A 72,089-nucleotide genomic window follows, 5' to 3' on the forward strand; every position below is an offset into this window, starting at 1 on the left:
TATATTGTTTTCAAAATGGGAGAAAGTCACATTACGCTATTTTTTTCTCTCTGTACAGTTAAATAACCAGTGTGAGATTGAATCTTTTGTCTCATGATCAATTGAATTGGATTAATTCCCTGTTCTATATTTGGGGACCGCCGCCCAATATAGGCTACGAGTTTATAAAGTCTGAATTTCTTGATGTTAGAAGACCAGGCTTTGCGAATCTAGTGGACTGTGATGGGTTGGAAGAGCGTTGATGTGTTTCATGAAATAATTTCTTAAAACAAACAAAGAAGCAAGCAAACAAATCTAAGTAAGATTTCATTTCTTTTTTCTGGTCCACTGAAATAAATGTGATATGGAGTCATCAGTCACATAATTATTTATATTAAAATATCCTATAATAAAAATAAACTCTCATACATTTAGTGGAATTCCAGAGAGGAGTTCTCAAAATCCTTAGATGCAAATCTTTAACAGTAGGCACATTTGGTATGATCGCTATAAAATTTGCATAAAACAATTTACCTTGAAGTTTTTTTTTTTACAAAGAAAAATAAATGCCAGTGGAATAAGAACACCTCCTAGTATTTGAATTATCAGAGAGGGTCATGCAGTGTGTGGTTTAAAGGAGATTTTCTGTTTCTGATTGTTATTAAACATGTGCAACCTTCTTGTACAGGTAAAAGACTTCCTGAAAACCCTCACATTTCACCGCTAACACACACTCACTGGTATAGACCAACACGTTCTGATTGGGAAAACCCTCGAATACAGTAGGCATATGCTTATATTTTGCAAATTATGAGGTGATTGCCTATGGTGTGGAAACAGTCTTTTTAGCGCTAACTAGTTTGGTTTCTTGAATTAGTTGAATTGATCCCATTGCTCATTCATGATGAGGCTAAATAGCAAATGATTTTAATACCACTGGTAGACCCAGTCGACACAGAACCTACATCTTCCAATCCTCAGAAAAAGCAAATGAGCAAACACAAACACATTTTAAATACTGGCTGAGCAGAGGTACGCCATTACTGAAGGCGCTGGGTGTGACAGACAACTTGTTGCTGTGCGTTCTGTATGGTTACTACACACCGTGAGATACGAGGCCGGGAGCCATAGAAAAGGAAGCGGTTGTGGAAATATAAATTGAAAACACAGTGACATATTAGAGTTTCTTTTAAATTCCAATACAAGCAAAGTAATTTTTAGACCCTTGGACATTGATCACATATACATAGGAAAATGTGATTTCGACAACCCAATGATACAATAGCTTGGCTGGCTGGCTGCCTGAAAAAAACATACAGACGGTCGAAATTTAGAGTCCATAGAACTGAGTATGTGTTTAAATGACCACACACACACACACACACACACACACACACACACACACACACACACACACACACACACACACACACAGAGGTCCTTTCCCTTTTTAGAACTTCACAGAAGGTGCTTGCTGTCAAATGTTTTTTTCTTTTTTTTCCTTTTTTTTCTAACTAAAATGTTATCTCCTGCAGACCAGAAATATACAAAGTCTTATTTAACAGCAGCAAGTTCTTAATTTCCAGTAAATCTTCCACAGCTCTTTCTGGAAACTATTAGTTGAAATAGCTGTAGGCCTACTTTGGTCAAATATTTTGTTGTAGCAATATATATATATATGTATATATATGTGTATATATACATATATGTGTATATATATGTACATATACATATATACATACACATATGTATATATTAATAGGACCAAGTTTATAAAGTGACATACCAAGGGCAGATGCATTTACAGACAGTAAAGATAAGCTGAGTGTCACGGATGACCATGATCACGGTGCCTTTGAAGACATTCTATAAGAGGTAGGTGACAAGACTTCTCTGCCATCTTCAGATGTCCCCGCTTCTACATTCATCATTGTGTGCCTCCTTTGTGTAGGCCCAGGGATGTTCCATAACTCCCATGTTTTCTGTTATCCCAAGGTCACCTTCATTGCACCAAATAGAGTCATTCTTTTGGTCGCAGAGAGCAGATTCTGCCCATAATTCGACTCACGGTGACAGGGGACATGAGGGCATGACTTTCTGTGCTTTGGGTAGGCCTTGTCTTCCCCACAAGTGCGTCTGTGATGACCTCCCGGTTATTTTTGTGCGTTAGACTAAACCACAGGCTAACATTTCTTGAGCAAACATTGCTTAAACGCAGAAGGCCTCTGAGAGAGAATGCATCCCTTAGCTAATTTCCTGTTTCCATCCTGGCACTGCACGGTCCTGGTGTGCCAGCCTGTGTCACAGGTCCTAGAGCAGGCCAGCCAGGGGCCTGTCACCCACTGTAGCTGCGGGGAGTGTAGTCCCACTTTGTTGCTGCTGTGGCTAATGACGGAATTCACTTTTTGAGTGGTCTTCTTGGGAACAAAAAAGCTGTAACGGACGTCTAATGCTTTAGTTGGGTCTGTTGCAAGGATCTGCACAATCAGAATTTCCTTTGTGGCTGAATAGCCCATCCCATGTAAAAAATCATCTCTGTGACTCCACCCACTGTAGTTCATGACGGTACCATTGATGTCGATGATGGTCTCTGAAGTGGAGATCATGTACTTGCCGTTGATAAGGTACTCGCCAGTTTTCTTCTTTAGGGCTAAGTAAGCAGTGAATCTAGTCTGGTCTTTGGCTTTGAACTGTCGGACTTTTATGTGGGTTGCTCCTTCAGGGATCCTCACAACGTCAGTATAACCCTTGCTGTAGGCAGGGATGTCCACGTGAAAGAAAGGGAAAAAGAACAGGGTAGTGAGATAGAATTAGTGTAGGCCTATACGTGGATAAACAAGTAGAATTTTTCTAAAGTTTTCCATCATCTCAACACAAAGCTTTAATGTATTTAAGAGCTTAAGTTTAAATTGGCTTTAAACCTTTTCATAAGGCAAAATAAAATCGCTGTACGGAATTACATTTTATGCTGGCAACCCGAGCTTATTTTAAAAATAGGTTTAGTGATTTATATGACCATTTTATCTTTATTTGTGTCACACTTGCACACGTGTAACACATTTACAAAGACATTTTATGCTTTCAGTCACCAGGTAGGCTACACATGAGTATAAACAGCCAAGTCTGTCCTAGTTACTCTCATAGAGACACTCAATGTTTTTAGATTGTGATATTGGACTCACTAGCAAATATTTTAGTGAGCCCTAATCCTGTGTGCTGGGTCTGGCAAACCTTTGCCAATGTGGGCTACAGGGGGCATGCTTAGTTCTTTATATTGTTCCAATGTTCAGACTTACTGGCGAGGGCAGGCTTAGTTGCTTGTTGAACTGGTATTAGGACAAACTGAGGCTCTGCCTCTAGAAGCCTTACTAGATATTTCTGGGGCGAGAAGTTAAATGAATGGCAAAATTTTGTCACTAGATCATGCTTACTTACTATTGTTCAATGGAAAAAATGATTTTAAGACCTTATGACTCTTTGAATGTTTCCTTTTCACTGGACAATATGATAAATTGATTGAGGGGTTTTATTGGGTAAAACAATAAGACAGTCTCGAAAGATACAGGAGGAACAAATGTCTCTAATGTTCACACACATTGTTGAACTCTAGCACAAATGCTAATTAAGTCCTGGGACACTATACCGACAGGAAGGGTTCATCTTTTTGCCAAAAATATTTGCTTTTATGAGAGGCCATAATAAAGCTTAAAGATATATTCTTAGTTAATATGTCTTCAAATATTCTCAGTTATTTAAATAGATATAGCATTGAATGTGCATATTGACTGACTGTTGCCAGATTGCGTTGTGTAATTTCTAATTCTTCCTAGGTTCAAGATGATATGTTAAAAATCTAAGTTCATAACTCCTGAAAGGAAGCTTATTTTCAAAGGAAGTCCTGTGTCTGAAATCTAGTGTCTCTCTCACATGTGTCAGAATCTCCAAGTGGTGGGGAGGGCACAGTTCCTTGAGGTAGTGCTGATTCTGTCTATCTGGATCTATCATCTTTAAAGGCCTTGTTCCTCAATTTCATGGTAGTCTCTAAAACTGGTAGACAACACACAATCCTACACGGGCTTCAAAGTCGGAATGACTGTTGGAGATGATGTCACACTTTCCACCAAAGAATAGAAAACGAGAATAGGTTAAACAAGTATATTACAGAACTCGAGATTGTTGGTGCTGGGTTTAAAAGCCAGGCCTAGGATCTAAATTTAACTGTTATAAAATATGACTGATGCGGGAAGGGATTTCCTTCATGTCAGTTCTCTTCACCGTGAATTTCTTCCTCACTGAATGTGACTTCAAGAGCACAAGTAGTTACACATTCAGAAAACCTAAGCGTTGCATTTACCACTTTGCAAACTAGCTTTTAGCTTCTTGTAGAACAGCACACACTTATGATTGGTGAGGTACTACCATAAACATGAGATTCCTGTTTCTCAGCCACGTTCCATCTCCCTCTACCATCTTCCTTCTATACCACTTTTTTGTTCTTTTTCTAATGTCCTTCCTCTCTCCCTCATTATCTTCCTTTCCCCCTTTCCCTCCTTTTTGTCTGCCCTCTTTCTACCTCTCTCTTCCTCTCCTTTCTCATATCGCAGAATGTCCCTCATACCCTTAAACTCAGATATAGCCTCTGCTCTGTTTTGGCATTCACCCACTATGGTGAATTATATAAGTCTTAAACTTTCAAGTTTTAGCTTCCTCATTTGTACAACAAAAGTTTGAGGTGATAGTCTGTAAGCTGTTTTGCACATTTTAAATGTGAAAAGATATAAAACGTAACTGTCTCCTCAGAGTTGGTGTGGTGGCACATTATGTTCAAATGGTTCCAATGTCAATATTTAGGAAGGTTAATAGTATGTATTTATCATCAGCAGATTGTTGACAATTTGAAGAAAACAAAATAGGATGCATGTAGCATACAGGCACACTTCACCTATGTACTTAGCATGGGAGACGCCTGGCTGGTCCTTTAGTTAAGTCAAGCATCCTTTGGACAATAGTGTTATATATTTGATTCCAGAAGCTATAATTAGTGGTCTCATGTGTTTAAATCAAAAGTATGGAAACAGGAGACATTTCCGTATGTCTGTCCTTATGGAGTGGACAGAAACAAGATCATTCCCTATAAAATGGGACTGTTGTCACAGCCCCTTGATTAATTTACATTTTGCATGGAGAAATGTTTTCTGAAGAAAATCACACTGTCTAGTGTGAAATTGTTTGCTATGAACACAGTAAAGGGAGCCAGGAGTGGCATCTTACATGTGGCACCAGCACAGAGGCAAGGTGATGACCAGACGTTCAAGGGTTCAAGGTTTCTCTGGTCTGCACACCAAAACCGTTTCAAACAAAACAAAACAAAACAAAACAAAAAATCCAAACAACAACACCCCGCGCCAAAAAAAAACCCCAACAACAAAAAAAGCCAAAACAATGAAAGCCATGGAAAGGGAGGAAACTTGAAGTTGGGAAGGGATCATAATGGTGTGCAGTGGAACCTGGAAGACCGGGTGCCAGTATGACCAAAATACATCATATACATGTATGAAATATTCATAGAACAAATTAAAAACAGGGTAGAAGGAGCCAAATGAGGGTGGCTCAGTTAAGAGCACTGTGCATGTTCCAGAGGGCGCGGGTTCAGTGCCCAGCACCCACATGGTGTCTCACAACTTTGTATACCTTCAATTCTGGAGAACAGATGCCCTCTTCTGGCCTCCTCCAGCGGCAGGCAAGCAAATGGTGCACAGAGGCACGGGCAGACAAAGCACCCATACACATAAAATAAAACTTAAAAATATCATAAAACCAAGAGAAGGCCAATCACGCATCCTCATGGGAGGCTTTAGAACATGCAGCTCTGCTGGGTCCTACTTTGCAGAGCAGTGCCCACATTTTCCATTTGCTCTCTAATCCTAAATTCTCCCTCCGTGATTGTTGTCATAGTTTATCTGCTTCTAGAGACATTTAAAGTTTCTGTCATCCACAGAGCCCTATTCAGTTCTTCTCCTCCCCTGCTCCTATGGGGAATGCATTGTTCACTTAGCATTAAACTCCTGCAAAGACACAATGAATAATGGGTGCCCTGCATCAGCTTCGCAGGAGTCTAAACCCTTATTTAATTCACAGGAGTTTGAAGGTGCCGCCATGTTACCTTTTTTTATTGAAGGTTCCAATAATCTTTGTACAACTGGAGTTATCCCCTCCACACACTCCACACTTGTCATACTGTAGCTTTGAGCCGATGATGCCGTCACACCCCGTTCTCACGCACCTCCCTCGGACACACACGGAGTTGCTGTAGGGTCTACATTCTGTCCCATCTGTAACCTGCGTCGGACAACGTTATCAGCAATAGGGATATCTGGGCTCAAGGAACTGGTTCCTTGACTTAAGGAGAAAGTTGTAACTTCTGAAATGTTATTGTCATAAATTGTACACTGAGAAATAAGGCAATACCTGGCTCCTTGGTTAAGAACAGATACTGCTCTTGTAGAAGACCCAGCCTCAGTTGCTAGGACTCTCGTAAGGTGATTCATTTCAACCTGTAACCCCAACTCCAGGGGGAGGGGATCCAGTGCTTTAGCCTTTCCAGGCACCGGGCTCTTGTGTGCACATACCAGCATATATGCACACACACAGACATGATTATAAAAACTAAATAAATCTTAAAAACTAATCCATCAAAAAGCAATCAACCATTTAGTTTCTAGAAGATTCTAGAACACGCATGATGTATTTTTATTGGGAAGGTCTGGTTATATATTTTCTCTCTTAAACTTCTTGCAAAATAAATCTGGTGATTCAAGTTACTGATTTCCACTTTTGTATTCACGACTCAGTCTCACTGTGTCATCTTGCCCTTTTACCTTGGTGAAAAGGTTTTTTAGACTTTGTGGAAGACTATTGCTTCTGTAGAGCTCTGAACACTAGAAAGCTTAAGAATACAAAGGATTCTTTGTTGTGTAACTGTTAGTTTAGCAGCAAATTCAAAAACTTAGACTTATTTGAAACCTGTTGTAGTTGTTCTATGTTGAACTTCCAGGCATCAAAGTAAAGTCATATTCATGCCAAAAACAGATCCTGGCAAGGGGTGTTTCTGAAAAGGGATGAAATAGAATGAATACTTGGTTCGGAGTTAAGGAAACAGGACATGTTGTTCCAAAGCCGTTTAAAGCACAGCACAGAAGAAGCTGTGGTGTGCTTGTATGCATTCATATTCATACACGTGTCAAATGCATTTTCAATTTGCATGCATGTGGCTCTTTTGGATATGTGGGTATGTGTGTCTGGGTGTTTGCTTGTAAACTGAAGTAGAATGTCCCTCCAAGGGTTAATAATTCTCTTCCTAGTTATAGCTTTAGCTCTCTGTTTTTACTTCTATGTAATATTTTAAGGAAAATGTATTACTTCACAACTAAATATATTTGATATATCAAAATACACACGGATTGGATACTGGCTGAATTTTCAGTGATCTGTAGATTTTTCAGTGATGTAGAGACACAGCTACGGCTGAAGGCTGATTTCAGAGGTGTTTTTAAACACATCATATGTTTAAAAATTAGATAAATGGTGTTATTAATTGCTGCATAATACAAGAAATAATGAAAAATCCCTTTAGTATTTTAAAAAATGTTTACCTGTGAAAAACAAGGAAAAACCACATACACATCTTGAAATGTGACTAGAAGGAATTTGCTTCATGGTGAGGGTCTAAGACTTACTTTAAGATAACCAACTTAAAACCTATCTTTCAGATTGAACGCATAAATTCTTAAGTAAATAGTTGGAAAATAGAAATCTTTCTTCCGAACAGTCCTCTCACAAGATTTGTCTGGAAAAATGCATATTCTTTTCCAGGTTACTTTGAAGTTGATAGTATAATTTTATGTCCCAGACATTGAACTGCACCTTTCAAAAATTCATTTTTAAAACATATATTTGTTCTGGTAAAATGTCTTTAGACCATTGTTTAAAAAGTTTGAAAATACAGAAATGCTAGAGATCAAAACAAAACCTTCCCGAACCTAACCGTCCTGCAAACAATGACTGCATACATTCAGCATTTACAGAATTTATTTTGTGAAGTAGCCTCTGCCCAAAATGCCCACTGTCCCAGATTTAGAGAGGTAGTTACCTTTGGAGAAAAGACCACGTAATAGCCAGTGCCCTTAGCTCTGCACGTAAGCTTGCACACGTCTGCCGGCAGGACACCTGCGTATTTGGGAACCCATTCTACAAATGTTTTGACTCCTTTTGCATCGGACTGATAGCCATTTTTGGCTTCACACTGCTCGTGGCGGAAAGATTTGCCTAGGAAACAAAACGTTTGACATTTATACCTTGTTAAGTTTAAGGTAAAATGTTAATGATTTCTGTTTCTAAGAACTCCTGTTGCACTAGTGTTTAAAGTACCTTCATATAAACAGAATTGAAAACAGAAGTGTTGTCTCCCAGTCTCTCGGAGACACTGCTGTCTGGGACAATAAACTAAAACCCACCTCCATATTGGGTAGCAACTTACAAATGAGTGCCTCTATCCAGAATGAGATTAAAGCTACTCTCCAGCATTTCTTGTTTGTTTCTACGAAAATAGGGATAATGCATGACCCGTGTGGTTACTGATATCTGAGAGCAGCATACCTACCGTTAGGTGGGCAGGGTATGACACTGCAGGAACGGTATATGGCCCTCTTCCCTGTGCAGTAGCGGCCACTGTTTCGAGGTGCGGGGTTATTGCAATGGCGGTAGGCAAACTGTACTCCTCCCCCGCAAGAGCGAGAACACTGACCCCAGGGGCCCCAGGACCCCCAATTTCCATGGCTTGATGTCTGAAATAGAAAGCAGAAGATATTTTGACTCTCTTTGGAAAAACGTCCCACTTGTATATTCCAGTCACTCGCATCTATCATCCCAGTGGCTGCATATGAGTCAATTAAGGGTTTGCAGCCCATTTCCAAGGCTAAGCAACTCATCTTTATTCGGGACCTCATTTCTAGCAGCGCAGGAGCTGAAGTGTCACCCTAAGTAAGGAGCCCATGTCCAGGATTACATCCTGTTTTCTTGGGGTATTTTATTTCCTGCCTTCTGATACTGTAGCACTCCTGTTCTTAAACACAGGTAATTGCTAACTTTCTTTGTACTTTCATCCTGGACTAATAATGAAAAACGCATCATGCTGAAACCTTTGTCTGATGCTGGGCATTTACATCTATTTCTTTCTATTTAGTCCTTGAGTTCTGAGGTCCAGTTGTTGACATCACACATTCTGTGTATGAGAGACTCCGCTTCATCCATGGATGCATCTGAGCTGGGCTTGGCTAAATTCCCAATTAGATGTGACAGACAGTGCAAGGCACCCTCAGCCTTTGTGCTCAGACCTTGTGCTTTCTGTGTGGAAAGACAAGCCTAGGTACCAAACTCTTGGTTTCTTTCCTATGGAGACACTGCAGGAGGAATCTAAGAGACCATGTTAGGTGTGATAATATGAACTATTTTGACTAGGAAATATAAGTTTCTGGTCACCTGTGTCAGGATATTTGACAAGACATAGGCATTGTGCACATATTCTTGGGGAGAGCCTCTAGGGCGCCATAGCTCCTAATATTACATACGTTTTCTGTTGAGAAAAAGATATGAGATCTTACAAGAGATGAGTGAGAATCATAGCATCCACTCCACCACTGGTTCCTTACTGATCAGTAGACACAGTCTCATAACTTTAGGAAGAGGATGTCAAAAGCGAGCCTCCAAAAAGCACCACAGAGGCTCCACATTGAGCGCCAATTTCATATTATTTGTGAAATTTGTCAATCTGGATTTACTTGTGAAAAACCAAGAAATTGACCAAGAAATCCCTGCTTGTTGCGTGTTTTCCTTTGTTTGGTTGCAGGCAGGGCTGCTGTGGATTGGAGATGAAGTTTAATAGATTATTGAAGGACAACATCTTTTAACTGGGAAGTAAAGCCCTATGATCATAACGACCATGTATGCCTGGAAAAGCACTTCCTATGTTGGGTCTCTAGGCTTTAGTTGACAAGAAAACCACTTACCGAGTAATATTTTTTCTTAGTTTTGTCCACACATTTGCCTTGCAGGCAGATTCTTCCTTTCCCACAGGGAGTGCCCTCCACGGCAGGCAACTTCTTGGTCAGACACACCATTTGGCCTTGGCGCACCACAGCACACCACAGCCGTGCACAGACATCCATGCCAGGGCACACAGAATATTCAGGCCCAAATGTCAAGTTGCACTGCTGGGTGGCATCATAGGTCTGTCCTGGGAGTTCCTCGGGGCCCAGAATCTGCTTCCGTGGTACATCTAGTAAACAGTTACCTAAAAGAATAATCAAGTTTTCGAATCAACCTGGGTTTAGGTTTCAAATTGTAATAATCGGGGACCTAAAAATTAACGTCCCAGGAGGTCTGAAAACAGGACAAACCGAGAGATCTCACCGACTGGTCAGGTGGGCACTCCTGAGGCTGCAGAGCTGAAGAGACCACCAACACTGCCCACCCCTGCCCACATCCCTGGCCCAAGAGGAAACTGTATACGGCCTCTGGGTTCCCGTGGGGGAGGGTCCAGGAGTGGCAGGACCCCTGCGCCTGGGACACTGCCGGAACCTGAAAGGACAGACCAGATAAACAGTTCTCTGCACCGAAATCCCGTGGGAGGGAGAGCTAAACCTACAGAGAGGCAGACACGCCTGGGAAACCAGAAGAGACTGCACTCTGCACACATCTCTGACACCAGAGGAAAACACCAAATGCCATCTGGAACCCTGGTGCACTGAAGCTCCCGGAAACGGCAGCACAGATCTTCCCGGTTGCTGCCGCTGCAGAGAGCTCGTAGGCAGCACCCTTCGAGCAAACTTGAGCCTCGGGACCACAGGTAAGACTAACTTTTCTGCTGCAAGGGACCTGCCTGGTGAACTCAGGACACACAGAAGCAAAATTCCTCTAGGACCGGGCACTTCTGGTGGTTAGCAGGAGTCCCAAACCCGCGGATACAGGCCCGCAGCAGCTCTCTGCTCCCAGACCCCATGGGAGAGAGACCTCACCGCCTGGTCAGGTGGGCACTCCTGAGGCTGCAGAGCGGAAGAGACCACCAACACTACCCCCACCTGCCCACATCCCTGGCCCAAGAGGAAACTGTATACGGCCTCTGGGTTCCCGTGGGAAAGGGCCCAGGAGTGGCAGGACCCCTGCGCCTGGGACACTGCCGGAACCTGAAAGGACAGACCAGATAAACAGTTCTCTGCACCCAAATCCCATGGGAGGGAGAGCTAAAACTACAGAGAGGCAGACACGCCTGGGAAACCAGAAGAGACGGCACTCTGCACACATCTCTGACGCCAGAGGAAAACACCCCACGAGCAAACTTGAGCCTCGGGACCACAGGTAAGACCAACTTTTCTGCTGCAAGTGACCTGCCTGGTGAACTCAAGACACAGGCCCACGGAACAGCTGAAGACCTGTAGATAGGAAAAACTACATGCCCGAAAGCAGAACACTCTGTCCCCATAACTGGCTGAAAAAAAACAGAAAAACAGGTCTACAGCACTCCTGACACACAGGCTTATAGGACAGTCTAGCCACTGTCAGAAATAGCAGAACAAAGTAACACTAGAGATAATCTGATGGCGAGAGGCAAGCGCAGGAACCCAAGCAACAGAAACCAAGACTACATGGCATCATCGGAGCCCAATTCTCCCACCAAAGCAAACACGGAATATCCAAACACACCAGAAAAGCAAAATCTAGTTTCAAAATCATATTTGATCATGATGCTGGAGGACTTCAAGAAAGACATGAAGAATGCCCTTAAAGAACAAGTAGAAGCCTACAGAGAGGAATCACAAAAATCCCTGAAAGAATACGAGGAAAACACAATCAAACAGTTGAAGGAATTAAAAATGGAAATAGAAGCAATCAAGAAAGAACACATGGAAACCTGTGTTATAAACCCTGGATATAGAAAACCAAAAGAAGAGACAAGGAGCTGTAGATACGAGCTTCACCAACAGAATACAAGAGATGGAAGAGAGAATCTCGGGAGCAGAAGATTCCATAGAAATCATTGACTCAACTGTCAAAGATAATGTAAAGCAGAAAAAGCTACTGGTCCAAAACATACAGGAAATCCAGGACTCAATGAGAAGATCAAACCTAAGGATAATAGGTAGAGAAGAGAGTGAAGACTCCCAACTCAAAGGACCAGTAAATATCTTCAACAAAATCATTGAAGAAAACTTCCCTAACCTAAAAAAAGAGATACCCATAGACATACAAGAAGCCTACAGAACTCCAAATAGATTGGACCAGAAAAGAAACACCTCCCGTCACATAATTGACAAAACACCAAACGCACAAAATAAAGAAAGAATATTAAAAGAAGTAAGGGAAAAAGGTCAAGTAACATATAAAGGCAGACCTATCAGAATCACACCAGACTTTTCGCCAGAAACTATGAAAGCCAGAAGATCCTGGACAGATGTCATACAGAACCTAAGAGAACACAAATGCCAGCCCAGGTTACTGTATCCTGCAAAACTCTCAATTAACATAGATGGAGAAACCAAGATATTCCATGACAAAACCAAATTTACACAATATCTTTCTACAAATCCAGCACTACAAAGGATAATAAATGGTAAAGCCCAACATAAGGAGGCAAGCTATACCCTAGAAGAAGCAAGAAACTAATCGTCTTGGCAATAAAACAAAGAGAAGAAAAGCACACAAACATAGCCTCACATCCAAATATGAATATAACAGGAAGCAATAATCACTATTCCTTAATATCTCTCAACATCAATGGCCTCAACTCCCCAATAAAAAGACATAGATTAGCAAAATGGATACGCAATGAGGACTCTGCATTCTGCTGCCTACAGGAAACACTCAGAGACAAAGACAACCACTACCTCAGAGTGAAAGGCTGGAAAACAACTTTCCAAGCAAATGGTCAGAAGAAGCAAGCTGGAGTAGCCATTCTAATATCAAATAAAATCAATTTTCAACTAAAATTCATCAAAAAAGATAAGGAAGGACACTTCATATTCATCAAAGGAAAAATCCACCAAGATGAACTCTCAATCCTAAGTATCTATGCCCCAAATACAAGGGCACCTACATACATAAAAGAAACCTTACTAAAGCTCAAAACACACATTGCACCTCACACAATAATAGTAGGAGACTTCAACACCCCACTCTCACCAATGGACAGATCATGGAAACAGAAATTAAACAGAGACGTAGACAGACTAAGAGAAGTCATGAGCCAAATGGACTTAACAGATCTTTATGGAACATTCTACCCTAAAGCAAAAGGATATACCTTCTTCTCAGCAACTCATGGTACTTTCTCCAAAACTGACCATATAATTGGTCAAAAAATGGGCCTCAACAGATACAGAAGGATAGAAATAATCCCATGAGTGCTATCGGACCACCACGGCCTAAAACTGGTCTTCAGTAACAATAAGGGAAGAATGCCCACATATATGTGTAAATTGAACAATGCTCTACTCAATGATAACCTGGTCAAGGAAGAAATGAAGAAAGAAATTAAAGACTTTTTAGAATTTAATGAAAATGAAGGTACAACATACCCAAACTTATGGGACACAATGAAAGCTGTGCTAAGAGGAAAACTCATAGCGCTGAGTGTGTGCAGAAAGGAAGAGGAAAGAGCATATGTCAGCAGCTTGACAGCACACCTAAAAGCTCTAGAACAAAAAGAAGCAAATACACCCAGGATGAGTAGAAGGCAGGAAATAATCAAACTCAGAGCTGAAATCAACCAAGTAGAAACAAAAAGGACCATAGAAAGAATCAACAGAACCAAAAGTTGGTTCTTTGAGAAAATCAACAAGATAGATAAACCCTTAGCCAGACTAACCAGAGGACACAGAGAGTGTGTCCAAATTAACAAAATCAGAAATGAAAAGGGAGACATAACTACAGATTCAGAGGAAATTCAAAAAATCATCAGATCTTACTATAAAAGCCTATATTCAACAAAACTTGAAAATCTGCAGGAAATGGACAATTTCCTAGACAGATACCAGGTACCGAAGCTAAATCAGGAACAGATAAACCAGTTAAACAACCCCATAACTCCTAAGGAAATAGAAGCAGTCATTAAAGGTCTAAGATCAAGAATCGACAAATGGGATCTCATGAAACTGCAAAGCTTCTGTAAGGCAAAGGACACTGTGGTTAGGACAAAACGGCAACCAACAGATTGGGAAAAGATCTTTACCAATCCTACAACAGATAGAGGCCTTATATCCAAAATATACAAAGAACTCAAGAAGTTAGACCGCCGGGAAACAAATAACCCTATTAAAAAATGGGGTTCAGAGCTAAACAAAGAATTCACAGCTGAGGAATGCCGAATGACTGAGAAACACCTAAAGATATGTTCAACATCCTTAGTCATAAGGGAAATGCAAATCAAAACAACCCTGAGATTTCACCTCACACCAGTGAGAATGGCTAAGATCAAAAACTCACGTGACAGCAGATGTTGGCGAGGATGCGGAGAAAGAGGAACACTCCTCCATTGTTGGTGGGATTGCAGACTGGTACAACCATTCTGGAAATCAGTCTGGAGGTTCCTCAGAAAATTGGACATTGAACTGCCTGAGGATCCAGCTATACCTCTCTTGGGCATATACCCAAAAGATGCCCCAACATATAAAAAAGACACGTGCTCCATTATGTTCATTGCAGCCTTATTTATAATAGCCAGAAGCTGGAAAGAACCCAGATGCCCTTCAACAGAGGAATGGACACAGAAAATGTGGTACATCTACACAATGGAATATTACTCAGCTATCAAAAACAATGACTTTATGAAATTTGTAGGCAAATGGTCGGAACTGGAAAATATCATCCTGAGTGAGGTAACCCAATCACAGAAAAACACACATGATATGCACTCATTGATAAGTGGCTATTGGCCCAAATGCTTGAATTACCTTAGATGCCTAGAGCAAATGAAACTCAAGACGGATGATCAAAATGTGAATGCTTCACCCCTTCTTTAAAAGGGGAACAATACCCTTGGCAGGGAAGAGAAAGGCAAAGATTAAAACAGACACAGAAGGAACACCCATTCAGAGCCTGCCCCACATGTGGCCCAGCATATACAGCCATCCAATTAGACAAGATGGATGAAGCAAAGAAGTGCAGGCCGACAGGAGCCGGATGTAGATCTCTCCTGAGAGACACAGCCAGAATACAGCAAACACAGAGGCATATGCCAGCAGCAAACCACTGAACTGAGAATAGGGCCCCCATTGAAGGAATCAGAGAAAGAACTGGAAGAGCTTGAAGGGGCTCGAGACCCCATATGTACAACAATGCCAAGCATCCAGAGCTTCCAGGGACTAAGCCACTACCTAAAAACTATACATGGACTGACTGTGGACTCTGACCTCATAGGTAGCAATGAATATCCTAGTAAGAGCACCAGTGGAAGGGGAAGCCCTTGGTCCTGCTAAGACTGAACCCCCAGTGAACTAGATTGTTGGGGGTAGGGCAACAAGGGGGGAGGATGGGGAGGGGAACACCCATAAAAAAGGGAGGTGGGAGGGGGATGATTGCCCAGAAACCGGGAAAGGGAATAACACTCGAAATGTATATAAGAAATACTCGTTAATAATAATAATAATAATAATAATAATAATAATAATAATAAAAAGGCAAACCTACAAATCTGTAGACGGGTTCCCTTGTAGATGCAGTAGGCAGGGCTGGCCATCTCTTTGGATTCTAGAATTGTCTTAGAGGGGTTCACTCCGAAACTGTCTGTGATTGTGGATGTAAGGCTGTAGGTACAGAGCAGGGCTACTGTTCTCTATGACTATTTTGTAGTAGTTGTAAGACTTCACTGAGGGAATGAGGAGGGGCTTGGGGGAACTCTAATGGGGAGCTTCCTAGTAACTATGCCATTTACAGCTTTGAGCCATAGCTCATTGGTGACACTCCACTCAGCAGTGTTAATTCACTTCTTCCTCACATGTCCATAACCCGACCCATAGTCACCAAGACTTAATGACATCCAAGGTCATTATTCATCCTTGCACTCATTGAATAAATACTTACTGAATGTCTAGAATGTTTGAGGTGCATAGAAGTTGTCAAGAATAAAAACTGGGGTGTGTCCTGTTCTACTCCTTATGATCCCAGTAAAGTGAAAGAGAGACTAAATAAGTACTTCTCACAGGCTGGTAAAATGTATATTAAAAGACTTTCAAGATCTCTAGGATAAAGTAGTGATACAAAGCAGGAATCTTGGGTAAGTTGGACCAGAGACATTCTAATGTATCATTTACCTTCCTATTTCTCTTAAACTGGCTTATCGTGGGCTCGTTGAGTGTCTAGAATGACAGTTAAAAGCAGTTGGGGCCTTACTGCATTGCATACATGGAGGTGGTGGGATGCTATGGAGAATTCACAGAAGCTTCTTTTTACTCAAAATGTTCCCCTAAGAAGCCTGGCCTAGTGAGCTGAAATAATTCTCTTTATTGAATACTCTCATGGAAACCCACTGACTTCTGTGATTTTAGTGATTATAACTCCACTTGATTATACAATTATCACAATGATTGTAATAGCAGTAACAACTAACACTTGCTATACGTTCGTGGTTCTTTTCATATATTACATATATTTAATTCACATGATTATCCCAGGAGGTTGACTTTTTGATTCATCTTAGCGATAAGCCAAGAAATATAAACTGTCAGTGTGTTACCCAATGTTACACAGTTATTAGGGTTTTGTGTTCAGGGGCTGCCACCATTGAGGCATACCATTTTGTCTCTGTCAGACCTATAGAAGATGTCTTATCTTCTTTCTGAGAGGCTGACACATGAATAGATCCTTTAAGTGATAGACAACATGCTTAATTCAAGAAACAGTTGGTCTAAAGTCTAATCCTGGTGAGATATCACATGCTTATGCGCTCATAGCTGAGTTAGTTAATCTCTCCCTAATTCATTCACGGGATCTTTGAGATGCTTTTATTTTCTTCTTTCAACGAGGTACTGTGAAGATAGAATTACTTTTGAAAAATTAAAGACAGGACAGAAATAGACAAAACAATGATAGTTGCTTCTATGTTTGACTGAACTGATCAACCGTTTAGATATGTTAGTTAATGCCTTTTTGTCCCACAAAAATTCTTCCACATTCAAATCCTTACACTGAGGAAATAACTATTCAGCATGTTTGGAGTGTGTTGAAAACATTTTTTTAATAACTGTATAATCAAGTTGCTACAAAGAGAACACATACACCTATCTGTCCATCTGTGATAGAAGCATTATATGAAAATGAATAAATAGCAAATTTCCATCTAACTGAGCCAGAGTGTTTGAAGAGGTAAAACTTCTTAAGGCCAGCCAGAAAAAGCATTAGAAAGGAGAATCTCGCCAAAGTGAACTTAGGGAGAAAAACATCAAGTTAAAAGAAAAACATTAACATCAAGTCAATAGGAAAGAATGATAGTAAAACCCCACTAAGCGTTCTTTATGAGACAGAGGGAGAGCAGGCACTTTGGAACTATGGGAAAAAATGTTATCTTCATTGCTGCATGAACCGGCTGCTGTGCAAACCAGAGCAGCCTGAGCAGATTGATGATGTTAGAAAGCTGTCAACAAATCTCTTTGTCAACAAATCTCAGAGTCAGCGAGAATACTTTCCAGGTCTTCAAAACTGCTGTTACAACATTTTGTTTTGTTTTATTTTGTTTTTCTTTCCCTAAAAAAGTATAGACTATAGACTTCCTAACAAGGTATCAGCTGGGAAAACTCCCACTGACACCCACCCTACTTTTCAGGAGACGATTGCAGAGGAATGTAGAATGCAAGCAATTTGGAACCAGTCTCTGATAAGGATACTTCAAGATGAAATGCATCTTTACAAAACTTAACTCGGTGCAATTAAAATAACATTTTCTATAGAAGTCACATGGGAATGACATTTTCTTGTTAAAAATAAAACAATTTTCTTCTTTGAATACTTGACATTAACTTATTGCTATTTTTTTTTATAGAGATTTGTTTCTGCTTACTCTGTAGCATGTGCCTTAGTGACTTTGTTTTTATATGTAATGATTTCCTTTTGTAACAAAATAGTACCAGCATCTTTACCACATGGAAACCTTATGCTGGGAAATGACAAAAACCATTACAGTGCCTGGCTATGAAATTCACAGTACACAGTATTTAAAAATGATGTAATAATGGATTATCCAATCTATGTCTTCCACTTTGAAAAGCACATATGGTTTGGAGGAAGACTGGAACTAGAAAATGACTACTCTCTTAGTATTTAGATTTCTTTGCCTTTATTGGAATCCAACCAACTGTTGACTTTTCCTTTATCTAATCAATCCCAACTTTTAGTTACTTCATATTTAAAATGTTTCTATTAGCTGGAAATTCTATCTGGCCTTTGCTCTCTTCTAGACTGCCACACTGAGCCTTCTTTCTTTCCTCCTTTTGTGCCCCTTTCTCTTTCCTTTCTTCCATTGTTACACTTGGTGCATATTAGACAGATACTTATAAAGTCGGCAGGCATGGATGCACATGACATACACATTTTTTCCATGCAAATACGGTTAAAATTGTGAATAAGGCCAACAACAAAACCCCCCAAAAAGTCATTTAGAATGAGTGAATGAAAAAATATGGTTGTTTTCCCCAGGTCTCTGCAGTCCACCAGTGAATGACAGAAGTTACAGCTTGGCTCCAGGAAATAAAACCGAAAAGTCTCAGTTATCTCAGGCTGTTCTTTTCCTCAATGGTGAGTAAGAATTATAGCATTATTTTTTTAATGATTTTACCTTATTTTATTTTTTTTAGCACCATAGTTGTTTCTTCCTTTTTCTTCTCTTCCAGCACTCGGGAATAAGACTGAGCATTGACCCAAATATCCATAGCTTGAAAACCCCCAATGAATAATTCCAAAGAGGCATCTGAACCTCATAAAATTTTTCCTGTTCCCATTTTGTTTCTTGCTTCATATTCATGGATTTCTTTGGGGCTTTTAGATGACTGTCATTAGTAGTAAGATGTACATTTTCCCATTCTTTGAGAAGCCATTTTGGGTCTAGTGATAAAGGAACTAGAACGTTGCCAAAGGAACAGAGAATGTTGACTAAAGTCATTCTAGGAGTCTGCAGCCAGAGGTAGCATTATATACTCATCATCATATAAAACAGTAAGGTTATGCTTTAAATCATAGCTCATCACGGCCCTTGAGTGTGTGTTATTTGTTCATATTTTACAAAAGCATACTTATTATGGAAAAATCAAGATATGCCTCTAAAAGACTTTAATTTCTTAATAGTACCTCAAAATGTGGCTTTATGCCTGCACCTACAGTTGAAAATTGACAAAGAATACAGATATATCGCTTTCCATTAGTATTTTCTGTCCAACATTCTGTGCCTGCAGAGTGGCCATACCCTTAGTTCTTTAAATAAGCAATACAATAATTGCCATATGTTTCCTCTATCAGCTCAGTTTGCTGGTGTTCTTGAGTTGTACCCACTTGGTCCCTCTCATCATCTGGCAGAGGACTTCCAAATGCAGCAAATAAAGCTATCGTCTCCCCGTACCTCACTGAAGGTTAGGAAGCCTTTGGTAAAGGAAATTCAATAACCTGCCACCCTTGCACAATCTCTCTGCCTGCCCTTACCCTTATTTCAGAGGCTTGCCTTCCTAGCCAGCTAACTTGTACAAACACTGCAACATTTCTGCAAAGCCCATAGCCAGGGGTGGAGGAGTCCCCTGAGGCATGGCTACTCCTGTTCTGAATCACAAGTCTCCAGATACAGTTACTGAGGAGTGTGCACTTTGGCTTCCCAGCCATATCCGAACCACTGCACATTTCTCCTTGGACCTAAATCAGGAAACACTCAGTACTAATGAATCAAATCTGGCAGTGGTAGAGTGCTACAAATGTCCAGCTACTTATGGCTAATAATTTAAAAAATAAATCAAATGCTTTGAGTTGAATTTGACTCTAACTTCTCTTTGCTTTAACAGTGCTGGAGGAGCAAGTAGGAAGGAGGTAACGTCACATCAACTGCGTTTCCAGATCTTTAGGCACCATGAAAACACTGGACATGCTTTGTGACAGTAGTTACTTAAACATGGTATTCTTCTCTGCCTTTATCTGAGTGTCACAGTGTAACTTTCCTGAGTAAATTTCATGAAAGTAAATTTCCTCTTCTCTCTGTATAAATCGCTGTATCTGGCCAGTGTCTATAGGTCTGTCAAGAATTACATTAGCATGATGGGTAGATCTCTTATTGTTGATATGTAGGGACATGGTACTAGGTCACTACATGGTTTGCTTGTATGTCTTATTGTTGTTTCTGTTTTGGTTTGATTTTTGGGTTTAGGTGGGCAATTTCCTGATTTTCTTACCTCCTTCTTGTCAAATGAAGTCATTAAAGCATGACCTCAGGTTTGGCCAGTGGTCAAGTCATTGGCTTCCTGAGAAAAAAGTACCTGTGAGCTTGTGTGTATGTCTTCTTAGGCTTGGGGTTTTTTCTTGATTCTCTATGTTTGCAATTCAAATGTCAGCGCCCCAATCATCAAAAAAGGGGGTAGGAGGGCTTGCCAGTTCCTGCCACCATACTTTCACTTAGACTGACTTGTAGGTATTTTTAAATCAAAATCACTAGGCTAGTGTGATCTCTCACCAGGATCCATGGCTTGGCCCTTTCCGCACATCACCTTTCCTTAGGTTGAAGTTACCTTTATCATTATAAGCGATTGGAAACATAGAATTTTTCTTTTGTAGTTGAAATGAAAGACCACTTAACAGAAATCAACATATTCAAACGTGAAAGGATCTAGATTTGATTATGTAAGAAATTATTTTTGTTGTTGTTGTTGTTGTTGTTGTTGTTCAAACAATTCTGGCAATTCCTTTGTTTACTTAATCCACATCTGGGAGACTCTGACAATTAGTGCCAACGAATCATCTGTTTCTACTATAACTGTGTTCTCAGCTGTTCTCTGTCCAAAGCACATTTGAACAGAATTGAATGCAAAAGGAGGGGAGTTTGATGAAAATTAAAAGCTAATCAAAGAACAGGGCCTTTAAAATACCAAAAAAAAATTGTTAAAAGCTGAAACAATGTGGGAAGCATAGTTGTTGTCCTGAAAGTAAGATCCTGTTCCACAACCATGAAATAAAGGCACCATTCTCAAATCAGAGGCAGAGAAACAAAGTTCCCCACAGCACTGCAGCCAAGCTAATGCGAGCATAGGGTGAAAAGCTGACCTACTTTTGCCATAAGAATTTGCTGCCTTAGCAACTTGATCCATTACTTAGAGATTCAGGGCTGAGCTAAGCCTTTTGGAATGTGTAATATATAATTTGAAAATAAAATATTCCTGTTAGTTCTTAAAAACTAAAACAGTAAGCATAGTATCCGGAGTAGATAGTTAAGATGCTACTAGAGAGATACTCTTTCTGTGTTCAGCATTGAGAGGAAGATGACTAGGGGATCATCCACTCTAGGATTTGGCTATAACCAAACTAAAGAGAATTGCCATTTTCATTTAGTCTAAGTGAAAGGACTATGCATGTTAGTATTGTTTCTAAGTATTTAAGATATGGGAGTGTCTTTTCTGTGATGAGATATATTTTTATTGATAAATATTTACATGTTTGTTTATTTGTTGATTTGTTGGATCATCTATCGATCTATCTGTCTGTCTGTCTGTCTGTCTGTCTGTCTGCCTGCCTGCCTGCCTGCCTGCCTGCCTGCCTATCTATCTATCTATCTATCTATCTATCTATCTATCTATCTATCTATCTATCTATCTACCCACCCACCCACCCACCCACCCACCCACCCACCCACCCACCCATCCATCCATCCATCCATCCATCCATCTATCTATCTATCTATCTATCTATCTATCTATCTATCTATCTATCTATCTATATCTATTTTTGAGGAACGGCTTTGCTTTTCATCCAAGGCTGTTGTAGATTTCCCAATCCTGGCTTCAGCCTGAAGAATGCCAGGTTTACTGGCTTGTATTACCATGCTGCTGATATCAGGAGAACTTCTACACAAGGTAGAACTAGATTGCCTTGAGGAAATGCAAATTCTAGTATCCACAAGGGCTTTATCAGTTCAACAGTAATATAGGGAATTGTGAAGGGAATAATGAACACATCTTGGCTACGTGGTATAAAAATATACTTTGTAGCAATCATCTGTGTGTTTGAAATTAATTTATTTTGTTGATTGTTTTGGCAATGTTTTGTTGACGTTCAAAATGCATAGCACATTAAGAGATTAGGTGTTCATAGACCAAAACTTTTTGAAACTCAGGGTAAAGATTGTTATTACTGATTGCCTTGTCCCTGCTTTGAGCAATGACTCATTAGATCATGTTATGGAAATTATTATCTTCAAAATCCAAAATATAGCCACCTGTTTCAGAAAGAGACCGATCTTAGGAGAGCAGAAAGAAAACAGAACGGCCATTTTTTTTTCTGAAAGATGAAGAAGTGGAAGTATATGCTTTCAAGGATTCTTTAAAACTGTGAATGCTCAGCTTGCTGTGTTTCTATGATGTTAAAACAGTATACCAACACAGATGAGGATGTTTGCAGCCAACCATCCAATTGAGGATGGGGTCCCCAATGGAGGAATTAGAGAAAAGACTGAAGGAGCTGAAGGGGTTTGCAACCCCATAGGAAGAACAACACTATCAACCAAACAACCAACACCCCGGAGCTCCCAGGGACTAAACCACTAACCAAAGAGTACACATGGAGGGACCCATGGCTCCAGCTGCATATGTAGCAGAGGATGACATTTTCTGGCAGCAATAGGAGAAGCCATCCATCCTGTGAAGGCTTGATTCCCCAGGGTAGGGGAATGCTAGGACAGTGAGGTGGGTCTGGGTGGCTGGGAAGGGGAGCATGCTCATAGAAGCAGGGGGAGGGGGACGTGAGAGGGAAGAGCCTGGAAAGGGAATAACATTTGAAATGTAAATGAATAAAATATCCAATAAAGATGAAAAAAACTATTTAAAAAACATTAAAGGACGAGAGGAAATTTGCAGCAGCTTGTTTCGAAGAGTACTTAGGGAGCAGAATTTATTATTCCTAGAAATTGTGACTTCCTCTGTACTTTCATATGACTTACAGCACTAATCCTACTCTTACGGAGTTTAATAAAGTATGCTATGCTCTTGAAATGCCTGAAAGGGAGAAAGCCAGCAATTTTCCTTTGAAGTTCTTGGGGTATTTTCCCACCATGGGATGACTATTTTTGTTCTGTAGTTTTTATTCCACTTCCAGGAGATTCTGATGCTAGGATGAGATCAAATTTTTCTAGTAGGTGAATACATAGAGAGCTACCTTTCCTGTTTGTATGTTGCTCTAAAGGGTATCCAGTAGAATCACATCCTACACCTTAGCCAATGCCCTATGATAGATATGCAACAAATAATTCTGAGAGTCATCTTAGTAACATGCAAAACAACATGTCTGCTAATGTTCTCACAGGAACTTAGTGGTGTAAGAGGAAATAAAAGCCAGACTCTCGGGGCTCCCACTGCTAGACCTTCTGTGTGGTCTCCCACACTCTTTCTCTTTTGAACTTTTTAAGTCAACAGCAAAAATACCATAGCTGTAATGCCACCAAGAATGCTGGCATTGCATGCCAAGAGAAAATCAATTTGCTTGCTTCTTTTCTGACACTCTCCCAGTAACCATTGTCTCACAGGATGAGCTGAGCATCATGAGGTCATCATGAGGCATGGTGTAAAGCTCCTAAGAATCTGAACTTGTTTTGCTGAGCCTATGTTGTCCAGAAAGCTACATACCATGACCGTCATCCAGAAATTCTGTGATCGTGGCTGAAGTGCATTTGGACCAGGGCTTGGATGCATCAATGCTGGTAAGGATTGAAGACATTAAACGCTTGTCTTCTGTAGAACCAAAGTTCTCTTCACAGAATTTGGAATCGTCGTGAGAGAGGCCAAGTAGATGTCCTAAAGGAGAAAAGAGAAAGTGCAAATGACAGAAGGAAGAACAGGATTTCTAATTACAGAATATTCTGAGTTTCTTTTTCTACCTAACAAGTTCTTTAGCACATTTTGCACCTAATGAAAAGTGAGTTTAACAGTCTATGTATCCAGACTGATTCCCCTGCATATGAAAGCTGTATGCTGCTATAAAGTAGTTGCTTTGGGTGAACATTTGGGTGAAAATTAGGAAAATAAATGAAGAAGTAGATAATCCCAAAGTCCATCTGGTTCACATACACTCACTGACATGTAAAACCTTATTTAGAATCATGAATTTGGGAGGCTTCTGTGAGATTATGTCACGGTCTCACCACATATTAGTTTTGTTGTTAGGATTCTGCCTTCTCTGATCAACTACAAACCCCAGCAGATCAAAGGGCACCTACTGCTGAAACCTCTGTATCTGACTCAATGCTAGTCAAGACGCAAACAGTAGATGCTTTTTGGATGTTAGTGACTTCTGTTTTCTTTTTCAAGTATTTAAGTAGTTTTTGGAGATGACCCAAAAGACAAAAAAAAAAAAAAAAAAAAAAAAAAAAAAACCAAACCAAGACAAAGAGAAGTAACTAAAGTGGATTTCTTGCTGTATGAAATACCAGCCCTCTTTTTGTTTCTGTTTATTATAGTTTTTAGTGAACCACAGCTAGATACTAGTCTCATAAAGGAACTACCTTGAAACTCTGCTCATCTCTGTTGTATTTTGGATAAAAAAATTCGACATAGTTGTTCTGAAGTACTAAAGAAAAGTGAAGCAATGGGCTCCAGGAAGATAAGTAGTGGCTCTAAGGTATTCGTCTGTTCAGGAACCAATTCTCAGAGTATCAATATCCACAGATCTTTATAATCTGAGTAAATTGCTTCTTGTTTCTTGATATCAATTTTTCTGTACTCTAGGAGGTACATGGAGTTTCTTCTATAAATCTAAAATTTGCTTCAAAAACTTCAAGTATCTAGTTATTTCGCCAAAGTTTTCAGAATCATACAACATCCCCCGATATTTTGGAAAAGACAGTTTAACAGACTGGTCGCTTTTCCCCGAGATTCTTATAATCAGGAATATACAGGAATGTTGGCCATGTGATCAGGAGTCCAGTCAGTGCAGAGCAGCACAGCCCAACAGAGATGAAATCTCTCACACCACATTCCAGCTACTTTGGGCCAACTTGTTAAATCACTGACACCTCATAACAAAATTATTCACCATGCAGCTGACTGCTCTTGTGCTTGAAATGAAGTGACTATGGTTCAGTGACCTTCCAATTCTCCAGATATTTATGCCATTTATTTGCTTGTTGACTTCAACAACATTTACAGAATTGACTGGGCAAAGTTTCTCTGAAAAGCCTCTCCATTGCAACTCATGATGAAATTGATCAAATAGCATGAGTATGAATTACGGTTTGTCAGGTGTGTCCCCAGTGACATGGGAAACAAGATTGGCAAGGGCGTCTCTGATTTCTGAGTGGTATGCAGAGATTTTTAAAACAGAATGTCATGATGCACATAAAACATATTATCAAGATTACTCAAAATTACTCAATCTATCCAGCACTTGTTGAGAATTCACCCTCCAGTCCCTGGACTTCTCCAAGGTATCTTTAACAGCCAATACAGCGGAGTGTGCTTGGAAGCTTCATACTGGGGTTTTGAATTATGTCATGAGAAGAGAAAGAGGGAAGGGCGCCCAGTGAAATCTCTGTCACAGGATATTTAGTCAACTCCATGTTTTAAATGTAACAATATGTGCCTTTTGCACTATATTGTCTGAGGTATTCACCCATGTTTAATGGAACCAGGATCTTTCCTTCCAAATTGACATGAATAGCACTTTCCAAAGGTATTTTTACTATTGCCTCAAGGGATTTTCACTTCATTGAGAGGGCATAGTTTTAATTTATGGTTTAAAATACAGTATGCATGGCAAGCACCAAATTCACCTCGAGGGTCTGAAGAAAAGTGTCTTGCTTTTGTCTTTGTCATACCCAGTGGTAACGTCTATAAACTTAAATTTTTAAATTATGCCAACCAGGCAAAAGTTGTGGAATAATTTGATAAATCATTTAGCATATTATTTTATATCACACTGGGATTTTTAAGATCCCTACGTTTAGCTATCTAATTTAATTGCTACCAAAGACACATATAAACAAGTTCAACCAGAAATGCTTGATGATCTGAGCATGAGAAAATCTTAGTTTCAGCTCTGCTACAAGTTAAAGGCAATGTTCACTGTGTAAGACTCCTCAAATCCATCAGAAACACTGCTAGGAGACTGTCTTTTAATGGCAAATACTCAATTCTATCTAGAGAGAAATCAGTTAGCTCCCTGGGTGAGGAAAGCACGTTCTCTTGAGGGTGGGAAAGTTGTGATTCCAGAAGAGCAGTGAAGTTCACCAGAAACAGGTGGCCAGCTGCAGAGTAGCTGGAACCGGGCAAGTCCCATCTGAGACCCGTGTGACTTCTGCTCTGACTGGGCAGAGCTTGAAAAGGAAGATCAATATGAGGGGTGTTGGATGCTCTTCAGGGACAAAGTGACACACACACTGAAGGCCACAAACAGCAAACACAGTGTACACTTAAGGTCTGTGTCTCCAGTTAGTGATGCTAAGACATTTGATGTCAGTCTGCAACTTGTCAGCACCGTTAAGAACAGGAATGATAAGTTACACACAGATGTACAAGGCACTCACGTGGCAAATGACGGAGCACGACATTGCATTTACAGATTCTAGGAAATTTGAGACTAAAACGTCACAACTGACAACCCTGAATTTTCAAAGAGCTGTGAAGGGGACACAGAATATGTGTAGATCTGGTTGACAAGGATGGATTTTTAATTCTTCAGATAACTGCTTCTTCAGAGGAAGTTATCTTGGAAATCACTAGAAAGATCTTTACAATAAACAACAGATGGCTTCTGGGTATTCATGACCTAGAGGCCCCAAGGCCGCAAGGCAAGAAGAATCTGCTGAAGTGACAGGGTCAATGTTCACAAGACTGACAGTAGTTGTTCTCCTTGCAGTGTTTTCTGACGAGCTTTCAGAGCAACAGGACAGTGAACCTTGTACAGGGATAAGTTGTTAGCGGTAAAAAGGGCATGCGATCTCCAGACCCATGGAGAGAGGTCATCCTTTCCCTTGCAGCTGTGGAAATGTCTTTTTCTCTTAGGAGTCAGAATATTGGAATAGAAGAGTAGGGTGCATTCAAGACAATTGGAAAGTTTATAGAAATTTTGAGGGAGCTCCCTTATTCAAATAGGGTACCCAAACTAATGAACAAGATGAGGCCACTCACTCTGAATGGTCACATTAAAGACCCAAGTCTTCCATAAGGCAAACAATTGCCTTGGAGAGTACAAAGATGAAAAAAAAAACCGTTAGAGCAGTTTGGCCAATACCCTTCTTCATATGCCTGCAAATGTGTGTCAGATTGTTCAATGATTGTCACCTTTGCTCTTCCAAATACAGATTTAAAGATTCTCTCACCTTCTTTCAATAAATCTGGAGTTAGAAAAATGTGCACTCAGGAAAAGATGGGTTAAAAGATGGCTTCTGTTTATCCTAGGCTGTCATTAATCATGATCGATAGCTAGGGGTGACCTTGAACTTCTGATATTCTGCTATTTGAATGCCTGGTCAGAAGTGTGTGTCTCTCACTCTTGCTTTATTTAGCCTGGTGATGGAACTCAGGACATCAGGCATGCAAGAAAAGCTACCCCAGCTCTCCCACATCCCAGCCAAGACACATTCTGTACAGAGGAACCACCGGGTTAGCTTCTTGTTTGACTCAGGTATTACTGGGCAGCATTAGCCTCAGGAAGGAAATTGAATGTTTTGCTAAACTTTGGTCTGCAAATTAAACAGAATTTCGCGTTCTTGTCTCCTGATCCCAAACTACCCAATGGTCAAAGGGACACAGCACCACATTCTACAAAAATGTCCCAAGAAACACTGTAATATGTTTACTCGGGAAAGTGCAGCCCAGAAGAGGCATCTGTTTCTCAATGAGGTCATGGTTTTCGTTTACCTAATTTTCCAGCTGGGATTATGGAGGTGCAAGAAGGTCTGGCCAGGGATTGAAAAGTGAGTCAGCAGCTCACAGGGGATCAGAATCTAGAACCACCAAAGAGAAGACTCACGACTTCTAATAATTGGGTGGGACACACTCTTCTTAACATAATCCTTTATGTAGAGGTGATAACATGTGGAAACTTTTGTCTCAAAAACATTGAGGAAAAAATGTTTAATGTGATATTGAGTATATAATTTAGGAAACAAAAAAATGAACTCTTTCACATTATGATGAACTATCTTTTAAATCAATTTCATACCGAACAGTCTGTAAAGCCCCAGTGTACAGTATTATTAAAGTCTTGGGCTCTGGAATCAGATAGGTTGCAGTGGAATGCGACCCTTGGAATAGTATGGATCTTAGACAAATCTTGAAATGTTTTTGTATGTTAGCTTCCTCCTTTTTGGGTTCCTCATGATAGTATTTACTTCATGGTGTATACCCAAGTGCATGTTTATGTGTTATGTGTACATATGTATATGCACGTGTTTGTGTGCATGTACGCAGGTAGGCATGTACCTGTGAAGGACTGGAGGAGAACCTGAGCTGTTTGTCCAGCACAATCTACAATCTACCTTTTGTTTTCTTCATATTTGTACTGTCATTGGCCTGGAAAAGTCTAAGTGCACTAGGTTAACGAGCCACTAAGTGCCAGGAATAACTGCTTCACCAGCACCGGGACTGCAAGTATGCCCAACTATGGCTTTGGATTTGTATCTTGCTCTAATGTAAATTATGGGGACTGAACTCATGTCTTTTTGTTTCCCAACAAGCTCTCTCTAGCCGCTAGCATTTGTAATAAATATTAATGCCACTGAATACCTAGAATTGAGAAAGAACCATTTTCTAATTTGAAAAGGGAAACAAACCACAGATTACAAGTTCAATCCTTTTTTAATGTCATGTCCAACTTGCTGGTGTCAACCTGTGTGGCAAAAAATTCAATAGAGAAACGTGGATTGGGATTAAATTTAGTTTTAAAGTCATAATAAACACTAAATCTCACAGTGCTATGGGACATGTAACCCATACCTTTGATTGCCTTTCATCCCTGGTCCAAGAAAGACATGGTGTGGTACTGGTTCAAGTTTGACAGGAAATATGCCTAGTTTGCGTTGATTAAAATGACAGGTCTGAAGATAAATAACAATTCCAGCTCCCTTCTCATTTTATATCTTACTTGCATTGCCAATGTGAACACCCAAATCCATGGACTTGCCTTTGGTCTACCAAATTTTCTTTTTTGGCGGGGAGGGGGAGGGACCTCTGCAGTTTTTCCAAACATAGGCTTGTTTAATCTAATCATCTATGGGGCAGAGTCACATACTGACGTGCACAACCAGACAGACCTCTAACCACAGCAAAGCGCAGGCAGCCTCCCGCTGTGTCTCAACCACTTCCTAAGTCTGGCTGAGGAATTGGTCCTGCTCTTTAAAGTTGCCTGGCTTTAACATAGGAAACACATTGCAGTCTTTCTTGGTGGAGAAACTCACTTAGCACATTTTATAATTAACTACCATAACACAAACCTTTCGAGTGCTGGGAAATTATGGATTTCATTAATCTGAATAAAATCCTATTGTTCCCCTTAGTATATTAGAAGCTGGCTCAACATCAATAAAATGGTTGTTTTTAATGAGCATGTGTGCAGCAGGTGAAATATTTATTATTACAAGTCTACAATAAAAGTTTGACAAGTTAAAAAATATAAACTTAGAATGTAAACTTACATCAACTTGAAAACTTTCTGCTGTTCTCCTTCGGGTTGTAAAATAGCTGTGAACACATTCCTGCCTCCACCCCAAAGCACATGGATGGTTTGAAGCAACGTTTTGAAATGTTCTAGCAATTGAGTCTGTGTTCACTGTGCATAGTGAACACATAGAAAGCAGGAGGCGAGTTAGAAACGTCTGTGGGTCTAGCACATATTGGTGTACATTGCTCCTGCAGGAGTCTGTACTGCCATTAGGCGACTACCTACGCTTAGCATTTCACACTTCAGTGTTCATTTGATTTTGAGTTAGAAAGGATTATCAGGCTGACAGGAGAGCTCCAGTTAACACACAGTACTCACAAGGGGAACTGTTCAAAATGGGTAATCTAATCCATGCTGTCCCACAGCCTACAATTTAATGTCATTTATCATCTCTCTCTCTCTCTCTCTCTCTCTCACACACACACACACTCACTCTCTCACTCTCTCACTCTTTCTCACTTTCTCTTCCTTCCTTGCTTCATCCTCTACTTCCCTCCCATTCTCCCTCTCTCCTACTCCCCTTCTCTTCTGCTCTCTCTCTCTTCTTCCTTATTTTTCCTTCTTTCTTTCCTTCCTTCCATTTTTCCTCCTTTACTTCTCTCTCCCTCCTTCCCTTCTCTCTCTTTGTCTCTCTCTTCCTTACTGCATTCCCTCCTGCCCTCCCACTCTTTTCTTCTACTTCCCTCTCTTTCTTTATCTATTTTTATTCCTTCCTTCCTTTCCTTTTCTCGTTCTCTTCTTTCTTTTCCCTCCTCCCTCTCTTCCTCTTCCTCCTCTCCCTCCCTCCTTCCTCTCTCTCTTTCTTTCTTCCTTCTTTTCTTTCTTTCTTTCTTTCTTTCTTTCTTTCTTTCTTTCTTTCTTTCTTTCTTTCAGATAGAGTCTCACTATGTAGCACAGGCTAGCTTGAAACTCATGATCCTTCTGTTTGGGTCTGCCCAGTCCTGGCGTTTTCAGTGAGCCATCATCCCCACCTTTGTTTCTGTTTATCGTATGTGTTAATTTTCAATATAAGAGATTTTTAAATTGGGGAGTAAGGGGCCTGGAGGAGGATACCTTGCTTTCTGCGTGCATAATATAAACTTCACCATATATTTGAAGCCACTGTATATAGCAGGAGGAACCTTTGGACACTGCTTGAAACCCTGTTTCAGTTAATAGAAGCCATCCCTAATCAAATATACTCATTCTTATAGAATAAAAAAAGCAGAGTAGGGCTGGAGAGATGGCTCAGCCGTTAAAGGCTAGGCTCACAACCAAAAAAGCAGAGTAGGCAATCTATGACCGAATCCTGGATAGTTCGCCCCAGCTTGTGTTTTGAGTGCAGGAACAACTTGACTATTTGTGTCGAGTAAATGAAACTGCACATTTTGGAATGAGACTCAAGAAGATTCTAAATACTTGAGAGCCAAAGCTTCAAAATGTTCCTTTTTATAGCTTTAGAGATAGTATATATAATTTACAAATCTAAAAATGTAGCAAATACATAATAAAAGAGAAAGAAAGAAGTCCAATAAGAATACGATAGAAATGAAATTCAATTCAGGTTGGCTTACGTGGAATTGACCGTTCATGTAACTGATAAAATTAAAGACTTTGAACAGATCAATGAGTTAAGGTCAAGGTGTTAGAGAGACAAGACTCTGATCATCCAAAGAAAATATTAGGCATGATAATCTTTAGTAAAAACTTAGGACTCACATTTTATATCACATATTCATAATACTTAGGCAAAATTAAAATAAGAAAGCATTCAAAATGAGGTTAATAACGTTTTTTTTTATGAAAAGGAATCAAATCCATCTTCTTTTATCTTTGACCTTTAAGTGTCTCTTTAGGCTGTTTGCAATACACAGACGAAAATTAAGCACCCAATATTTGACTGGAAAATAAATCATAGAAGGTTTTACAAAGAAGTAAAGTGAGATAATTTAATCAAGAAATCCAAGGAGCCACCAGGATGTAATCATATGCAGAGACCCTTGTTTGAATCTGTATATAGGAGTTCACTATTCCCCCACGTTGTCCTTCTTTCTATGTCCAATTGCCTTGTCCTGCCTGTGAGTATCTGGATCCATACCTCTCACTGCTTTAGCCCGTGCAACCCAGAGTTCATGTTGAAAATTGAGGAGGACTTGGAAAGTCACCTTGCTAGATTTAACCTCTCTGGTCTAGGTGGTGTGACATAAGAGTCAAGATATAAAGAGGCTGTGTATAGAGCTCAGCTTTTCTCTTGTAAGGAAAACTGTCAACGCTGTCACTGTATGTAAAGGTCACCACAGGAGAGCAGTAGCAAGAATGTGTGATTTACAGTGTCTGGTTATTAGGTTGCCCACTATATAGGGACAACACAGACTGTCAGGGTGTCTAGACGACCTGGGTAAAATTCAAGAGGGAACTGGAAAGGACTCAGCACCTTGGTTTAAGGGAAAGATGATCCAAAATGTTTCAGGCTGAATTTACATCAATGATGCTGTCGAATGGGTATTTACACAGTGGTTTTATATTTGATTCAATGACAAGTATCAGTACAATAATGTCCTGATTAATACTTGAAATATAATAGTTGAAATGCAGCTACCTACTTCTGTTCATTGCTATCATATTTGGATTTACAAAATTGTCCCTTTAACTAGACATTATTCTCTGCCTTAAATATGATTACAAATTGGCACCTTGTGAAAATATAGAGGCTACTAGAAATGTGAGGCAGACATTTTAATTTCTACTTAATAGTTAAATTAACTTTAACAAGCTAAATCTTTTGAATAAAAATACAAAAAAATCTAAATTTAGTAATGATTAAATGATCTTGTGGCAGAAATGAAGATGCAAAGAGGTTATGCATTGATCAAGAAAGGAAAGATATTTAAATATGAAAATATGTAGGTGTGAATATAAGTGATATCCATTATCTACACTCCACCCAATCTGGCTTCTCCATGTAAAAGGTAGTGCTATTCCTATAGTTCAGAAAAGAAGATGGGGTCTCACAGAGTTTCCTAACAGAATGGGAAACAATTCCAGTGAGATGCGAACTTGCATGTGTTATGTCCTAAGTACTAAATCAGTTTTCCATCGACCAGTCTTCTAGGTCATTGGTTAGGAGGCCCCCTTTCCTTATCCCAGAGACACAGTTTAACTGTTTACCTCTGCCCCTAGCTCATAGTTGTAGGATTTAGAGGCCTTCGGTTAATTGAATGTGTGACATTATAAAGTAAACTCTGTGGAGAGTCTGCTTGATTTCATCTGCCTCACCACTGGGAAGGAGGCTGGGATATTTACCAGGAGCCACTTATTCTCTGTGACAGGAACCTACTAGTATCACTCATGATGGGGCAAACATGTTAAATTCCTGTGCAAACTGATTATCCTTGGGTGAGTCAACACTGTCATGAATAAGGGACGCCTCTGCACCCCACAGGCGACTGTGACAAATTCTGTCTAGAAGTCACTTAGGGATGCATAAAAAGAGAGAGAAAAAAAGACAGTAGCAAATTTCCCTTTAACTTTTAAGTGATACCGTCAAAAAGGAAACGTCTACCCTGGTGCTGACTTCGCCTTCCTTTCCCTGCGTCAGTTAACCCTGAGAGTTCAAATATAAACAAATGTAATCCCCAGTGGTACGTCTGAACCAGAAGAAATCTGGAATTAATCGCCAAGTAGTTTGGGTCCTGTTGCAGCTGTTACAAGTGTTTGATTTGGCGAGGGAAGAGAAAAGGCGCTGCATACCAATTTCGTGAGCCACAGTGAAAGCTGCATGGAGGCCATCATCTTCAATCACAGCGCAGCTGCGCTCCGGAGAACATATGGTCCCAACGTCTGCCATTCCCAGGGTGTCACATGAATGATGCCCACATAAATCCTGCCCGGGAGAAAGAAAGAAATCATTAAAATCAATTTACATCCAGAAGGAGCCACCATGGACAGCCACTTGCTCACCCCAAATCGCAAGACTGGGATATGTTTACGGTGTCACCTGCTCAGCACTGGAAGCCTTCCAAAGACAAATTCAAAGCAGGAACTCTTCTGAGCTACTTTGTAACCCAGAAGCACAGGAGGATAAAGACATTCAGTGACATTTTAAAAGAAGCCACCATTTCAGCCTGCTCATTACCATCCAAGCTCTACATCTGAAACAAAGCCGTAGTGACTACACAAATGTCAAGCGTTACATGTGTTCGATATAGGAACACCTAATATTCTGAGCCAAATCGGGCTGAACTTCTTGGAAGAGAGGCCTAATAATTTGTTTTCTGTTAGAGTCAAACTATAACCACCCTTTGTGATAGAACATACATTACCAAGACATTTGTGTTTATATTTATATTTGTGTGTATACATATATTCAGGAATTGATGCAAGAAACAAACTACACTTGAATCTATGTGTAAAATTAGATAGAAAAATCAAATTTTATGTGTCTATTATTGCTTAAAAGTAATTTGTCAACTTCCAAATTGAATTATAGTTTCATATGCTGTGTCTTCAGAAATGTATGAAGGGGCACCCATAGCTTTTTAATCATTTCAATCTATTGGGATATAGAGGACAACTTGTGGTAGTCAGATTTCCATTCCCACCACATCAGTCCCGGGAATCAAACTCAGTTTGTCAAGATTGTTTTAACAACTGACCAATTTTGCTCATAGCTTTTAGTGAAGTTCACCTCAAGATGATCAGATATGAGAAAATATTTGTGATACAAGTATGTTTTTATAGGTAGATATTCACTTGATTCTTGAGAAATTCCAGAGCTTTTAGAGACTAGCAAAAGTAAAAATGATCATTTAAAGAATATAAATAAGACATCAAAGAAATGAAGCTTTAGAAAAGATAACAGAAGTTACAAATTTTGACATATTCAACTTGTGCTAGTAATGTTCTCTTCAAATGTTAATTTACTATCAATAAACATAAAAAATTCTTGTGCTTTCTTGTGAATTTCATTAAAAATCAACATGTATGTGTACAACTGAAGGAGCAATGTGGCATTCCAAAGTAGTCTATATGTTGAAAACCAACTTTGTGACAGGATTGAAAATATTTATTTGGGACACAAGTACTGTTCTATTATACCTGGCACAACATGTATCTTAGAGGGACTTCACTGATCTTTGCTTAACTAAGTGGAATGGTGAAATACAGTCAGACTCAATACAATGGTCCTCATAGATCTCTGTTTTGTGCCCATGGGCAGGACCACAGCAGCTTTCAGGCACACAGATACAAGATGGTATCCCTGTACATATAAAGTGTATGGACTCAGTGCCAACAAGTAGTCCTCACTCCTCTCTCTCTTTTGATTATAAATGTCCAACAAACTTGAGCAAGACTTAAAATCTCTCCCCAATTCTCTTTGGTGTTTTCAGGATCTTCTTTTGCTGTTTATATTGGTTTACAGCTGTGTTGAGCCTTGGTGAATCAAGACCTCATAGCAACAATAACCCCTTCAAGCTTCCTTGAGCATCCTTCCATGTCCATGAGATCCCAAATTACTGCTGTTACAAACAAGTTAGCATCTTTTAAAAATGAATCTTGTTATCTTGCCCAAAGCAATCTACAGATTCAATGCAATCCCCATCAATTCTTCTAACTCAAAGAATTCTCAATTCTTTAAAGAGTTAGAACAAGCAATTTGCAAATTCATTTGAAATAACAAAACACCCAGGATAGCTAAAACTATCCTTAACAATAAAAGAACTTCCGGGGGAATCACCATCCCTGACCTCAAGCTGTATTACAGAGCAATCGTGATAAAAACTGTATGACTTTAAAACAGAGACAGGCAGATAGATCAAGGGAATAGAATTGAAGACCTAGAAATGAACCCCCCCCCCACACATGGTCACTTGATCTCTGACAAAGGAGCTAAAACCATCCAATTGAAAAAAGATAGCATTTTCAGCAAATGGTGCTGATTCAACTGGCGGTCAGCATGTAGAAGAATGCAAATTGATCCATGCTTATTGCCCTGTAAGCTCACATCCAAGTGGATCAAGGACCTCCACATAAAACCAGATACACTCAAACTAATAGAAAAAAAAGTAGGGAAGAGCCTTAAACACATGGACACAGGAGAAAATTTTCCAGAACAGAAAACCAATGGCTTATGCAAATGGGATCTCATACAGTTGCAAAGCTTCCATAAGGCAAAGGACATTGTCATTAGGACAAAATGGCAATCAACAGATTGGGAAAAGATATTTACCAATCCTACATCTGATAGAGGGCTAATATCCAAAATATACAAAGAGCTCAAGCAGTTAGACTCCAGAGAATCAAATAACCCTATTGAAAATTGGGTACAGAACTAAACAAAAAATTCTCAGCTGAGGAAGATCAAATGGCTGAGAAGTACCTAAAGAAATATTCAGCATCCTTAGTCATCAGGGAAATGCAAATAAAAACAACCCTGAGATTCCACCTCACACCAGTAAGAATGGCTAAGATCAAAAACTCAGGTGACAACAGAGGCTTGTGAGGATGTGGAGAAAGAGGAACATTCCTCCATTGTTGGTGGGATTGCAAGCTGGTAAAATCACTCTGGAAATCAGTCTGGCGGCTCCTCAGAAAACTGGATATTCCATTACCTGAGGACTGAGCTATACCACTCCTGGGCATATACCCAAAAGATGCTCTAACATATAACAAGGACACATGCTCCACTATGTTCATTAGCAGCCTTATTTATAATAGCCAGAAGCTTGAAAGAACCCAGATGCCCTTCAACAGAGGAATGGATATAGAAAATGTGGTACATCTACACAATAGGTACTACTCACCTGTTAAAAACAATGACTTCATGAAATTCATAGGCAAATGGATAGAACTAGAAAGTGTCATCCTGTATGAGGTAAACGAATCACAAAACAAAAAACAAAAAACAAAGCAAAACAAAAAACAAAACAAAACAAACAAACAAAAAAACACTGGTATGTACTCACTGATAAGTGGATACCCCCAAAACTTGAATTGCCCAAGATACCCACAGACCACATGAAGCTCAAAAAGAAGACTGACCAAAGTGTGGATGCTTCAGTCCGTCTTAGAAGGGGGAACAAAAATATTCATAGGAGGAGATATGGAGACAAAGTTTGGAGCAGAGACGAAGAAATGGCCATTCAGAGCCCGCCTCACCTGGGAATCCAGCCATATACATACAGCCACCAAACCCAGACAATATTGCTGATGCCGAGAAGTGCATGCCGAGAGGAGCCTAATATAGCTGTCTCTTGAGAGGCTCTGCCAGAGCATGACAAACACAGAGAGAGGCGAATGCTAGCAGCCAACCATTGAACTGTGAAAGGGATCCCAATTGGGGGAGTTAGAGAAAGGATTGAAGGGGCTCAAGGGGATTGCAACCCCATAAGAACAACAATACCAATCAACCTGGGCTCCCAGGGACTAAACCACCATCCAAAGAGTACGCATGGACAGATCCATGGCTCCACCTGCATATGTAGCAGAGAATGGATTTGTTAGGCACCAAAGAGAGGAGAAGCGGTTGGTTCTGCCAAGGCTGGAACCCCCAGTGTAGGGGAATGTCAGGGTGGGGTGGCTGGAAGGGGTGGGTGGTTGGGTGGGGAAAGGGGATAATATTTGAAATGTAAATAAAAAATTTCCAATAAAAATTGTTATCAGCGAAAAGAAAGAAAGAAAGAACGGGAGGAAGGAAGGAAAGAAGGAAGGAAAGAAGGGAGGAAGAGAGAGAGAGAGAGAGAGAGAGAGAGAGAGAGAGAAAGTAGTACTTACAGGCTTTCAATTTGAGGAGATAGCAATTGAAAATTGATGAGCACACAGCCAGATAAGATTTGCTTAGCACGCAAAGAGCTCTCGGTTCAATCTTCCATAATCCCCTCCCCCAAATTATTAGTCAATAGGTTTGCCCAGTAGAAAATGTATATGAAGCTGTTCAAATGTTTTCAAAGGTTTATTACTTACTTAACATTCTTACGTTTGATAGCAAATTTATTTATTTACTTTTACTGTGTGTTGCGATGGATGCTGTTGTTTAGGATTGGAATAAATTTTTTTCTTATTAAAAATGAATCTTGAGTATATTTTTTCATAATAATTACTGTTTTTTGGGATCACTATATAGTATAATACATTTTTATCCTCCCTTTTCATCCTCTTAAACAATTTTAGGTTGAGATCCCAGGTCATAGTTGAACCCTTAGGCACAGTGGGTTGTCCAAGAACTGCCTTCCACTCCCTCTGTCATTAAGCAGCTTGGAGCTACTGTGAAAGAAAATGGCCTTCCTATTCTCAGTGGCATTGAAGCAGGAATCCTATTATCTCTCTTTACTCTAATCAATTGCTCATCAGGGGCCATCAACCCTCCTTGTTTTCCTTGAATTGGATTAAGTGCATCTGGCCTTTTGCCATGGAAACTGTGCATGTGACTAAATTATGAAGAGAAGCACTTGTTATTTTCCAACTACACTGATTAAGCCCCTTGACTAAATAACCACACCACTATAGGTGCACAGCCATAATTTTAAACTGGCAAACTTTCCATTTGCCTCACACAATTTCAAATGTTTTCAGTGCAGTTGTGGATCCACTCTCAAGACGTACAGTGAACATGTTGATATGGCAAGCCAATGTTCTTCTTACGGTATAAAAGAGTAGATATCAAATTATTGTTATTCAGCATATTGCGTTTCTTTATTTTCTGATGACTCTTCACAGCAGTAAGTTAGCTGTCAAGTTTATAGGGTTTTTGAAAATGCAGAGGATGGGTAGGAGTACTGTACGGATGACTATATATATATATATACATATATATATATATAATAGCAGGCATGCACATAATCTAGCATTGGAAGTAGGAGACACTAGAGAAGGCAGCTTAACATCAATGAAAAAGGCAAATGAATTAAAAGTGTTAACAAATGGTTTTCTTCTTATTCCATGTCCATCAGAAGGCAATATATATATAGATACAGTGATACAGTGGAAGACTAAGAAAAAAAAAGTGTCTGAAAAGTATGAGGAGAGTTAATTGTGGTCCCATGGTATGGTCTTGTCTGGGCCACAGAACAAAGACAGTGGATTTAATTCCAAGATAGATAGGAAGTAGTCTTCAGTACCAAAAAGTTTCCACAAGGAGGTCACTAGCCCTGTTACTGTCACAGAGACTATACATATGAGACACTTGTGATTTATCATGCCATTCGCAAGTATACCTTGGGCATATTTGTGGGTTTGGAGTTGCTGGAAGCCAGCAAATCATGCTGCCAAGAACATAAGTGCTTGCAAAGTAGCTTGGAAAGTGCCAGTGATCAGTACTAGGTGGAAAAAGGAACCACACACTAATTGGACAGTGATATCCAAGTAAAGAAAGTCACAGGACTGGAGAATTCCCAGTCTCCGTTGAGAGACTGCTCTGCCATGCAGCAAAATTATGTTGAGATAAGGAACTGGAGAAAACAAAAATCCTGATAAGGACAGATACTATTGCAAGGTATCAGTAGCAACCCCTCCAACTGAAGAAGAACACTTTATATAGTATTAGTTCCTGATGAGGACAACTGTAGTGTCCAAGACAAGGGTGAAACATCACAGCACGTGGAATGCCCACTCTTCTTTTCTCACAATTCCACTGGCAAGAGACTGGTGATGAAGGAATTAACACTAAATCTATAGTTTAATCACAAGTATTTCCTATGTGTGTATATTTACAGCTATATATACAGGCTTTCTGGTAGACTTTTGAACTCTTTGGTTAGCATGTATATATTAATGAATTTCATGTGACAACCTCACACATGTGTAGAGGAGGCATATAACAACTAAATTGTCCTTATCCATCATCATGCCACAACATGGATCTTATTCTTGATGCAAGTTTTTACTTTCTTTCTACTTACACTACGTTCTCTAAAAAAATTGTCCTGTTTTGTATTTAAATAGAGATTATATTAATTTGAAGTATTAAGCCAATCATTACAGTGACCTACATTACGTAGTCTCTAAGAAGGCACCTATACAACAAAATGATTCAGAATATAACAGTGTCCAAAGGAATTAGGGTCTAAAGAGCCCAAGTATATTCATCTATATAACAATAACTGTGTATCTACAACCAACCAGTTCTTATGTAAATCACTGCCGTTGCAGTGAGAGGTTCTAATACTGGTTCTTAAGACACATGATTAACTTTTAGTGAGTGAGCAAGACACAAGTTTGGAGGAGAAGCTAACAGACCAGCTGTGATGAACAGCTTGTAAATACAGAGAGGGGTGGATGATGGACCTTCCTTCAGGGAATCAGTAAAGGTTTTCACAGGATTAGAAACACCCAAACAATTAACAAACATTGAGACAAAGGCTCTTCCTCATTCATGCAAGGACACTGTCTAGCTTCACCTGTCCTGGTATTGACCTGAAACTTTCTGATATAATAGATGTCTTTATATGAACTCTCAAGTTAAGGTCAGGAAAGGTAAATACCTGAGTCTCAAGCTTTGGAACAGGGAAGCTAAATTTTAATGATAGATAAACATCCCTATACTCCACAGCATGAGATTGCTGAATCATGATCCCATTCTTGACGCCAATATCATTTTATGTGTTCCCAAATCTGTACTTAATTAAATGAACTTCTTTTCTTATAACAAATAAAAGGCAGCCATGGTGGTCTTCATGTGTTGGTATGTTGATGAAGCTATACAATTAGATGCATAGAAAAGAGACTAAATGCACCATGAAAGATGTTCTAGAAACCAAGAAAATGGATGTGAGAGAGATAAGAAAATTTCTCAAATAGTTTGCAAGCCCCCAACTCATAGACACATACATGTGGGCACCCCTTACACACAGACACACCATATGAGCAACATTTAACTATTTAAGTTATGATAGCTACCCTCTATTTCTCCTGCTTTTAAATATCTCTTTCCACCTGAACTACCATGTGAGATCTCCAAATGATCCTTTCGCCATCTGAAATTTCCATATCTACATGCTGGGACCCATTCGTTTCTTAGAGTATGGGTCATCTAAGAGATCTTTGTTTCTCTGTATTGGTCACAGCTTGGCATTCAAAACTCTGCACAACGTAGTTGAACCTCCTTCACATCCCAGTGTCCCATCCTGGCTACCATTTCCTGCATAGAACATTTGTATTTGTTCATCAAGGAACAAGCTAGAAAAGAGTAACTTTATCCATTTTCGTCTATTTTTCTCAAACTGTTCTTGTTCCACACTTTTCAATTCCTAATGCCACTCTCATCTGTAAACTTCCCTAATGTTCTTTCCATTGGTTTCCACTGTCATTAGTTCCCACCATAAAATGTACAATGATGCTATATCCTGAGCTGTATTCTCCTTGTGTTGATCAAGCTAATCCCCAGTAGTCCAGTGTGACTGCATTTGGAGAAAGAATCTATAAGAAAGAATACAACTTTAAAAGAGTAGAATTCAACTTAGATGAGACATTTTCGGACATCTTCCCTCCTCAATTTTTCCATTTCTGTTAGTTTCCTCTTTTTCCTCTGCCCCATCCATACACCTCTCTTGGACAAACATACAGAGTGATGAAAGGACACATAAACACACAGCAAGAAGATGGACTCCTACTAACCAGGAAGAGCTATCTCCTCAGAAGGTACACCAGGTTGAACTTTGATCTTAAACTTTCCAGTTTCCAGAACCGAGTGAGAATTTCTGTTTTAGATATGCTGCTCCAATGCTAATGTATTGTTGTAGCACTATCAATCAACACACACACCAGATGGTGTTTTTTTTTTTAAGTAATCTGGTTGTTACTTCTTTCTCTACTAAATTAGTAATCATTCAGCTTTTCTGCTCTGTCTTCTTATAGCACCTCTCTATACCGCACCAACTGTCCACACTGCCTCTAGTCATAGTACATGGCTTTGGGTGTATCTGCTATATGTCCTCCATATGGGTCTGGCTAGCATTGCCTTCTATAAAACTGGGGTCTACAACCTCAGCTCTGTCCAGGACAACAAAATCTTCTAAAAGTCATAATGGTATAGCCACTCAATATCAATGTTGTATATTTTCTGGAATAGTTTTTTTTTAAAGGTGACTTTTTAAACCTCTCTCTCTCTCTCTCTCTCTCTCTCTCTCTCTCTCTCTCTCTGGCTTTAAAGACAATTGCTAAGTATTTAAATAAATTAATCACATCACGTTTGGAAGTCCACTGGCAGGGTTATGTCCTCAGATTATCTGTGTTTTCTTGCAAATATGTTTTTTAGGCAAAAGAAAACAATGTGATGGTTGCTGATTCCTCAGTTAATTAAGGATAAAATGATTCATACTATAGATACTAGTTAAGAAATGCACAATAATAGTTAGTTGAATCCAAATGAGATCAACCCATTCTTTAACAGTGCAATTATACATTTGCAATGAGACCTTATAAAGCCACCTAGGAAGAATCATCAGGTTTCTACTGTTCCCTGTCACAGACTTTGTTTTTCCTTGCTGGGAGTCTTTATTCGTTTTCCTGATATAAGAGTGATTAAGTCATGGATTGCTTCCTCTGCTGGTGGTTAGCCTACTGACAGCAACCTAATGTTTCTCCCCTCATCGCCTTCTATCTTGGTGCCTTCTTCTAACCTCTTCACAGAAGGTGGGCACATGCAAGGTGCCTACTCTGCCACAAGCATCATTGTCTTGTTGTATAGTATTATTTTACAGTCAAGGTTTTTCACAATATTTCTCATATTTTTTTAAAATACGTGATCATCTAGACTTGTCTACTCTGTGGCCACTCTTCCCATTTCTGGATTAGCCTCATTAAATGTTGATCTGTAGCTGTGATTCTTCAACAGTGGTTGCTGTAGGTTTGAAGTAGATTCAAATTCAAATATGTAACTGAATTAGTTGGTTCAGTGAGCAAACCAAGGACAAATAGTGCAATCCTCTCCCTTTTCTAAGGTTTTTGACTTCTAGTGTCTATTTCATGCCAAAACTAAAAGGGAACTAAAGAGTAGAGGAGAAGCGTCTGCATACTGAATCAGGCATCCTAAGGAGAGAGAGAGTCCAGGCAGAGCACAATGGCTCATTAAAGTGCACTTTAGTAGTCAATGAAACTTAATGGATCTTTTATTCAATAGTCTTTTAGCTGGTCCATAGTCACCCCAATGTTTTCAGTCCATGCAGTAGTGAAAGGTTCATTGTTGTTGGTCAGATGTAGGGGGAGGGATGTGAAAGGATTTCTGATTTTGAAATTAATCAGGAAGATTATTTTCTAAAGAGGAGTAAATGATTTTGGAACATAAGCTTAGGACTGTCTTTTAAAACATATTTTACAATAAGGGTGAGAGTCAGAATGAGGAGAGAACTCTGGGAAGCGATGGAGTAAACCTTTAGGGACTAGATTTCTAATGTCTGGTGGGAGACATAGTATGAATTTCAGCAGCAATGCCATTCACATAGAAGTGGCTTTGTGACAGAAAAATGATAGGTGCTGTTTCTATACTTAGAACACTATTGAGGGTTGGTGCACAGCCCTGAGAGCTAAGTGTGCTAGCTTGATAGCTGAAATATTAACACTCTTCTGCTGACTCCTAGACACAAGGCTCAAGGTGTTACTGGCTAGTAAACAGGAGTGGAAAGCACTTCCTCACACATTTGCTTCATGCCTGAAAAACAAGCAATTTAGCAGAAGACATCTGGACACAAAATTTGAGCAGAACTCAGAGCCCATCAAAACATGGATGTGACGGTCGAGCGTCTCGCTGCTAAGCAACACACATCTCACATTCAAAACAGAGTTGTAAAAATGGACTGCTGGTGCCAACTCTGGGTATTTCTCATTGAAAAGAAATAACTGTGGAAGTTATTTCTTTCATATGGCCAGCCTGACAATACCTAACTTGCATGGACAGAGGAGTCCCCGTCTTCCCTCTTCTAGACTTTTTGGTTTCCATTTTTCGAAACATTAGATAGAGATTAACTGCACATGTGGAATACTTTCAGATGAACATTGCCGAGTACTGAAATGCTCACACAAGCTACCTAATAGTCCTCTTTTAAATTAGAATAATGTATTCATATTCTAAGTGTTCTTCAAAAATTCAATTTTTTTGTGATGTTAGATGAACTTATTAGAGATCAACCACCATCCAAATGGTATTTGCTTTTTTTAGGTATCCTTTTGCTTGACAAGGAGGAAAAAGAGGATTAAAGTAAAATATTCCCCATGTGCAAACCAGCTTGGAAATGTTGTGGCAATTCTTAGTAACCTTAAGTTAGGGCTGGCAAGGTGGCTGTCTCAGAGGGTAAAAGCACGTGCTTACAGAGCCCGAGAACCTCAGTTTGATTCCTGAGACCCACGTGGAGGAAAAGAATCAATTCCCAAGTGTTCTCCATTTTGACCTGTTTGCAAGCTTTGGCATATGCCCTCTCCCATTAATAGAATGTAATTAAGATTTTTTTTAATTAAAAAGAAGTTAGAGGTTGAATTTACTTCTACCTTACTTTTTCTCTAGTTAAAATGTTGTGGTGCATTTCCGAGACTGGGAAACAATGATTGTCAATTACCCAAGTACAAAAATCTTCCCAGCAAAAGTGGTAGATATCACTTAGAATCATGGGCTGGTTTCCTTTTAGCTGGGGGGAAAGTATGTGGAAAAGAGCAAATGGTGAGAAGTCTTCCAGTTAATTTTAGAATTATGCACTACAATTTTGTATTAAACTGAAAGAAAATTATTACAGTGACTGCCTTTTGGTGTGGTCTGTCTACAAAAGTATTTTTTCCTCTTTCTTTAGGGAACCTCCTTCTGCAAACTCTCCAAGCCTCCTTCTTGGCAGGCAGTCATTATATAGCAACACAAGGAAATCCAGACATGGAAAGTTGCTTATGAAAGAAAGAAAAAAAGACTTGGAATTCAAGTGAGAAAGGGCTAGTTTTACAGAAGAACTTCTCAGGGCAGCCTACAAAATGACTGTTGCATCATTTCAAAAGCCAATGCAAGGCAGAGGTATTAAAGGACGGCTTCCAGATCATCTCTTAATAAAATGAAAGACTTTTCACAGCACACAAAAGCTGTGATGCCTACTTCTCCCCTGGACACTGCTTCTGGTGTCTTTGTTGGTGGGTTACAATTACATCCACCTCATGAATAGCAAATGTTTCTCTCATCTGACTTTGTCAACACTTTTTTTCTTCATAGCATGGATACCTTATTAAAAATAGAAAATTTAGGTTGGGAAGCTTTGGTACCCTGAAACTCCTATAGCCTGCCATTGAATTATCTATCCTTCCTCTTTGGTAACAGTTTGCAACTGTACACAGTAAGAGTTTGTTGTTACTTAAGTTACACTGGATGGATTTCATATACCTAAAATGATCCTTAAACATCAGCCCTTCACAGCCATGGGAAAGGCACAAGTTAGGCAGAGAAATTGAAATTGGCAATAAGCCAAGCTTAAATCAGACTTATAACATACCACAGTGCTAAGAATGGATAGCCTAGTGCTCAACCTGGATGGGTGATATATACCAAGGGAAATTGAGGAGAGGAGTAGGGGACAGGACTATGACAGCAGGCATGCTCTCTTCTAGATATGCCAGGCATAGCCATCCCATCATTCAGACAATGAAGCTGTGATCACCTATTGTACACGTGCACATAAACACGGCGGCAGAAAAGGATTGGCTGGGAAGAAGAAATTCAACAGGACTGGGAGGGGGATACATAAGGAATGGTAATGGGGGGAGCTTTCTAAATGCTCGGGCTCACAACTACCAGCAAGACGTTTTGTCTGAACTGTCATGCTAACATGGTGGTCTGCTAACTGCGTAAATAGATTTGTTGCTCCCAGAATGTCTGGGCTTATAATGACCCATCTCTTTTCCTTCTCTGTAACCATCATCCTTAACGTGGGGAAGTCCTTGGAAAACATTCTTCCCCACATCCTGAAGCTCTGCCCAGAACTTCAGAAACACATTCATCCAAACCCCAAACCTTCCAACTGGATTTGACCCTTGTTTGGCAGCCGGGTGGAAGGGTGGTGCTTCTGATGTGCTGGTAGAGGGCCTTGGGGTTTGTCCTCACCGCTGATTGGGCTTCTGCATCCTCCTGTCCCTCCCACATTCCTTCCTTCTCAGGAACTCAGATTCCAAGGTGGATATGTCAGAAGCCCATTTGGAAGCCACATTAGAAAAAGGAGTCCTTTGGAAAAGGCTAGTGTTGCAGAAGAGTTCGTTTAAGGACATTTACAAGGGAGGCCATCAATCAGATAAAAACAACTGCCAACTTCTCGTTAAGTTGGACAAAGTAGAACTTTTGTCTTCACTGCGAAGTAGAAAACACCCAATTTCAGAGACAGTCTTACTTTTTCCCTTTTGCCATTCAACTGTACACTTTCTCCCCACACACGAGCATATCCCCTTATCATGATCATACACTCCGCTGTCCTGTCTGCCTGGCATCTAGTCTAGTGAATGTTGATCTCCTAAGCCGGTTCCCTCACTTAAAGCAAGGATTAAGGCAGAGGCTAAGCAGAAAAGCTGAGTGAAAGTGGAGGCTGAGTGTGTCACAAGATGCATTTAAGTAAATCTCTACTGAGTGACAAGTCATTTATGGGAAAAGCAGAGCCGCCAGCAAGACCCTCCCTTCCACCTGTCTGCATCCTAGAGCTGGGTACCCACCTGCATCACCTACCTCTCTGGTGAACAGGATGGCTGCATCGTAGTGCTCCTCATGGTCATCACCTAGCTGGTTGTGTTGGTGCTGCCATTTGCAAAAGTTCTTGAGGGTCGTGGCCGCGTTCTTGCTCACCTCCAGACTCTTGTCGGTCAGCACCACCACTTTCACTACGGCCAGGCGGATGTGGTTCTCGATGCTTGCATGACTGTACAGCCGGTTGGCAATAGAGGCCAGGGTCAGCAGGTAATGCTGCAGGCCCCGCCCATACATCTTGGCCATGGAAGAGTCAGCCACCAAGAGGAGCTCCACCTGGCGGGCCCTGGAGATGGAACGGCGCCTCCGCCTCCACCACGTCTGAGGTCCCGCGTTCCCAGCTGGCGAGAAAGCTGAATGGTCCAGCAGCTGCGGTGCCAGTTCTGTGCGTCGCCTAGAACTACTGTGCACCGAGGGGCTCTCTTGGGCCCCAGACGGGGACGCTGGAGTCTCGCAACTGGTGCGTGGCGGCAGGGCCTCGAAGCTGAAGCCCTCGCGGGTGTAGACATGCAGGATGCGTGAAGACCCATCCCCGTAAACTCGTTCGGACTCTGCCCAGGACCCACGCAAGAGCGGCTTCAGAGTGTAGCGCGCATGCTTGACTGCGAAGAAGCCATCGAGACCCCCACAGAGGTCAAAGACAGCTAGGGATCGAGGGCTGCCGTCCACAGTGCCTCTGTAGAAGCAGTGACCCCTGTGGCCAGAGGATGCGCTCAGCCCTCCTGCAGTAACGATGCCACCAGCAGCACCCACTGTGTCATCCCTCTCCAGGTCCAGCAGGAACCTCCGGCCGCCCGCGTAGACAAGGTAGCCCACTTTGCCACCGCCAGAGTAGAGTTGGTCTATATTCTGCACCAGCCCGCTGCTCCTGCGCTGCCTGGCCAAGGGTTGCGGATGGCCCCGCTCCTGTGTTTCCTCCCACTGCCGCTGGTCGGGCTGGGCAGCCGCTGCAGCAGCCCGAGGCTGCCTGGTTTTATCCTGGGCAGGTGCCGCGGCAGGGTTGTCAGCGGCCAGGGCCAGGCAGGACGCGCACAGCAGCAGCAGTAGCAGCAGCAAGGACGCCCACTCGAGCCGCATAGTGCGCTGCCCGCCGGGAGGGGCTGCGCGACTGAGTCTAGCTGGATGTTTGCTATTTGCTATAGAAGTTTCAGGGGCGGGGGTGGGGGGCTCACCCTCCCACCCACCCTCCCACACCCACACACTCTACACACTTGCTTGCAAGGTTGAGTCAAGTGTCCAGGAAAGGGTAGGGGGAACCCGCAGCAGAGCGCCAGGCTGTCCTGGCCGCGGTGCCAGCGTGCGAACTTTTCTTTGTTGGTTTGGAAAATGTTTGGAATTGAGGTCCAAGAGACGGAGGAAGAAAAAAAAATTAAAAATATTTAAAAAAATTAAATAAAGGGTGGTGGTGGTGGGAGCAAAAGCCAGGAGTTGGAGAGCTACCGAATACAAAATAAAGGAGAGAGGCCCAACGCAGACAAGATTTTTGCACAAACAGATTAAAACAAACGAGCAAAGAGAGTAAGGAGGGGGACCGCGCTCCCGGCCCGCAACTGGTGCGCGTTGGCTCCCGCCCCCTCGAAGCCCGGGGCTGGCCGGCTGCAGAGCTTCCAAGCTCCGACCCACTTCCTTTCTTATTCTGAGGGCTTCCTCGGCTCTGCTGGAACCCGAAGGCGGGGAGAAATGAGACGGGAGAAAAGAAAAGAGAGAAAGAAAGAAAACACCTAAAATGTTTAAAATCAAAAGCTAGGAGGCGGCCTGCGGAGAGCCAGCGAGGCGGCGCGTCCTGGTCCCTTCCGTTGCCGCGTTCTCCCGCCCGGGATCATCCCCAGTCGGCGGCTGCTGCGGGCGCGGAGAGCGGCTCAGGCGCTGTGAAGATGCGAGGAGGTGGGACAATGAATTTATAGCGGCGTGCCATCCTGCAATGGCAATTTCAACAATTCGTCACTGCACGCTGCCTCTTAAAGGGAGAGCTTCCCCCACCACTCCCACCCTTCCCGGTCCGCGCCTAATCTGATGGGGGAGGGCGCCGGGAGAGGCGGAGGGTGATCGAGGAAAGGGAGACCCGGAAAGAGGAAGGGACCAGAACCTAGCTAACAAGGTGGAAGGAGAGACAAAGGAGGGAGCAAGGGGGAGAGAGAGATTGAGAGAGAGACAGCATTTGGGCAGAAAACAAGAAAATTCACTTGGCCTCATTTAAAGCCACAGCAACTCAGGGTCTGTTGTGGTATTTCACAACCAAACGGGGTTGGCTAACCTCGGCTTACCTCATCTCCTTAAGGGGTGTTTTGGTGTGTTTTTAAAGTCTCTCCCTAGCTCCTTCCCCTTGCTGTTCTTGCACGGGATATGAAGTTCTTGCCTCATTTTGTGGGCCGGTGCGCTCTGGCCTTGTTGACCTGGTAACTTCACTGGACAGGGCAGCTGCCCGTGCACTCCCAAGTCCATCTTTCTTTTCCCTGGCTCCCTCCAGTCGTCTGGGTAGCTGATCTCCAGACTTTTCATCTTCTAGCTTGTTCAAGCTCCAACACTTGCTGACTTCGGGTTAGGGGTGACTAACTTCTCCCGGCCACCAGCTGAGCAGCCGGGCAGCCACGGGTGCTTCCTGGCGCGTCTCTGGGCATGCAGCACTGCGGTGACCCCAACAGGGCCGGCTGCGGCCTGGGAAGTCCTTGGCTTTGTGTATAAATGGCGGTGCTCCCAGCTTTTTCCAGCGCATAGTTGGTCAGTGCCCACAATCTGTCACTTATCCCAGCCACTGGAACTCTTTGAGCTGTAGGATGTCAGGGTGGGAAAGAGTTAACTCTTGAAGGGAATTCAGCACCCCCACCCCAAACTTTTATATTTGTGCTCACACTTTCTCTCTTTCCTTCTTAAAAGGTAATTAAATGGCAAGCACTCCTTTGTTTGTTTACTCACTACATCTCTCCTAAGTCATTCACTTACTACATCTCTCCTAAGTCATTCACTTACTACATCTCTCCTAAGTCATTCACTTACTGTCGGTCCCCTACTCTTGCTTCCAGGATCATTTCCAAAGCTCCTATTCCAATGGAAGAATACTTTAGGGGAGGTGATTGGTGGTTATTAGTGGGCAGATGGCATGGCCCCTGCCACTTACTTCCTCCATCCCTTTTCCCCTCTCATTATCAATTCTAAGAAGGTGAACTGGAAAACCCACTGGCTTTCTCAGAGCAAGCTGATGGGTGGCAGGCAGGTCCAATACTGGAATCCGCACACACCTCATATAATTTACACATTTCCATCCTTTTCAGCTTCATTGCTTCAGAGGAGAGCAGGTGCACTTGCATAGCTCCCCCAAATAGTACATTCTCAGGTAAGGTACCAGGCAGTCCAAGAAACAACAGTTAAGGTAAAAGAGGGCATGGGTTTCAGAGAGACAGAACAAGGTGTGTGTGGGGGGGGTGGACATGGGAGAAGTTGAGAAAGACTGGCTGGATCCTGAAACCAATCAGGACCTAGAAGGAGGCTGCTGCTGAAACACTTGCTCCTCAATCCTCAAGATGATCAAGTAGGTTTCCTGTAGTCAGCATTCCAAGGCAGTGGGCAAGCATCAAAGGCAGAGAATGGAGGTACCGGCCATCTTCTCCGTGGCCCAGTAGCCTTCAGGTTTACGACGACCAAAGTAACTCCAGGGAAGATTACCTGGTACCTATTCGTGTAGCAGAGGCCAGCATGAGAACAGCCCCCATAGGTGCATACGTGCGGTCTCCAGTTGGTGGAGAGGTTCGGGAAGAGTTGGGAGGTGCGGCTTTATTGGAGGAGGTACATCACTCAGGAGAAACGCTCTCTGCTTCCAGCGTTGGAATCAAGATGTGAGCTCTCAGCTGACCCTGCCATCATGGACTCAAATCCTCTGAAGCCGTAAGCCCAATTAAACATTTTCAACTTTTATTATTTTATTCTGTCCTGATTTTTTTTTTTTGTCACCACAATTGGTAAGTAATTAAGATACAGACTTTATTTCTTTTACGCCACTTTCCAAAAAAAATAATAAAGTACAATATTTGGTATCAAACAAAGTTTCCAAAAACAATTTTTATTTGAAAGGTGCAACTTACTCATCTGTGTCTCACAGAATCATTTAGAAAGCAGGTCTTTCAGGTGACCCTGGGGTAAGGCTGCTAACTGCAATTGTTTTCATTTGTGGACAGGTTCCTTATGGATTTCCCGATGACTTTACCCTCACTGAAGCCTTTTGTCATCTCTAAAACCTGTTGCTCTCTTAAAGGAACGCAATCTGAATTTCATGCCTTCATTTCTGATAAATGAATGACATTAGAATTCAGACCAATTAACCAAATGTTTGGAAATATGTTAAGAGCAGATTTGTTTCAAAGTGTGAGCATGAAATAGTAAGTGTTTGCTGGCAGTATTTGTTACAGGGATAGAGGCAGATAGAGCTTGGGATACAATAAGTAAATATTATTGATGTTTAATTACTTATTTTTTTTTTGGTGTGTGTGCTGTTTGTTTTGTTTTGGTTTGGTTTGGGGATTTTTTTCTCCATGTATTTAGTTTCTGTGGAAGGTATTTGCATTCTGTAGAAAGTTAGTTACTATTTGAAACAGAGACTGCACCAGTGAACCTGTGCAACCAAGTTGTTCCAGAGCAGAAATTAACCAGTATTAATTTAGAGTAGTATTTCAGTAGGTCAAAACAGCAGTCTTTAGTTTTGCAATAAGAAGAAAAAAATATATTGTTCACCATGTTAGATGGAGCCATTGATTACATTTTGCTCTAATAGCTACTTTTTCTGCATAGGTAATAAGAATTATTTTTTAACACATTTATTGAATACATGATCCAAAATCACAGACGTATAAACTTTACATTTCCTCAAAGAAATATTTTCTACTATAGAATGCTGCGAGTTCAAAATTGCTGTGGGGATTTGTTGGGGGTTTGTTCTAATGCTTTGTTTTAATCGGGAATCCAAACGCTGAAGTCATTGTCCCCAGTTGGTTTTCGATTGATCAATATAGATGCCAGTGATCAATGGCTGGACAAAGGGAGAATGGGCAGGGCCCTTAGATTTGCTCAGGCTAGGACTGGGGAGACAGAAAGGAAGAATTTCCATGACTCAGGGTAGAAAGATGGGATGCAGGAGCTGCAGGAGAGAAAGCCAACCAGCCATGTGAGAATTTGGGGTTGGGGGTGTGGTAGCCACTGGCCACTTCCTGGTTGGGCCTGGGTTAGCAAAAAAATTTAGGAGTGCAGTGCCTTTAAGGTAGCCAAGGCATTTTAAACATAATTGGTGTGTGTGTGTGTGTCTGTGTGTGTGTCTGTGTGTGTGTCTGTGTGTGTGTGTGTCTGTGTGTGTGTGTGTGTGTGTGTGTGTGTGTTTGTGTGTTCCATTCTGGAACTGAGGTAGCTCCTGGGTGAGTGTGCAAGAGACTCACCATAAGCCAAAGATGTGGAGTTCAAACTTACTGACACAGGGATTGCATGAGGCATCAACCATCTACTGGTCAGTCACAAGCTGATGCTTCCACGAAAAGGGACTACTAGTGACACACTCTGCCGAAACTGCAATCTTCTACCTCTTAATTATATCCACTCTGCAAACACCTCTTAAAACCTACGTAGCTTATGAAAATACATGTCAAGGTGTGAAAGGTTCCGGGAGACTCTCTGGGGACTTGTGAAGGTGAGTAAGCCATGACTGATGTTTGCAAAGAATTCACAGTTCAGAAATGGCGCCAAGAAGATCAATAGGTACTTGGACTCCAACCTGGAAAATACAAATACGGAAGAGAAGAAAGGGAACAGCATCTACAGGTGCTCTGCTCTCTGTTTCCAGCATGGCTGCACTCCACAGCCTTTTGGCCCTGGTATGTAGTATTTTCTCATATTTCCATTTGCTAAAGTGTCAAATCCTCACTTCTACCCTAAACCGTGCTTTTAATGGTAGGAGTGAGGAAATACCTGACAGTAAAATATTCCCCTCCAGCCAAACACCTGCTTTTTACCTCCCACGTGGAAGAATCACAGACTCTCAATTTTGTTTTGCTTTCCCACATCAAGATTTCTACCCCAGGCCTTGCTGCCTGGGGAACCTGCTCCCTTGGTAAAAGGAACATGGATGCCATCAACGGAAATGTCTTGCTGCGTGGCACCATTTTATATGATGTGAAAGGAGCCTCTTCTTCCTGTGTCACTGTGACTTGCAACGTTCTGAAGAGTTCCAGTTAAAAAGCAAAGTTGGACTATAGCGGTAAGGTAGAGGGCGTATGTGCTGTTCTAGCTCAGACACACTCCCGGAGCCTGGAGAGGGTTTTCACAGAATCTGCTGTTCAACAATCTCCCTTTTCTCGTTTACCACTCTGGCCAACTCTTGCGTTCCCCAATGCAGGCAAACATCTGATGACTAGGGACGTCCTGGAGCTTCGCACACAACAAGCATACTTAATGTACACATGCATGCAGATGTGTTCATCCCAACTCATGCTCCCTCTACACTGCGCTGATAGGTGACTGCTGGCTCAGAGCTCGGATAAGTAGCAAAGTGGGGATCATTTGCTCTTTCCCCCTTGCAAAGACAATATTCTTGAGACTCGCTCGGTGGAGACATTTTTCTTCTTAGCAAAGAATTTGCTTCATGCCTGGTAGAAGTCAAAATCATTTTCTCTGTTATCTGAATAGAAAAGGTGACAGAACAATTTCTCTGTTGTTATTGACCACATGTGTTTCCAACTAAGCTTTACTTAATCTCATTATGAAAATACATTTTTTTAAAGAAAATCTAGATTTTCATTTCTTTATTCACAGGAATTTTATACCCTGTAAAAAGGCTTCGAATGAAAAATACCCACATGTATTACTCAAGACATGCAGGTGTTATGGGTAAAGAAAACCGGAGAGTCAATCTTTTATGCTGACCAGCTGGAAAATGTTGTTTTAGCTTTTGTCACACAACTATGCACTTTTGCTTTTATGAGTTACCCAAATTCTTTTTTTTTTTCCTCTTTATTTTCTAGAAATTCTCTCAAACATCATGTCTTACGGGAAACACATGGAAAACCAGGACTTTCCCACCCAGAGTAATTTTAGACATCTGAGCTTTGTTTCTCTCTTTTTCTTTTTCTTTCCCCTTCACATGTCCAACTCCAGCTAGGTCCTCCCAAGCACCAATGAATAGTACTTGTAGATTTCAGTGGACTTGTTGTTTTAATATCTTTTCCTACTGCAGAAGAAGCTGAAGACAGTCTAAACAAAGTTGATCATCATCAACTGGTCATTTACCAAGAAATGATAAAGAATGCAAAACAGAGCTGCCTAGTCAGTGCAGTGGCCACAGGAATTGCTTAGGTGGATGAATGATCTGTACAACCTCTCTTACTTAAGATGTGAGTGGATGACCAGGTACCTCCCTAGTATACACGTTTCCCAGAGGCACTAACAGGCTACACTGGTTCATGTGGGCATGCTACACTTTGCTTAATGAATCTCCTCCGACATCTTGACCTTTTAACTTCCCATCACAGTGAAAGGAAGAAGTGATAACACACATCTATCCACCAATAAAACTATCAACTCTACCCCTCCTCCACTCCTAGCTGGCTATACCTAACTCTGTTGGAAACTCCCTAATTTTATTACCAGCTACAACATTGTAGGATCTCAACAAGTCGGATACCTCTGACCTTTCACGCTGTGGTCAACAGATGTAGTCCCTGTCTGAGCTGCTGCTCAGGGACTGAACCGTAGCTTGTGCTTCCTCATGTGGTTTTTCTACAATGTCAACTTCTTGCTTTAGTTATTGCCTTTTAAGAACCTTCTTTGAATCTGTGTACACCCTTTCCAGCCTCCTTTAGGAATGAAACTAGGCTCTTTAGCCCTTCAGGTGGATTGGACATCAAACTCTCATAGGGATAAATATGAATCATAAAAGAGAGTTTAGCTGTTCCTGCTGAGACAACTGATCAAGATCAAAAGCATCCTCTAAGGTTACCTTTAGAAGGTAAGTTTGGTTCTTTCTCCTTGCCCCAATGTCCAAGAAATAAGACTCAGACTCAAAATATATTTGAAAATACCTTTGCCACTAGGCTCTTCTCCTACTGGATCACAACTAAAATAACCCAATTATTTTAATCTACACTGTGCCATGTGGCTGGTTACCTGTGCTTGGTACAACTTGTCTGGCTCCTTAAATCTTCCCAAGGGCTCATTCATACCTGGCTCTTTCCCAGAATCCTTTCTGCCTCCCAGATGTCCCACCTTGCATTTCCTCCCTAAGCTATAGGGGTCATAGACTTTGTAATTGACAGGTGATGTATCCATACAGTACACATCTCTCTACAGATGCCTATCAATCTGTGCACAAAGCACACTGAATCCTTAATGACCCTACTAGTTTGGGTGGTAGCTGTCCCAGTACCTGTTAAATCATACCTGAAAGAGTTCTAACTTAGGAGTCCATAGAGCTAATTCCTAATCGTCTGTTGTGGGTTACTTTATTACTTTATTCCTACTTGTGATTAGCTATATAATCTCCAATCTTTTTCTTCAGTTCAGACACACTTCTCTCCCTGACAAGTATAAAAGTGTGTACATATAAAACTGGTGCAGTCAGCTACTACCTTAGTAGGTACAGGTGACTTTCATCATTTTATAGAAATGGTGCACATTGAGTCAGAGGAATGTGGAGGTATTAACAGTAGGAAACTGGTTAATGCGAGGTACAGAAAAGCTCTTATGTGTAGCCACAGCTGAACTTTTTTTTCAGAAATTTTCAGAGAATACATACATAACTTTTAAAGTGCCAGAGGATTAAAGGAAAAAGGAACCCAGCAGCATGTCTGCTAACTTTCAGAGAATCATTTTACAATGTCTTGAGACTATTATGTTTTTTCCCCCAAACTCTGTTATTTTTGACTCTTGATAGACATTTAATGGTTGGGTAAATCCTACATAGAGTAAAATTCCTGTAGGTTAAAAGTTAACTTGACTTCTCATAGTTGTCTTATGTTTGGCTCCCCTCTGTTTTTCTTTTCCTTTTCTTCCTCCTTCATTTTGTCTCTCTTTTCCTCTCTCTACCTGTTTGTCTTCTTCCCTTCTTCACTCTTTCTCTTTCATATACTCCCTTAGTCCAGCTCTCTCTTTTTCACTTTAGTTTCATTCAGTAACTCGTTCTCTATCTCTTATTCTCTTTAGTCTTCAGTGTAATTTGCTCTGTGAAAACAGGCAAAAGACAGAAAGAAAAAGGAAAGGAGAAAGAGAGAGAGAGAGAGAGAGAGAGAGAGAGAAGAGAGAGGCAGAGATAACAAATCCAAAAGGAAGAAGCATGGAATTAGATTCTGCTCATCCTATTTTCCAAGTGCCTCAAAACACAAAATGAAAATGACTTTGGATAAATCCCTGCAGAAGTGTGAAAGAAAGAATGAAAGAAGCAAGAGGCCAAGAGGCCGGATAGCTGAGGGGACAGGGACAGAACCAAACATGACTGCCATTAAAAAAAAAGTCAATGAAATGATTCCTAATGATATACTGCTATCCTCATAGACGGGAGCCCAATTCCATTGAATCCTACTTAAGCAGGAAAGAAAGAGTTAAAAGAAAGGCCCTTACAGTAGTTTATGGTTTAGTCTTAATCCTTTCATGTGCTTTTACATTTTAGCTCGGACTTTATCTCTGACTTGGTCCTCAAAGGGAATAACACTGTGAAGACTAAAAATATTTAAGGCTAGGATGTTCTGTTCTAGGTACTATGGTTAAAAAGAATTGATGCCGAGCAGAAGCATTTTCAAAGGATTTGAAGAATGCACCTCCAAGGACCACTATCTCTGATCTGTATGAGAAGTATCAAGAAGAAATTTAAAATGTTGTATTTTCCATTCACATTTTTTTTTATGATCAGAGTCCTCAATGATATTAAAATGAAATTCCTGTCTATGCAAGACCAACTTTTTGCAGCTCACCAGGGTGGTCATTCACACCACTGAAGGCACAACCAATCACACAGCATTTCAAAAAGTGTTGGCTTAATTAATGTTTAAACCTCATGAATATAATAATCTTTGCTAAGGATTGAATAACAGTTACTCACCATTATCAATCTAATTTTTCTTGTGTCTTCCTCAAAATTGAAGAAAAGGAGCAAAACATATAGCTTAAGAGAATGCTGAACTGAGAACTGGACCCCCTTTGGGGGAATTAGAGGAAGGATTGAAAGAGCTGAAGGGGTTTGCAACCCCATAAGAACAGCAATGCCAACCAACCAGAGCTTCCAGGGACTAAACCACTACCCAAAGTCTATAGATGAACTGACCCAGAGCTCGAACTGCATATGTAGCAGAGAATAGCCTTGTTGGGGTACCAGTGGAAGGGGAAGCCCTTGGTCCTGCCAAGGTTGGACCCCCAGTGCAGGGGAATGTCCCAAGGGGGGAGTAAAGGGGTGGGTTGGGAGGGGAACACCTGTATGGGGAAGAGGAAGGTATGGGGGCTTATGGACAGGAAACCAGGAAAGGGAATTACATGAAATGTCTGAGAGAGAGAAAGAGAGAGAGAGAGAGAGAGAGAGAGAGAGAGAGAGAGAGAGAGAGAGAGATCTGTCAGTATTTCAGGTTAATAACATGCCTTCTATTCTATCCTCCCCCTCTGGATGAGAATCAGTATTACCTGTTTCTAACTAAGCAAAGTGCCATGAACTAATCTTCCCAACTACATAGCTAGCATGGTGTATGTGACCCCAGGATCATTGGAGGAGATATTCATGCATCTCCTCATGTGAGGGAAACCTTGAAAACCTGAATATTGCAGGTGTCTGGCATATCTGGTTCTAGAGTTTTAAATAAATTATCTTTTCCCTTTTGAGGTTAGAATATAATAATGTCGTTTCTCCTTTCCATTTTCTCCCCACAAACCCTTCCATATAACCTTCCTTATTCTTTTTGTAACTCACGGCCTCTTTTGTTAGTTGTTGTTATGTGCAATATATTTCTTCGTCTAAATAAATGAGCACAACTTGTTCAAAACGTTACTTGGATGAGTATTTTCAGGCTTGACAATTTGGTATCGAATAACCAATAATACTTTTTATCACAAAACAAGCAGTTAAAAAGATTAAAGCATGGGGTTGGGGATTTAGCTCAGTGGTAGAGCGCTTGCCTAGCAAGCGCAAGGCCCTGGGTTCGGTCCCCAGCTCCGAAAAAAAAAAAAAAGAAAAAGAAAAAGAAAAAGATTAAAGCAAAATCTAAAAGCACAACACTTCACTGCTTTCAAGAAGTCCTCCCAAGCAGGGTAACTGGTATTGTTAGTGTTGAGAGAACACTTGAATGAGAGCACAACAGTTGTATGGCCAGGCAGACAACGAAGTGGGTCCATTTACTAAGGATATGAAGCAATGACTCAGTCTGCTTGGGAAGAATGTGACTTGTGCTGTACATCATGAAGAGGGAGATAAAATTGTCAGGCAACTCATCCAGTGTACAGTTCATTTATCAGTAACATTGGGAAAAGTAGCACACTGGTGAAATGTGCTATATGTATAAATGCATATATGTGTGCATATGTACATACAGGAATGTGTTGGGACAAGCTTCAAATTGGCAGTTCAAGAGACAAGGCCTAAACCTCTGTTTCCAAGAACTAGGCAAGCCCAAGCAAATAGTTGTTAGAAAAAAATCCAGGTTTCAGGCAACTCTTCAGAAATTACCCAGCCATCAGAAGTCTTCTGGCCACCTGGCCTGAGGCAAGGACGATGGGTTAGGAGCAGTTTCCAGACCTCCCCAGCAACAGTTTCTGCCTCCCCTCCCCCTACCTCCAACATCCCACCTCCCACCCCCAGACCCCAGCAATGGTTCTGGAATGTACTTAGAGATAGAGCAAAGATTAAGATAGAGGTCACCTACCCCTACCCGAAATTCCCTCAATGTGTTTTAAATCCGTTTAAGCTCCCTATCTTGGTAATGGGTGACCCCCGGCATGGACTTCTGCAGAATAAAACTACACTCTTTGCTTTGTGTTTACACACTATGGAACTTTTCCAGCATATGCATATATGATATCTCCTACTGTCCACTAAAATAAACTATTAGAGTTAACAAAGTTCAAGTGGTATGTCAAAGATGAAGTGATTGAACGAATCACACTTGAGAGGAAGTGTTGGTTTGAAGTTTACAGAAGCATTCTTGTTTGATTTGAATTCACCAAAGGAATTGTATTGGTTACTCTGCCTAGCTTTGTCCCAGTATTTGACAGGAACCATGTGAGTAGGGGAGAGTATTTGTTTTTGCACTCAGTTTGAAATTACCAGGGCAGGTATGAGTCTACTGTGGCAAGGAAGGTGTGGTATTGAGCCCCTCATTCATGGAGGTAGGAACAGGGAACAGAGTCACACCACTACGGATGAGAAATCAGGAGGCAAGCAGGAACCAGGAACTGGGCACACCCTCCAAAGGCCCAATCCTAGTGATCTATTTCCTTTAGCTAGGCTCCACTTCCTAATCATTCTTGTACCCCCCCCATTAGGGTCAACAGCTAGAGAATAGACATTCAAAACAGAACCCTGAGGGTTTGGGAGGGGAGTTCAGATCCATACCTTAGGGGAATTCTTTAACATATTACCCCCACACACTATTGTGAAGAGAAAGGACTCATAAGAGAGCAACATGTTCAATGATGAACATAGTGCCCTGAACTTGTTGAAACTTCCTTCCCAAATACTCTGCATGGGATGAACAAGAAAACACAGGCGTCAAGGAAGCCAAGGGTGAACTGACTCATCTGCTTTTGGGGCAGAATAACATATTTTGGGATTAGGACTCACTTGGTTTCCTGTTCTGTCATTTCCCAACATTAGAGACTTGAATAAGAACTCCCTAGATGTTTATTGACATTCCATCAAAAAGCATCAGGCATAGCCAAATTCTTTTTTGTTTTTCTTTTTTTAAAAAAAGTTCACAAGTATTTTTTTTTACAAACACAGTCTTATAAAACATATGATACTAGTGCTTTTAAAAACGTATTGTAAAGTAAAAGAGTATACTTTCTCTGTCTTTATGCTTTTGCTAAACAATAAAAAAAGAAAGAAAAGGCAGAAAATAACTAACGGTTCCAGGCTTTCTTGCTTTAGAAATTACTGAAGAGTTCCTACTATTTCTTCTATGAGTTATACCTTCTGATGTTTACCATATTAAAAAAAACAAAATAAATTAGAACTAGAAACATAAATATTATAATAGATTTATTTTACACAAGTAGGTAACAGTCAGGAAAATTACATTCCTGCAAGTTTCTTTATATTGAAAAATACTGGACTCCCATATTATCTTTGGCATTGAGTTATATTAACAATCTAACATGTATTCTCTGGAACACTTCACTCAACTCATATTTTTGAGCTGCAGAGATGGCTCCCTAAGATCATTTACTGCTCAAGCATAAGAACTTTGTTCAAATTCCCAGAAACCATGTAAGAAAATGGGCATGGCTGTTGGTATCTATAACCTTAGGACTGTGGGGGTTTGTTGGGAGGCAACAGAGACAGGAGGATTTCTGGAGCTTGCTGGCTACAGCTGGTTCTAGATTCAGTGAAAGACGTTGATTCAATAAAATAAGGAAAAATATAATAGGGTACAGAAAGCCTGAGATGACCCCTGCCCAGTGCCAGATGGCATGGGCAGTGTATAGCATTGTGAGATGACCCTGGAAACCCTGAGGCCCTTGGAACACTACATGAGAAAGTAAGTGGTGGATAAATAGAAAAGAAAGAAGAGAAGAAAGATGCATGCACACTGAAGAAAGTTAGGATTAGAGATTCAAGGGTAGTGAGAAACACTTTGATGTGAGTAGCTGTGAATGCCACCTGAGGTCATGGTAACGTCCTAGTCCCTACTGCCCCAAGGGCCATGTCTGGGTTCATGGCCCTGCAGCAGTGGTGATCAGTTATCATCAAATGCCATGCATTGGTCTGGGCTGCTTGCTGGGGTTGTGTTGATGTCTGAGAGCTGTGCAGAGCTGCCCCAGCTCCTTACCTGGGCATTTTGGGAGAGCCCAGGGACAGGACAGGAGAGCTGTCCCTGTCCAGATCCAGGGCTTTGAGTTGGCCTACTCCAACATCTGTCCCATTTATAAACTTCTGGAGCTCATGAAGAGGCCACGCAGATCCAAAGCTGCAGGTTCTCTGTGACATAGAGCAATAACCAGATATCTGAGAGTTTTGGTGAAGATCCAGCATTGATAGTTTTACAGAAGCCAGAGGCTTTAAATCAGACCAGTGTCTCATTGCAATGAACATTTACAAGTAAGGATGTGAGGACAGAGGGCTATACAGCTTCCACAAGATTGGTTTTGATTAGGTTTTTTCTTTTCTTTTGGAGGAAAAGTTGCAAGCATAGTGCATTGATATGGAGGGAATTGGGATACATGATATTAAATTTACAAAGAATCAAGAAAAAAATAATAAGTAGAGAAAGTCACCTGACATAATCCTCTGATCTTTCTGTATGTATGGGCACACACACACACACACACACACACACACACACACACACACACACACACACACAGACACACTGTTCATGCATTTCTCCTGGTATTTGCACAAAACTCCTCCCCAGAAAGCTGCAGTATCTCAGGCTATATCCCAGTTCTGCAGGAGGGAGCCTCGTTTTCACAGGCTCTCCTAATTCTGCACATCAATATCAGTCAGCAGAAAGACAATGGTTTCTTTATATTCATTTCCAAGAAATTTGTCACCCAAGAAAGAATAGACCAAGGAGAGCAGAAGACGAGCAGTGTTTGGCATTCCCCAGCTGGGAACGTTTAATACGGTAACAATCATCATTATGGTTTGAATGTGTCTCCCTCAAATGTCCGTGTGTTGAGGGATTGGGCTGCCATCCCATTCCTTTCTCCTTTTCTTAGCTATGAAGTGAACGTCGTTGTTGTGCACATGTCTCCTCCACGGTGTGCAGTCTCATCAGAGGCCTGAAAGCAATGGGACCAACCAAGCGTGCACTGTTGCTTCCAGTGTGGAACTCGAAGACATCTTATCTCTTGATCTGTTGATCATCTCAGGCATTTTTAATCAATTTATTCTAATTAGATAACAGATAAAAACCTCACACAGCTAGCTTAAGGTAGGGACACAAACACTTGCCTGTTCCCTATACATCTCTGGCCATCTCTACAGGAAGAAGGACCATTGTCAAGCAAAGGAGATTCATGTAGGAACCTATCCCTTTGTTTTCACTATCAATTATATTGTTATTCACTTAACCACTATTTCATTGTACAGAATTATGGGCTTCATTGTGACAGATTCGCGGACATATAAAAGTTCTTTGCAAATATTTACTTTAATATTACTCTTGTCGGCCTCTTCTTCCACTCTTCCTTTATACAAATAGTCATCTATACTTATGAGACTCTCTCTCTATATATGAGAAAAGAAGTATTTGTCTCACCGAGTCTTATTTATTTAACTTAACATAACGATCTCTTGTTCCTCCCAATCTGATGCAAACAATGTAATTTGGTCTTTATGTCTTAATTTTTTCATGTTTATGTGAGTGTACATCTCCCAACACTCCCCCAATTTTCTTTATTCATTCACTTATTGATATGTACTTAAGTGATTTCACAAATTTACTATAATGAATTCTGTTTTGATTTACATGGAAACACAGTTATCCCTAGTGAATAGTAAGTGACTCATGTGAGTATATACACAGGACGGTATAACTATACCAAGTGTGTTTCCATTTTTAGTTTTTGAGGAACCACTATGCTGATTTCCATAGTGGTTGAACTAATCCATAGTCCTAGAAGCACTGTATAAAATATCATACTCTCTATTAGTAGAATTTTAATAAAAGAAAAAGAAAAGACAGAAGGGGTGGTAGGATTTCATGGATATTGAAGTATAAATAATAAAAAAAATGAAGACTTATTTAGAACTATTTATAAGAGAATAGACCACTCACCAGATTTAGTAGCTTTAAAAGGGAAAAAGGAGACAAGAATTTTTAAGTGTCACTAAGATTTATTAATAGATATTTTATCATTATTTTACAAAAATAGTATCTTTATTATCATCATGCTGTGTTTGTGTATGTGCATGTGGGTGTGCTTGTGAATGATATGTACATGGTGGCATTTATGCAATAGTGTGTACATGTACAGGTCAGAAAACAAATTTATGAAATTTGCTCTTTCCTCCCATCTTTACTTTGGATCAAATTCAGATCCCGGGCTTAAGCGATAAGCATTCCTAACCATTCAATCATCTGACTGACCCGGATTTAACTGACATTAAGAAATGTACTCTGGACAACATGAAAAGAGACAAAATAGTTTGGGAGTGGTGGTAGTGTTATGGTTTACAAAATTCAATGTAAGTTTGTGTGTCTGTACCTGAGATAGAATTTTCTTATCTACAGTTTGCATAGGATGTTAAAGTTTCTCTTTAATTTTATAGAGAAGTTAGGGTCGGGGAAGGCGAGATGGCTCAGCAGTTAGCAGCACATGCAACTCTTAAAGAGGACCCAAGTTTGGTTTACAGCTCCCATAGTTGGTGGTTTACAACTTCCTGTAATTTGAGGTTCAACAAATCAGACTTCTGTCCTTTGCAGATATCTATACTCATATTCATATCCACATAGAAACATAATTTAGAAAATAAAATATAAGTAATAGTTTATTTCCCCTTCTCAGTGAGATTCAAGCATCCCTACTTGGAGCCTTCTTGTTACTTAGTTTATTTGGGGCTGGGTTTTGTATCATAGTAATCCTGTGCATTATGACCAATATTTACTTATAAGTGAGCATATAACTTGTTTGTCTTTCTGGGTCCAGGTTCTTTCACTAAGAGTGATATTTCTAGCTCCATTCATTTGCCTGAACATTTTATGATGTCTTAGTTTTTAATAGCTGGATAGTATTCCATTGTGTAGACCCAGTACCACATTTTCTTTATCCATTCTTCAGTTCAAGGATATTTAGGTTTTTGCCAGTTTCTGGGTATTACTAATAAAACTGCTGTGAACATAGTTGAGCAAATGTCCTTGTGGTACAGTGGGATCTTCTTTTGAGTATATGCCCAGGAGTGGGATAGCTGGGTCTTGAGGTAGATCTCCCAATTTTAGAAGTAACCACCAAATTTATTTCCAAAGAACTTGTACAAATTGGTTCCCCCAACAGCAACTCTACATCCTCACCAGTATGAACTGTCTCTTGAGTTTTTGATCTTAGACATTCTGACAGGTGTAAAATGAAATCTCAGAGTCAATTTGATTTGCATTTTTTAGGTGACTAAGGATGTTGAAAATATCTTTAAATGTTTCTCTGCATTAGAGATTCTTCTGAGAATTCTCTGTTTAGCTCTATACCCCATTTTTTCCATTGGGTTATTTGGTTTGTTGATGTTTAATTTCTTGAGTTCTTTATATATTTTGTAGATATCAGACCTCTGTCTGATGTGGGGTTGGTAAAAATCTTTTCCCATTTGTCAGACTGCTGTTTTGACCTTTTGTTGGTGTCCTTTGCCTTAAAGAAGCTCTTCAGTTTTGTGAGGTCCTATTTAATAATTGTTGATCTTAGTACCTGAGGTGTTGGAATTCTGTTCAGGAAGTTGTCTTCTGTACCAGTGTGTGCAAGGCAGCTCACTACTTTCTCTTCTATCAAATTTAGTACATCTGGTATTATGTTATGGTCTTTGTTACACTTGGATTTGAGTTTCATGCAGGATAATAGATATGGATCTGTTTGTATCCTTCTATATGAAGACATCTAGATAGACTAGCATCATTTGATGAAGATGCTTACATTTTTATATTGTACAGTTTGTCAAAAATCAAGCATCCATAGGTGTGGTTGACTTCTGACTCTGGTTAGATTCCCTTGACCAACTTGTCTATTTTTATGCTAATATTTTCTTATTTCTATGTAGTACAACTTATAATCAGGGATGGTTATACCTCCAGAAGTTCTTTTTATTGTACAGGATTGTTTCAGCAATCCTGGGTTTTTGCTTTTCCATATGAAGTTGATATTTTCTTGCAAGATCTGTGAAGAATTGTGTTAGAATTTTGATGAGAATTGCTTTTGATACGATGGCCATTTTTATTATATTAATCCTATTGATCCATTTTCTAATATCTTCTTAAATTTCTTTCTTCAAAGATTTGAAGTTCTTGTCATACACTTCCTTATATTTCACTTGCCTGGTTAGAATTACACCCAGATATTTCACATTATTTGTGGCTATTGTGAAGGATATTATTCCCCTGATATATTTTTCAGCCAATTTATTGCTTGGGTAGAGGAGGGCTACTGGTTTCTTTGAGTTAATTTTGAATCCAGCCACAATGCTTAAGGTATTTATCAACTGTAGGAGTTCTTTACAGTTTTGGGGTATCTCTTATGTATACTATCATGCCTGTGAATAGAGATACTTTGATTTCTTCCTTTCCAATTTCTATCCCTTTGATCTGCATTAGTTGTCTTATTGCTGTAGCTAAACTGCAAGTACTATATTGACTAGATGTGTAGAGAATGGGTATCCTTGTCTTGGCACTGATTTTAGTGGATTGTTTTAAGTTTCTCTCCTTTTAATTTGATGTTGTCTATTGGCCTCCTGTATATTGTGTTTACTGTGGTTAGGCATGGGCCTTCTATCCCTGATGTCTTTTATCATAAAGGGTATTGGATTTTGTCAAAGGCTTCTTCAACCTCTACTGAAATGATAATGTGCTTTTTATCCAGGGTGGATAGAAGGAGGGAACTGTGTTTGGGAGAGGGTGGAAATGAGAACAGGAGGGATGTGGTGTGGGAATGGAAGGCGGGAGGAGACAGCTGGATCAGGGGAGGCATCTTTTGAATGAGCTAGAAACCTAGAATAGTGAGAACTACCAGGAATTTGAGGGTAACACTAGTTAAGACTCCTTGTAATGGGGATGTGAAGCCTGAACTGGTCACCTCCTATATCCGGAGAAGACTTGCACACCAACCTAGCAACAAAACCTTTGGCACGCAATTTATCCTGCCTATAAAATGTGTAGTGACAAAATATGGAGCAATATGTGAGTGGAGAGACAACCAATGACTCACGCAGCTTGAGACCCACATGAGAGGGCCTCCACCTGACACTGTTACTGACACTCTGATATACTTTTAGGCAGGGTCCTAGCATAACTATCATCACAGAAGTTTCACCCATCAACTTATGGAATCAGATTTAGAGATCAGTCACTAGCCAAACCTTAAGTGGAGGTTGGAGAAAAAGTATTAAAAAAGCCAGAGATGTCAAGGATATCACAAGAAAAACTACAGAATCAACTTTCCTGGGCCCATTAAGGTCCACAGAGACTGACCTCCCAACCACAGAGCATCCGTGGGATGGACCTAGGGCCTTTGCACATATTTTACAGCTGTGTACTTGGGTCTTTCTGTCAGACTCCTGAAGAGAGAGCAGGGGTGTCTCTGACTCTGTTGCCTGCTTTTGTATCCCTTCCCATAACTGGGCTGCCTTGTCTAGCCTCCTTAAAAGAGGTGCCTAGTCTTACTGCTACTTGGGCTGCAAAGCCTGGTCAATATCCATGGGAAGTCCCCCTTCTTCTGAGGAGGAGAGAAAGGATCTTGGGGAGTTGGAGATCAAGAGACTGGGAGGAGAGGAGGGACTGGAAGCTTCAATGTGGGTGTAAATAAATAACTCAATGAATTAAAAAAGTAATGATACTAAGTAGAGGATACTTATTGTATGGGGATCCCATTTCATGATCCCATTTTCCTTCAAAAGGGAGCACAGAAGAGTCTCTTAGATGAGGTGCATGTGAGCCAGGAAGAAATTCCTCGAAAGCACTGTCAGCCAGTTGAGGACTACTCTGCATCAAAGAGAAGCCTGAGTTTTCAACCGCTCTAGTAAATTCAATGAGACACTTGTCTCAACTACAGGTGGTTCTCACTTACAGCAAGTTGACTACTAATGACTCACAAGTTCTCTGCTCTGCCAGTTCCTCAGGGCCCTGGCAGGAGACCACACACAGCTGCGTTATTGCTGCTGCTTCCTGACCTGCACTGACACTTAGGACATTCTGGCCTGGGTCCTTGACTTCAATTGACATCCTGACAGCTTACATGGCTCCCTCAGATTGTGATTGTGTTCTCTTGGCTATTTGGCCTTAAGTAATCTCTGCTGCTAATATAGTGTCCAAAATGCTACGAATTAGCCTAGTGCTCTTGTTTGTTTCACACTAACATTAATAACTAAATATATATTAGTTATTAGGTACTTACTAGGTAACAATGACTGTAGGCTTGGATCCATGACTATACTTCCTTCAAGAAGATGATGACTTGGTTTATGATTAATAATATTTGCTGATGGGCTCATTTACATTTGAAATTGAAGTGACACTAGAGTAAACCCCAAGACCTCATGCAGGGTAGGGAGAGCGGTTCAAATGTCCTGACTCCAAATTCTGTTCCCTTTCTAAAACGTCACACCATTTTTCCTAAAGAAACCCTTCGATATTCACTTTTAGACACAGATATTTTTTGAGAGTATCTTCAATAAACCATATATTATTTGTGGACTTAATTTTAGAGCTTCACACACTACAGTTTGTAGGTTTGGGGCTTAATTACAAATCAATAGTTTTAATAGTGACTCTGTAATCATTTTATGAAAAGAATGAGTATTAGGGAGCTATTCATTAGTATAATATTGTGTCTATGGGAAGACAAGCTGACCTTTATTTAATGTACTAGGGCTGGAAAAATTGTGACAAATATCAGTAGTTAGGATTTTTATCTACACAGTGTTTATAAAGCAAAATTATTGAGTAAAAGTCAGATTTTTGTGGAAGCTTAGAGAGAAGAATATAAGAATGATCACCAAAAATAGGTGAATGAAATGGTTAATCTCATTGGTGTGTACAAGAGACAGGTCCTTGAATGTTGAAAAACAACAACAAAAAAAGTTTTAAGGAAATATATTGTCTAAACTTATAGGGTATATGGAGATAAACTCATAAGCCTCATTCCCAAGCTGAGAAAGTATTGGAAAATGATAGTTGCTAGAGGAGGGATAGTCATTCATTTGAGATGTAGTTATTGGTAGATTGTCCATATTCCAATGGATGGCTATAAACCCACATACATATGGGGAACACTAAATGCAGTTTGTAATATATATATATATATATATATATAATTTTACACATACAGAGATGGGAGAGGGGGAGAGAGAGAGAGAGAGAGAGAGAGAGAGAGGTCATCATATTATTTATAGTATGAATTTAAAAAAATAATATATATTTATTAATTTTATGTATATGAGGAATGTGTGTATGTGCAACATGTTCATACCTGGGGCCCATGGAGGCCTGAAGAGGATGTCAGACTGCAGGAACTGTAGTTATGATGGCTGTGAAACACGATATGGTTGGTGGGAACTGAACATGGGTCCTCTACAAGAAGAGAAATGCTCTTAATTGCTGAGCCATCTCTCCAACTTTTACTATAACTTTTAATTGAGCTTAATATTGCATCCAATTTCATGTCTAGTTAAAAATTACTACAATACACATTGATTCCTGAAGGCATCTCTATTTGAGGACCATGACTTCGTTAAACTCAAAAAGTAATTTCTTTCACGATGGCAAAATGTAATGACAGCAGAAAAGTTATTATTTCCCTGAAGAAGGAAGTCTGGTTAAATCTACCAAAAGACATATTCATGCTGATTGTTTCAGGATTGTAAATTGTGTTTATGAGGCGGTTTAAATGCTGAGACTGCAGGAGTTTGAGGTTTGAGGATCCCAGGCGTGCCTTGAACCTCGCTCTGTCAAGTAACTTCCTCCCCCATGAAAACCTCCAAAATACCCATTTCTGTCCGTGAAATTAGGAAAATACTAATTTTGTTATCAGTTCCAATAATATTTCCCTCTCAGCAGTCCTGTTGGCTAGGCGTGGTTTGTTGCAATACCATCTTTGCGTATAGGTCTCTAAGGATAATAGATCATCCTGCTGAAGGACTGTGCAATAGGAAAGGGATATAATATTACCAGAGGAGATGATTATGTGTGTCATGTGCACAGGAAATGTACAGAACTGGAGTATTAACAAGGCAGCGGTTTTCAGTTGTGTTCAGGGCAGGGGTTAATGTTGTTAACCAGTTTATCCTTGTGCGAGCACTGGAGTTTCGCACTTCACACTGGCCTCTCTTTCCTGTCCAAGTAACACACTCTTCTACCCTCTCCCTCTCTCTCACCTTTCCACACTACACACCTACTCAAAAGTCAAAACAAAACCAGGTAAACAATTAAACAGTCCCTCGGTGTCTTGTATCCCTGGATGTACCCCTTGACCCTATTCAAGGGCCTGGGATGTTATTGAATACCAGCAGCCCAGAGCCTGGACAAAGTAGGTGGATAGTAAATATTTTTGGAGTCAATGGATTGTGTAAACATTTCACAAGTCCCTTCTATCACATCCTTTTCAGTTCATGGCATTGTTCACTAACTCCTATTACTGCTGCAGGAAAAACCTTGAAATAGTTCTCATTCCTAATATTTATTTGGTCAGGAGGACCTGGCAGTTAGACCTCAAAAATAACTCTTGTGTTCATGTTTTTGTCACTTCTGTTATATAGGCCACAGAGAGTGTTGACAGTGTCTGTTAAATGATCTTCTAATTGCTCCCTGACCTATTTCTTACCTATGTAGCTTCTTTATTTTTTAATACTTGATTGATTCTTTGTGAATTTCACATCATGCATCCCAATGTCACTCATCTCCTTGTCCCTTTGTCCATATCCTCTGCCCTTGCAACCTCCCTCCCAACAGAAAAAATAATTGTGGAAATGGTTGTGTGTCACAGTGTGTTTCACAGTATATCCTTCTGTCCACACTTCTTAGCTTGCAAATGTTCATTGTGATGAGTCATTGGTCTGGTATGAGGCCTCTGGCTTCTGCTACACTATTAATACTAAAACCTCACTGGGATTCCTCTTGGATATCCCCTCATTGCCTCAAGTCTTGGAGATCCTGCAACTTTGGATCTATAGGACTTGTACCTTCATGCTCCACCAGTTCATAGATGGGGTAGATGGTAGGAGGGCCAACTCAAAGCCCTGAATTTGTGCCTCAGTAGTATCTGAGCTGGTCATCCCTCCAGCTTTCCCACAATCCTATCACCAGGGCAAGCTCTCCAGCACTGCCAGGCCAGCTCATCCAGGGCCACAGGTGGCAAGGAGCAGGGGCAGCTCTCCTACTCTCATGCCCTCAGGGGCAGGTCACCTTCACTGATGCTAGCAGGGTCAGCTCTATTTTATCACTCAGATGAGGTACATTGTTCACTCTTCTGAGTGCTGCAGCAGACAAGGAGCTGACCCTTGCTCTTCTGCTCTTAGGGCTGGTCCATGTAGGCCCCACAATCGGGGGCAGCCAGAGTTGACCCTGGTTAGGAACAGGGCCCATTCTCAGGAATATTGTAGCAAGTGAGGGGCTGGGACACCTCTCCAGCTCTCATGATCCCAGGGCCAAATCTCCCACCTGCTTCAGATGGCTAGGGCATGGTGGAACATCTTCCCTGTTCACACCATGCACTGCTGACAAGTGGAAGGGTCAGCTCTCCTTCACTCACACTCTTGGGGTGACTCACCTGTAACCCCTGCAACAAGGGTAATTTCTACCCTATATAGCTTCTTAAACTCCCAATGAAATAATATTTTCATCTTTTTCTGACTGCTTTGAAATTCTTCAGTAACCCTGATTCTCCCAGCATTAAGTGCACACCTTAAGCACCATGCTTAAAAAGCCAGCATGGGCACGAGAGGTTCCTTCCTACAATCCATCTCCACTTCCCCAGTCATGTAGGGTTATGTTCATAAGCACCTCTTGCTCTCCCTTCAGTTCTTTGTTTTTGCTACTTTAATGTATTTTACTCCTATTGATATGAATACATAGCACCTTTAAAGACATGTTTGATATCTAAGTACAGACAAAACATCTTGCCAGGTGCCACATCCTCAAGGAGAAATCCAACCCTTCTGGAACAACACATACTACATGGCCTTGATTACTTTTGACACATTCTGGACCTAATGGCACCACATGGGACTCTGGTGATCTCTGAGGGGATCTAGTCAGTTTCCTTGCATCTGTATAGATTTCACTTAACAAGTTACCACAAGCCTAGAGTCACAAGGCAATACAAATTTGCTCTTTTGTAGTTTGGAAGGTCATTTGCTTAATAACATTTCAGATTCAAGATGAAGTCATTGTTGGGCAGGGCTTCCTCAGGTGGCTCGAGAGGTTGTTTCTGATCTCTTCACCTTCTCATGGACATCAGCATTTATCATGCTTCAGCAGAGTCCTCCGACTCTTTTCATATAATGTTTATCTTGCAAGAGCTATTATAAAATATGGAGAGAATCAGAAACTCAGATGGAAAAATCTAGCTCAACCTTCTATTAGAAATACAGAAAGAGCAGGAGCAATCTATTGACCAACTGATGATTTACTGCCAAGAAATGGTTCTTGCAATTGTGACACCTCCCAATAAATCCAATATCCATAAAACAAGCTCAGGAAGGACATATGTGATGTCATGGCTACTTTGTTAACTAGTGAATCACGAGCGAGCCTCCTTCTCATCCCTGTGACTGTGTTCCTTCTCAACACTCATTCTGCACTTTGCTCATTCCTGATCTTAGCTAATGGTCATGCTGTCATCAGGTTTAGACTAGAAAGTAATAATTAAAAAGAGAAAGTGACAAATATCTATCCAATGTTAAGTACTTAACATATATTTTCCAAATAAATTAATCCTTCTGCTCATTTGAAATGTTTTAAAATTTATTTCATTACTGTTTATTTGAAAATAGTTGTAACATTTTATCATTTACCATTCCATACCCATTACACTCTTTTTATTTTCTCTCAGGACCATGAACATGAGAAATGTCCCAATGGTGGCCAATACCTGTACCCAGACTCTCTTAGAGAAGCTCCAATAAGTCAAACATATTATATCCTAAAATTCCATGAGAGGTGGACATATTTTAAAATCATACAGATTGTAAAATATTATTTAGTTTTATTCATGTTTAATCTCCAAAATTTAAACCACCATTGCATACTGGTAACTGCTTTGAAAATTGAAGTAGCACATCATTATCTTTTTGCCATGAATTGTAAAATATATTTATCCAAGACTTCATTCATCTTATGCTCTTCTGTTCGAGTAGGCATTTCATTAAACCTAGATACTAAAGTACACTAAAATGCAATGTCCTTTGTTATTTTCAACCAATTTAATGCTTCAATTTTATCTAGATATTTGATTCAAAATTATCATTTTGATAAAAAACTGAAAATAATATTTATCAAGTATCTATCATATATCTCTACCTCTATATCTCTCTATCTCTGTCTATCTCTCTCTAGCTCTATATCTATTATATACCTATCTACTCTCTTTCTTTTTCTCTACCATTTACAGACCTATTATCTATCTACCTGTCTGTCTGTCTATCTAACTTATCTAT

The 72,089-nt window shown here is 40.6% G+C and overlaps 1 protein-coding gene and 1 long non-coding RNA gene across 4 annotated transcripts; one reads left to right on the top strand and one right to left on the bottom strand.

Moving 5' to 3' along the window:
* Nucleotides 1–1,481: 1,481 nt before the first annotated feature.
* On the bottom strand, nucleotides 1,482–48,053 carry Adamts5 (ADAM metallopeptidase with thrombospondin type 1 motif, 5). The gene is made up of 8 exons (NM_198761.2): nucleotides 46,562–48,053; nucleotides 33,643–33,775; nucleotides 23,883–24,050; nucleotides 10,044–10,327; nucleotides 8,639–8,822; nucleotides 8,129–8,304; nucleotides 6,143–6,318; nucleotides 1,482–2,730 (listed from the first exon to the last, which is right to left on the bottom strand). Exons 1-8 carry the CDS (start codon nucleotides 47,654–47,656, stop codon nucleotides 2,163–2,165), a joined length of 2,784 nt encoding a protein of 927 aa, NP_942056.2. The 5' UTR covers nucleotides 47,657–48,053; the 3' UTR covers nucleotides 1,482–2,162.
* A 2,707-nt stretch (nucleotides 48,054–50,760) lies between these two features.
* Nucleotides 50,761–59,286, top strand: LOC102552725 (uncharacterized). 3 transcript variants are annotated; one of them, XR_001840442.3, is made up of 3 exons: nucleotides 50,761–53,943; nucleotides 54,402–54,557; nucleotides 56,299–59,286. It is a non-coding gene; the product is annotated as an uncharacterized LOC102552725 (long non-coding RNA). The 3 variants fall into 3 exon arrangements; XR_010056031.1 differs by having other exon boundaries at nucleotides 50,761–52,811; nucleotides 52,950–54,557; XR_005491166.2 differs by having other exon boundaries at nucleotides 50,761–54,557.
* The last annotated feature ends 12,803 nt before the right edge of the window (nucleotides 59,287–72,089 follow it).

The sequence above is a fragment of the Rattus norvegicus genome, chromosome 11 (genome assembly GCF_036323735.1).
Source record: "Rattus norvegicus strain BN/NHsdMcwi chromosome 11, GRCr8, whole genome shotgun sequence".
Classification (NCBI taxonomy): domain Eukaryota; kingdom Metazoa; phylum Chordata; class Mammalia; order Rodentia; family Muridae; genus Rattus; species Rattus norvegicus.

Coding starts and splice junctions, on each gene's coding strand:
- Adamts5 (NM_198761.2), bottom strand. CDS start 47,656: ATGCGGCTCGAGTGGGCGTCCTTGCTGCTGCTACTGCTGCTGCTGTGC. Junction 8,823..10,043: donor CTAAGAAAAAATATTACTCG/GTAAGTGGTTTT, acceptor TTTCTATTTCAG/ACATCAAGCCATGGAAATTG. Junction 8,305..8,638: donor CATACCCTGCCCACCTAACG/GTAGGTATGCTG, acceptor TTTGTTTCCTAG/GCAAATCTTTCCGCCACGAG.